The sequence below is a fragment of the Drosophila pseudoobscura genome, chromosome X, assembly GCF_009870125.1.
Source record: "Drosophila pseudoobscura strain MV-25-SWS-2005 chromosome X, UCI_Dpse_MV25, whole genome shotgun sequence".
NCBI lineage: Eukaryota > Metazoa > Arthropoda > Insecta > Diptera > Drosophilidae > Drosophila > Drosophila pseudoobscura.
This window is the reverse complement of record NC_046683.1, coordinates 29,736,655-29,808,743: the sequence shown is the minus strand read 5'-3', so window position 1 is coordinate 29,808,743 and position 72,089 is coordinate 29,736,655. Positions and strand designations below refer to the sequence as shown.

At 48.5% G+C, this 72,089-nt stretch overlaps 2 protein-coding genes across 3 annotated transcripts; one reads left to right on the top strand and one right to left on the bottom strand.

Annotated features, from left to right (window-relative positions):
• Positions 1–13,891: 13,891 nt before the first annotated feature.
• LOC6903938 (EF-hand domain-containing family member C2-like) lies at positions 13,892–16,757 on the bottom strand. Its single transcript, XM_033383750.1, has 4 exons — positions 16,598–16,757; positions 15,981–16,528; positions 15,628–15,898; positions 13,892–15,561 (listed from the first exon to the last, which is right to left on the bottom strand). The coding sequence occupies exons 1-4, from the start codon at positions 16,646–16,648 to the stop codon at positions 14,041–14,043; spliced, it is 2,391 nt and encodes a 796-aa protein (XP_033239641.1). The 5' UTR covers positions 16,649–16,757; the 3' UTR covers positions 13,892–14,040.
• Positions 16,758–26,678: 9,921 nt separating this feature from the next.
• LOC117184691 (uncharacterized) lies at positions 26,679–57,007 on the top strand. Of its 2 annotated transcripts, XR_004470115.1 has the most exons (3): positions 26,679–26,754; positions 26,815–27,260; positions 56,713–57,007. XR_004470115.1 is itself a non-coding variant. In XM_033383317.1 (2 exons), the coding sequence occupies exon 2, from the start codon at positions 29,329–29,331 to the stop codon at positions 30,688–30,690; it is 1,362 nt and encodes a 453-aa protein (XP_033239208.1). In that variant the 5' UTR covers positions 26,679–26,754; positions 26,815–29,328; the 3' UTR covers positions 30,691–32,305. The 2 variants fall into 2 exon arrangements, 1 of the variants encoding a protein (XP_033239208.1); XM_033383317.1 differs by lacking the exon at positions 56,713–57,007 and having other exon boundaries at positions 26,815–32,305.
• Positions 57,008–72,089: the final 15,082 nt, after the last annotated feature.

The window sequence follows — 72,089 nt, the reverse complement described above, 5'->3', positions numbered from 1 at the left end:
TCGACTCATGTACAGCTGGGGCTGGTTTCTCTAATACCCCCTAGCAACAGCCGCCGGCACGTGTCCCAGACGCGCCGGCGAAAACCACGCGGAAAACCACGCAGCCAGCCACCTACGAGGCAGAAAGAGACGGAGAGAGACGCGAAAAACCACGCGGCCAGCCACCTACTCGACAGAAAAAAACGGGGAGAGACGCCGAAGACACAACACCGCGTGCCGGGAGAAAATGGCCGCGGACGGCACCTAAAACTCTGGCACGCGACGGCGACAAAGCGGCACCAGCGACAGAGTAGCCAAGCAGCAGCAGAGCAGCAAAGCAGCAGCGACAGAGCAGCGGCAGAGCAACAAAGCAGCAGCGACAGAGCAACGAGGCAGCGGCAGAGCGGAGAAGCAGTAGTGACAGAGCAACGAGGCAGCGGCAGAGCGGAGAAGCAGCAGCGACAGAGCAACGAGGCAGCGGCAGAGCGGAGAAGCAGCAGCGACAGAGCAACGAGACAGTGACAGAGCAGCCAGGCAGTGACAGAGCAGCCAAGCAGTGAAGCAGCGGTAGAACAACGGAGCAGCGAGGGACAGCCGGCGAACGCAGAGGAGCAGCTACATGGCAGAGGAGCCCTCGGCCACAAAGCCATGGCCGCGGCCAATATAAGGCGGAGCAGGAACACCGGTCGGGGAGTTGGTACCGGGCAGTCACGGAGTTGGTACCGGGCAGGAGGCAGTTGTTACCGGGCAGTCACACAGTTACCACCGAGCAGTCAGACAGAACCTTTCCCTGTACCGCGCCACGTATCCTTCGACAGGATCATCCAACCCAGTGCTGTGTATCCTAGTACAGGATCACCGATCTAGTACCGTGCCGCGTGTCCTTCGACAGGATCATCCAACCCAGTGCTGTGTATCCTAGTACAGGATCACCGATCTAGTACCGTGCCGCGTGTCCTTCGAACAGGATCCCTCACCCCAGTGCCGTGTATCCTAGTATAGGATCACCGATCCAGTACCGTGCCGCGTGTCCTTCGAACAAGACTCCCCACCCGTGTATCCTAGTACAGGAGCCCCAGACCGTGCTGATAAGGACTCGCACCGGTGCCACGATTAGTTTACCAGGATCAGGATGAACATCCGCTGGATAGCGTCCCGCAGGAAGGACGAGCTGCAGAGCCTAGCTAAGGAGTTTGGACTAGGAGAAACTGGGACTGTAGAGGACCTACGGAGCCGGATCACCGCATTCATCGCACGCCCAGGGCACCCCGAAGCCGTGCAAGCAAGGCTGGACGAATTGGCCACGCACTTTGGGAACATCCCGAGCCCCAGGGACCACCGGAGTCCAGCCACATCACCCGGGCCAGAGAGCCGGACGAAGATGGAAGACAGCAAGGAGGGACCAAAACTGCGATTAATCGTACCCGAGCTACCCAGCACGAGCCAAGGATCCACCCACGGATACCGCGAGTCAGCAACCAAGACGCCGGCCGCTCAGGACGAGCAACCACGACGAGATGCCCAAGGACCACTCCAAGGAATCAGACCAGAGGCGGCCAGCAAGAACCACGAGCCAGGACCCACTACCACTGGACCAGTGGCCACGCCTAGCCACCAGACAACCACGGACGGAGAACAGCCACGTCTTCCTCAGGGACATCGGGTCTCACGCCCCGGAGGGGGTGAGATTTCATACTCATTACTGGCGGACAAACTCCGGAAATGGGGAGTTACTTTCGACGGCCACGCGGACCCACTAGCGTTCATCGAAAGGCTCGAGGAGCGAGTGGAATCATACGGCGGGAGCCCAGAGCAGTTGCCGCGAGCCATCTCCGATCTCCTTACAGGTAAGGCCGAAGGATGGTTCCGAACTTTTCAGATGCAGGGACAGAATTGAACAGACTTTCGGAAAGAATTCCTAGAATTCTTCCTGCCCTCCAGATACTTCCAGCGGCTGGAAGACACCATACGAAGTCGGGAACAGAAGCCCAAGGAATCCTTCCGGGATTACCTTAACGAGTTGCGTCTGATGATGCAGCGAGCCCAGTATACTCGGGAACAGGAACTCGAGCGGATCTACGAAAATCTCCGTCCGGAGTATCAAATGTACACGCGCAGACAGGATTTCCGATCACTCACAGAATTGACCCAGCTCGTCTCGGCCTACGAAACCGCTCGGGACCGAGACGCACTCCGTAGCATCGGGACCACGCAGAACCATCGAGCCGCCTATATCGGCAATGGAACCAACCCCCAACGAGGCAACACACACGAGACACCCGGGAAAACCGAGATCGCCAACCGAGGAATCGGCCAGGAGCAAGAGCAGGCGATCGATGTACAACGAGCCTGCCGGAACTGCGGGGAAAACGGCCATTTCAGTAGTGCGTGCACAAACCGACAGAAGCTGTTCTGTTGGGAATGTGGCCACCGAGGGGTCCGGACCATCAACTGCTGCCGGAAACCCGCGTCGGGAAACGGGTCGGGTCTCCGCCCAACTGGGACATGGACGGAGGCGCGCACCCAGGAACAGGAGAAACCCACCCATTAAGCATGACCGGAGGAAGGATCGCTGCCCTGGTGGACATCAATGGGAGAGCATTTGCGGCCACCCTCGACACTGGAGCCACACGATCCTTCATCAGTGAGCGGCTGGCGAATGAGATAGGGACGACCGAGAACAGGCGAGAGGTGAGGACCAGGATCCGCCTGGCAGATGGAACCAGGAAGGAGATCAACCAAGCGATAGCAGTCACAGTGCACCTGGATCAGCAAGAAACACAGGTACCTCTTCTTATACTCCCCACGGTATTAGACGACTTCATCTTGGGACTCGACTTCCTCTGTGGCATCCGCGCGAGGATCCACTGCGGACGGGCATATCTACAGCTGAAGTTGCAGCAGAAACCCGCCGGGACGATACCATCATGCACCGCCCAGCCACGCCCACGGTCTGTCACGTTTGCGGACTCCACTGCCATCCGAGACCAGCCGCAGACCAACACCCCACAGCCAACCACGAACCATCCAACCGCAGCGACAACAAAGCCCTACCAGACAAGATCAAGCAACAACCCCAGGACTACGCCACCACAACAGGACACGAAGAAAGCTACGACGGAACGAACTGCGACACCGATGGAACCAACCATGGCCAGTTCCCCAGCACGAACCCCGACACCAGCAGGACAACGCAACAAAACAAGGACTTTGGCAGAGACAGCTCCGGCTCCACTGGATCAACCCAGGGCCAGCTCTTCGAACCAGGAGTCACCAACAGGACACAGCAGGAAGCAAAGGACTTTGGCAGAGACAGCTTCGGCCCCACTGGATCAATCCAGGGCCAGCTCGTCGAACCAGGAGTCACCAACAGGACACAGCAGGAAACAGTGGACTTTGGCAGAGTCACCAACAGGACACAGCAGAAAGCAGAAAACTTCGGCAGAGATAGCTTCAGCGCCGCTGGACCACTCCAGGGCCAGCTCATCAAACCGGGAGTCACCACGTAGTAACCCAGCACGACAGACATCACGCAAGCCACGAACCCCGATACCACAGGACGAGATCACAGAAACAGGAGCCATTAGCCGACACCGAGATAGCTCGGGAACGCAACCCGTTTCGCCCAGCCGACTCGGATGACTACGAGCCCGCGATCTTGGCCGCCATTACCGCTCTGGAACTGGAGGACCTATCGCCGTGGCAGCAAGACCCAGACCCCGAACCATCCCCCACGCCGTGGGCAGGCAAGTTTCTGGAAGAAGAACTGGCGAAATTCGACGGACTAGCTGGAGTCTCCCACATCGCCGAACACACGATAACAATGCGAGACGACAGGCCCGTGAAGCAGCGCTATTTCCCGAAGAACCCGGCCATGCAGAAGGTCATCAACGCGCAGGTGGACGAGCTGCTACGGGACGGAAGGATCGAGCCATCCCACAGTCCCCACAGCGCCCCAATCGTCTTGGTAGGAAAGAAGACCGGAGAAATGCGAATGTGCGTGGATTATCGCCAGCTAAATGCCCGCTCGGTGCCGGACTCATATCCGCTGCCACGAATTAACCACATTCTCGAGAGACTTCGCCACGCTCGCTACATCTCCACGCTGGACCTCAAAAACGGATACTGGCAGATCCCGGTGGCCGAGGGCAGCAGAGAGGCAACAGCATTTACCGTCCCCGGCAGAGGACTCTTCCAGTGGAAGGTCATGCCTTTCGGCCTGCACTCATCCCCAGCGACGTTCCAGCGAGCTTTGGACAGCGTCATCGGACCCACCATGGAGCCGTACGCGTTCGCGTATCTCGACGATATCATCGTCATCGGAGCCACGCTAGAAGAACACATCGACCACCTTCGCGAGGTTTTCAGGAGGCTGCGAGAGACGAACCTCCGACTGAACAGAAACAAGTGTAGTTTCTTCAGGAAGAGTTTAGTCTACCTCGGCCATGTCATCAGCGAACAAGGCCTCCACACGGACCCAGACAAGGTCAGCGCAGTCCAGAAACTAGCACCGCCCACCACACTGAAAGAACTGCGACGCTGCATCGGGATGGCATCCTGGTACCGACGCTTCGTCCCCAACTTCGCCACGGTGGTCCAGCCCATGACCAACCTGCTCAAAAAGGATCAAAAGTGGGAGTGGACAGACGAACAACAGCAGGCATTCGAGACTCTCAAGGAAAGACTTACGCAAGCACCAGTCCTGGCATGCCCCGACTTCGCCGAGCGATTCGTACTCCAAACGGACGCCAGTTCGTATGGCCTCGGAGCAGTATTGACACAACAGATCGACGGAGCAGAAAGAGTCATCGCCTACGCAAGCCGTCGACTACTCAAGGCAGAGGAAAACTACTCGGATACCGAGAAAGAGTGCCTTGCCGTAGTCTGGGCAATCCGGAAGCTCCGATGCTTTCTGGAAGGATACCACTTCGATGTAATCACGGATCACCTCGCCTTGAAGTGGTTGAACTCCATCGATAACCCAACGGGACGCATCGCCCGCTGGGCCTTGGAGCTCCAGCAATATCGGTTTGACATCCACTACCGCCGGGGAAGCCAGAACGTTGTGGCTGACGCCCTCTCACGACAACCAGTAGAAACCCTGCAGCGAGTGGACGAAGACCGGGACCCTTGCCCCTGCCCCTGGCTGCAGAGGCTCCGCAAGCGGATCCAGGAACAGCCGGAAGGACGTCCGGAGTTCATCATCGAGAGCGACCAAATATATAAACGAGCCAGCAGCAGAACCAGCGAAGAAGACCCTATCAAATGGAAACTATGTGTCCACAAGGACCACCGCCGACGCGTGCTAGAAGAGTGCCACGACCATCCGACAGCAGGACACCTCGGAATCAGGAAGACAGCGACACGAATAGCCCAGAGGTACTACTGGCCCGGACTGCACCGAGATATCGCCCGATATATCCAGCAGTGCACCAAGTGCCAGCAGTACAAGGTGAGTCAAACCAAACCAGGAGGGAAGATGCACACCCGCCAAGCCCAGGAACCACTGGACATCGTCTGCGCCGACTTCATTGGACCATTGCCCCGATCCAAACACGGCAATACTATGTTGCTGGTGTTCTTCGACGCCTTCAGCAAGTGGGTGGAGTTGGTCCCACTCCGCAAGGCCACCACCGCACTACTGGAGACCGCTTTCCGGGAACGGATCCTAAGCCGCTTCGGAACACCACGAAAATTCGTATGCGACAACGGGACCCAATTCACAAGTCGCTCTTTCCGAAAGTTCTGCAAACTAGCAGGCATGGAACTGGAGTATACGGCGCCCTATACGCCACAACAAAACCCCACGGAACGAGTCAATAGGACGATCAAAACCATGATCGCCCAGTACATCGATGGAGACCAGCGGACATGGGACGAGCTGCTGCCCGAACTCAGCCTAGCCATCAACAGCACCACATCGGACACCACAGGCTTCAGCCCAGCATTCATCGTACTCGGCCGGGAACCTCGGTTGCCTGGAGCCTTGTACGAAGAGACGACAATTCACAAGTCGCTCTTTCCGAAAGTTCTGCAAACTAGCAGGCATGGAACTGGAGTATACGGCGCCCTATACGCCACAACAAAACCCCACGGAACGAGTCAATAGGACGATCAAAACCATGATCGCCCAGTACATCGATGGAGACCAGCGGACATGGGACGAGCTGCTGCCCGAACTCAGCCTAGCCATCAACAGCACCACATCGGACACCACAGGTTTCAGCCCAGCATTCATCGTACTCGGCCGGGAACCTCGGTTGCCTGGAGCCTTGTACGAAGAGACGACCCCAGGACTAGGCGAATTGACAGAGACCCCAACCGACAAGGCCAAGCGACTCAAGGAAATCTTCGCCATCGTACAGGAAAATACCCAGCAGGCATCACAGACGCAGAGCAGGACCTACAACCTACGTCGACGTGAATGGAGACCCACGATCGGGACGCTCGTGATGCTACGCCAACATCACCTGTCCAAAGCGGCGGACAACTTCGCTGCCAAACTGGCTCCCAAATATGAGGGGCCTTACAAAGTGATTAAATTTATTTCTCCCACCATAGCACGACTCCAGAAGCATCCGGGAAGACAACGACGAACGGCCGGACTAGCCGACCTCAAGGCCTACCACGACAACGAGCACACACTCACCAGCGAAGACAACGAAGACAACGATGACGACGACCCCAGCCCCAGGAAAACCGCGAGTTCATGAGGGCCACTTATGGTGGTGCGCTGCCATAATGTCCTCGCCCCGCAAGGGGCAACCGCGTACACACGCAATCCGACATGGACAACCCAAGGACGAGCGACGCACAGCCTCTAGAGGCAGAGGATGGCACGGAGGGGCATCCTAGGGGTGCGTCGCCGCCCAGCTCAAGGCAACCACGGTCCACGACCAGCCAACCACCAACAAGACACCACGCCCCGGACCCGCAAGCAGAACCAGGCAACACAACGCAGCATGGCCCATCGACAGGAGCCATACCACGACCACCCAGGCCACCTAGGCCATCCCGACGTCGGGCCCGCCCCGAAGGCCCACCGTCGCCCCGCCGGGCGACAACCACGACCTGGGCATGGCTCAACGACGTCGTCCGTCCGAGCACGTCGCGAAACAATCCGTCGGGAATCATCACAGTAGAGGTGATGCGATCATCGGACTCAGACGGGGAGGTCCGAGCAGGCCGGGCCCAGCAGGAGCCACCAAGACGCCCACGCCGCCGCAAGCATCCAGGCCAAGGAACAGGCACCGCCGTCACCCCACGCGCGACTCGAAGGCGCGTCGAGCCAGGGCACGTCAGCCTGGACCCCAACTCCGAGGGGCAGAGCAGCTCCCCAGTCGCGCACAAACTGCGGCTGCGGTCCCCACCACCACCGCCCTATTACCTGTACCGCATGGGAAACCCGCTGACCCCACGGCCGAACTACGACAGCAGCTCCGACGAAGGGTTCACCAGCCCGACGATGGAGGCCGACAAGCACTGGGGGCCGACCTGCCAGGCAAGCACCGATGAGGAGTTCCTGCACGACTGACGTTTCGGGAAAGCGGGTGGCCGTCCATGGGTCAAGCACTCCGTCCGGGAGCTAAACCGCCAACTGGAGGCCGAGTGGGCCGCGACGTGCCCATACTCAGACGTGAGCGAAGACGAAGATGGGCCGGCCAACTGCCAGAAGGACACTCCAGCCAACATCGCGGTGGACGTGGCCCCTTGGACCACCTGGAAGGACGCCGATAAGACCCTGCAGCTGCAGACCCGGCGGCAGACAACGACACCGCAAGCGGCGAAGAGGTACCGCTCCTAGGAGAGGACGATACCACTCCGCTACGGATCCGCGACGACAGTCTGGGCGATGCCCTGCCCCGACGGCTCCGGAACCTCGGCCTTCAGGATGAAAACGAGCCACCCAGCCGCGTAACCGGCAATGAGCTGTCCCAACTACTCCAGGAACTCGGCCTACAGGACGGCCCCGTGTCCCCGATACCCAAAATGACGGAGACGAGGAGGTAGCCTGGATCTTGGGAGGGCAGGCGAACCCAAACGGCCCGATCCTGGACACCAGCTGGGACGACGGGTGGCACGCCAGACTACAGGAGTGGGACGCGCAGGAGGAGGCGACAACCCCGGAAAGAAGGGTGAATCCCGACTGGCAGCCGCTGGACCACGCACCAATAAAGTGGCTATCGCCAGTTCCCACCGACCCCAACGCACCGAACCCGAAATCGACGAGCTGCACGACCCGAGAGGCCGAACCAGGAAACCCGAGCCACCCAAAGGAGGACAGCGACCTGTCATTGGGTTTGGCAGAATCAGAAGCGGGCGGACTGCTCACAGCGTTCGACGAGATGCCCGAGCTAAACGCGCTGCAGGAGGAGCAGGAGTGGCCAATCGCCCCAGTCGCCTGGCGGGTCAGCACGCCTGACCGTCGCATCCCTCAAAGCTTGCTGGAAGGCGCCAGCGCTCAGGTAAACGCGGCGCGTCACGGGCGCGGCCGGATCCGCAGCCTGGAATACCACGACGGCCAACGCTTCCGCGTATCCATCAGTGGAACCTTGGTGCGCATTTCACCGCGCCCCACCCCGAAGTAGAAAGGGAGTGTGAAGGCATAAGCCTCCACAATAGAGATCACGACACCACCCCTTGAAGGGACCGCCCCGACGGTTGTTACCTAGTTTCATTATTATCTCCTGTTATCTTTATCTCATTATCTCATTATATTACTAGTACTATTATTATTACCAAGACAAACAAATGACTCCTCAGTTCCTTAATTAAAATAAGAAATAGGCTAAGAAAACCAAAACAGGGGGGCTTTTTTCTATTAGTAAGAGAACACACACAAAAGAGAGACGCACACTACGGCCACGCAGCGAAAAGAGAACGCAACGAAGAGAACGACTATACACACACGAAAGAGAGAACGCAACGAAGAGAACGGCTATACACAGAGGAAAGAGAGCGAAGCGGCAGAGAAGCCGCCGATCGGCCTTACGCCCACGCAGCCGAGGAAAGAGCCGACGGCGAAGCAGAGAATACAGAGACGCAGCCGATCGCCCACGCCGCCGAGGCCGACAGCCGAAGCTGCGCAGCCACGAAGCGGCAGAGAAGCTGGGAAAAGACAAAGCAGAGGCCTGGCACGGTCCAGCGCGGGCCAGACTCAGGAGTGATCTCCAAGGGCTGAACAAGACCGGTTGTGTGACGGAAAAATAAGCCGCGACCGCGGTGTGTAAAAAAGAAAAGAAGTTGTGAGCACGCGGTGTACGAGATAAGCCGACGTGACGAGCACCCGCCGCGGGATACCAGGACCCCAAAGGAGGGGAACAAGGGTGAGCCACCTCACGTATGTGAGCTCTGGGGGGGAACAGATCGGTGCAGTAGGCAGGCATAGACAGAACATTCCCGCAGTTTTTTTTACATATCCATGCACACATGTGGTTTAATATAAGTTTTTTTGGCGCTTATTTCCCCGCTGCAGGCGCGGGACTTTAAGTAGGGAAATGATCCGAAAATAAAAAAGACACCAACCTCCACCCACCTGTCTCAGAACATTCGCCCGTAGGAGTCACTCACTCCCCCCCCCCCCCCCTCTCTTCCCTTTTCCCGGGAGGCCCAGCGAAGTGGATGTGAGTCGTGGATCACGCGGCATTCACCAAGCTGGGTTCACTCTCCTACACCCTCGCCCTGGGGACCTGGCGACGCAGATGTGAGTCGTGGATCATGCGGCATCTGCTAAGCTGGGCTCCCCTCTCCCATACCCTTCCGATCCCTGATCCAAACCTCTTCTCCCGCCATACATGACCCGCAACGCTCGTCTCTGCAGCTCCCACGCACGGCTTCACCCACGCCTCGTGGCCGGGCCAGGCCCGACCGTCCCACGATCCACCCCACGGGCGCGCTTTCGCCACGAGCGGCTCTCCCCTTAGGTCCTCACACAACAAATTTTGCTGTGGGGAAGGACCGGGCCCTGGACAGACTAAGAAGCTGTACCTCGGCCTGAGAACTTCCTTACAATACCCTTCAATTACATCGATGAATATAAATTTGTCTTAAGCTTTACAAAGGAGTTGGTCATAAGCATAGCTAAATAATGCCAAAGATGAATAACTACTCTTGAGCTCTTAATTGGCTTAAAAACAAAAATATGAAAACTATTGAAAATTCAATAAGTTTGGAGAAACGTACGTAATGAATCATGGAAGTGTCAGCTCCGTTGGCAGAAGGGCAGATACCACCAACATGGGCGAACTAGTTGTGGGTAAGAAATATATCGTTCTCTTTCGTAGTGATCAGACGTGTTTTTGTTTTGCGCTCCGCATTTTTCCTTTTGTTTCGAATAAACAGCCGGAGTTTTCCTAATTAAATTCTAAATATACTTTCTAACCAGACAACAATCTGGAAACCTATTCATTTACGCGAGTGCATGCCTTTTGATTTGTGTTAAAATATTATTTAACTTTTTATTTTTCGGCGTCGGCTTGTGTTGTGTTGTGTTGTTGCAGTGAGTGAGTATTGCATTGCAGTCCGCTCTCGTCTGGTAGCTTTTGTTGTCTTATCACTCTCTCGCTATCACCTCAACCTCAATAACTGTTCTTTCTCTCTCGCTCTTTCAACTTTCTGAGCAATAGCGCTCTCTGTCTAGTAGCTCTCGCTATAACCGCTCTCCACTCTGCTCTCTTTTTTTTCTTACCAATTCCGCTTTGAGCGTTGTCTGGCACATTGGTCTGATACCAATTTGTTTTGGAAATTTTTAATTTTTTTGATTTTAATAAAATATTTGAATAATAAAAATAAAATGGAATTCGCTGTGGTCTGCGCCAAAAAAACCTGCAAGAAGCAGATCACTCACGATCAGCCAAATGTCCCCTGCTGGCTCTGCGACAGCGTAGTCCACGCAAAATGCGCGGGATTTTCTGGCCTCGTGAGCGATGCCATAGCCAAACGTAATGGCTTGCATTACAGTTGCGAGGCATGCCGTGCGGTGGAGAAAGACATGGTAGCTTTTATGAGGCAGACGCGGAGTGGCTTTAAGGAGCTGACCGTTGGTTTTAAAAACCAATACGATCGGCTCCTAGCCATGGAGGCTCAGTTTAGCGGTTTAAAACTGCTGAATGAGTCTCCGAGGCGCAAAAAGGTCACTCCGCGGGACCTGCAAGTGCCAACCGTCACTCAGCCGTGCGCCGCCGAAAAATTGACTCCGACCACTCCAAGTGTACAGCAGTTGATCTCGTTTGCCACTCCAAAGGCAACGAAAGCTGCTGGCGATGCAGATTCGGTAGCCGAATTCATCGCCTCGGAGAATGTGCAGCCAAGTACGTCTGCTGCGTCCGTGTCCGTGGTGTCCGCAAGTTCACTAGTTGTCCCGTCTATCCCGATCCCACCAGTAAATAGACGTTCCGGACCTCCGGATATTGCCACCACAGGTACTAGACCTGCGGTGACTAAACCACTGGTGGGAGTCCCACCAAAACGACAAGTTTTTGTTTCACGGCTGGCCCCTGACCTCACATCTAATGATGTAACTGCTTTCATTCAAAGCAAAATAAAAGCCGTGGGTTTAAAGGTGGAGAAATTTAACTTCTCTTATGCCAGGGAGATAGCGTCGTTTAAGATAAGCATCTCCCCAACTCAATTTGACACCATTTGCTCCACCAAATTTTGGCCGGAGCATTTGGTGGTGAAGGAGTTTAAGGCTAAGAAGAAGAATAGGCCCCCATATCGCTTCCAAATCTTTCCAGCGTGCCACCCTCAACCTCAACTTCCTCTTCCTCAACTTCCCGTCTTGCTCCAACCTTTCCAAAAAACTAACTTCTCTTTTAGTAACCTATCAGAATGTAAGAGGCTTGCGTAGTAAGCTCAGCATTCTTTTCCGGGATAGTGTTGCATTTGCTTCCCACGTTATTGTGTTTACTGAAACCTGGTTAAAGCCGGACATTCTTAGTTCCGAGGTTTTGGCAGGTCGGTACACAACTTTTAGAAAGGACCGTTCGTCTCGACGTGCAGGAGGGGTTCTAATTGCAGTGGACTCTTACTTCACGTCAGAACACTTCACAGTCCAAGTTCAACAGGAACTGGAATTCCTGTGTGTAAAACTGATTCTTCCCGCTTTCGCTATATTCATTACTTGCTCGTATATCCCACCTTCTTCGGATATTTCAATTTATGAGCAGCACTTGTCCGCTTTAACCGCTGTTGCTTCCTCGCTATCTGATAAAGATCGTATGATAGTTCTTGGTGACTTCAACTTGCCAGGAACTGTTTGGTCTTCGGTAAACTAGTCTAGTATCCTAGTGCCTATGTCACGACATGACTTTGTTGACGGCTTGCTTGACCTGTCCCTGTCTCAAGTCAATCATGTGGAAAATTCCTTGGGTCGATTGCTTGATCTATGCTTTGTATCGGATCCGACCATAGTGTTGTTAACCCGAGCCCTTCCGCTCACTATACCTGAAGACGCCTACCACCCTACTTTCGAGGTGTCGCTAGATATAGGACCAACTGTATTGGATCGGTCGAGTAGACTACCTGAACGTGTCCGTTGCTTTCGTAAAGCCGAGTTTGCGAAGCTTATTAACCTAATCAGGGATTTTGATTGGTCCGCTTTGTACTTGTGCACTGATGTCACAAAAGGCACAAACATTTTTTACAATGCTCTTGGCACATTTTTTGATTCTTGTGTCCCGCTTTCTTGTCCGATTAGATCTGGAAAACCCCCTTGGTTTACCAAAGAATTATCCAGTCTAAAAAACTTAAAATCAAGACTTTATAAAAAATTTCAAGAAGTGGGTTTTCCTACTTCTCACTCTCGTTATGTAATAGCTCGGTCAAACTTTTCAGTTCTTAATGCTCAATGCTATAAGAACTACCTATCTCGTTGCAGGATACGTTTTTCTCAGGACCCTAAACAGTTTTACTGCTTCGTAAACAGTAAGCGTAGAACGTCCGCACACCCATCCTCGCTATCATTTTGTAATACGTCCCATCCTTAGTTAACCGTAGAAAAATGCTTGGTGTGATATTTATGCACAACTTGATCAGGGGTGACATAGACAGCCCTGATCTGTTGAGCCGCATAAACTTCACGATTCCTATTAGACTGACTAGAAACTTTATACCGTTGTTCCTTCCACTTTGTAGATCGAATTATTCCTTGCATGAACCGTTTAGGGTCTTATGCTCGGATTATAATTCCCTCTACCATATTTATATCCTTCACTAATTCTCTTCCTCTTATTAAATTACTAATCCTTACACACCTTTCTAGTAATTAGTAATTGTAGTGGTATTTGTATTTTGTATTTTATTGCATGCTTAATTTCTTAATAAGTTTAGTACTAATTTTCCTCGAAGGTTAGTCTAATATCTTTCTTGCATGCTCGCGTTTGGTTCGGCTACGCACCGCGCGTCATGCGGCAGCGCCCCTCGGTCGGTTGGGCGGGAGGAGGGCTGCGTTTTGCCTGGGATCCGCGCGTAACAGCCTTCTGCTGGTGTCACACGGGCCACTTGACGGTGCAGTAATTGCATCGCCTCTTGTTAGATGCAGTCATTGCATGTCAACGTCCAAAAAAATATTAAGAAGCTACTCTTTTGTCCTGAGCCTTTAGTAGAGGTTTCAACCACTCAGCCACTTCCCAACTTCGTGTGCATGGCTTTATTGTTAATGCTTTTACCTCTTCTTATCACTCTTTACGATGCCTCGCTGGGATTCAATGCACTGAATAACTAGAAAGCACTTGGATAAGAATATATAAGAGTGATTTTTCGAGGCACAGCTTCAAAGGCCTGCTTAACAGTTTTTTGCCGTTTGGTCAAATCATATTTCTGTGAATAATTTGAACATGTACAATCCCATATATGTACTTATATGTATATAAAAGTAATATCACACAACACAATAATTTGAATACAAGTTCCCTTGAAGTCTACCTACCAAGAATATAAATATATTTAAAAATAAAGTAGCTCATGGCATATTATACAACAAATTTGTACCCACAAAAACTGTAGCCTTATATGAAAAATAAAAAAATAAACTGTCCAAATATCATATAGGCTTAGTCCGAACTAGTTTTTTACATTCATGTTATTTTGGTCATTTTGTTTTTTGTCATTATGTAGCTGGAGTTCTTCAGTTGCCGATGGAGGCAATATTCTGGCATCGCCCATCATGGCTTTTCCACTCTCGGTTCCAGATGATAAATTCAGTGGTAGATTTAATTTACTCAGAAAACAGGATAAGTTCACTAATCGGCCTTTGTGCTGGAATGGAATCTTGGGGCACAGCTCAAAAGCATGGTTTACAGGTGGCATGTCACAGCCTTTGCTACAGGACACATCGATAAAGTTCATTAGATCACAGATCTCAATCTCGTTACACTCATTGCGATTAAGAATTAATAAAATATTGTCAATCAATTCCAGTGAAAAGGGAAGACGACAGCCGCGAAGTGTGGAGCGAACTTTTGATTCAGGCAGGAATGGTTGGTTGGTAGGATTGATGTGATGGAAATGTTCCATCATGTCGTCGCGAGCGTTCCACAATGCACGCTTTAACTCTAGATGTGCTGCTGCCTTTACATTAACCCTAGAGCAACCACTTGTAGAAGTTTGTTCTGCTGAAAAATGTCGACAGAGCGTAATGATTTCGTGGTCGCTGATTACTTTGCCCAATACTCCGATTAATGCTCCCTTGAAGCTTTCGAAAGATACAAATACGTCGCGCTTGTTTTCCAAATTGTAACCATCTGGCACGCAGGTTCCCGCAAACTCAGACATACGGTTTTGAAGCGCAGAGCGGATTTTCTGCATAATGGCGGATAGGTTTGCGTGGATAAACTGCTCTGGATGGTGCTCCATAAACATAAGGGTATACTCGTCTGCAGATACCAAATGAAATATAAAGTCTTTCAGGGACATGGTGGACCCGATGAAAAAGTTCCAGGGCATATAGTATTGTGGTTGCTTATAAGAGAATTTCTCTTGTCCGGGCAATTCTATGCGAGTGCGTTTCATAAACTCGCCTCCGAGGAAACCAGAGTTACGTACGGCCACTTCTTGTATCTGTAATGTATCGTCACTCAGGTAGTAGCTTATCACAAAGATGCGTTCACAATTTTCCTTGATAGTGGAAAGCATCTTGGCACCAAACCGCAATACATAGCGATCAAACTTAATAAACTTTTTAAAGTCAGTCTTTGGCGGTTTCGGCTCCACAGATAAGCAATTCCCGACCGAGTCTTCGTAGCTTCCCCAGCCATTATATGGTGGAAGAATACGTTCTTTTTGGCGGTAGTCAGTACAGTCGTCCGATCTTGTAGGAATAGCTAGTGGTGTGAAATCTTGCACACCATAGCGTTGGCGATAATATTGCTGAGTAAAAGGGTCCAGTTCGGTAATGATCACAGCCCGACCATAGACATTTATCACACTGCCAATTTGCAGATCCCGTTCGCTATAATACATGATATCCTTGTTGCCTGTGTTTAGAGGGTCAACACAGTAACGTACGTTGCGCATATTAGTTCCTAAAACATTAAGTAGTGTTATCGGCGTCATTTGTCCTGGCAATAACAGTCCGTTAAACTCCTATAATTAAAAATATTTAATTGATGAACAGTCAATTCAACAATAATTTAATATATTGTTACTCACCCGTGCCAGACGCGCTCGTTTCAGAAATACGGTTGGTCCGTCGCGACCAGAGTTGCGGATATGTGCTTCCTTGATTTCGATGGTATCGTCGGCCAAATAGTAGCAGATCTCTAACTTGCGAACGTCCCCAAACTCCGTTCGATCATCCCAGTACGCCTGAAATTTGAGTATTTGTCGATCATACTTTAAAAATTGCGCAAAAGCATGTTTTTTTTCCATCGGGTTGACAGCGCCTAAATGTTCACGATTACCCACGGAATTAGATGGATCGCTGTAAATGATGTTCAAATTAAAGAAAAAAGTTAATTACGGATGAGATTATTGTAGATACATTTCTATAGAAAATTTTTTACCAAGGGATTTTCATTGAATCCGGAACGGTGATGCCGCGTCTGTTTAGGAAGTCACGAGTGAACTGATCGCAGTCTATAATATGATATTGACGATCGAAAATCTGTACAGTCATGTCGATATTCAAATCATTTAGAGACATAAACTCATTGTCACAGGGCGGCGTCTTTTGAACACGCTGACGATGGACCACGCAACCCTGAACTATGCCGGAATTATCTACTCGAGGCTCATAAATCTCTAAGGTGCCGTCTTCTAGATAGAAATATATCTTAACTTTTCGAATCAAGTAAGGTGCATGGTAGACCTCCTGTAAAGTTTGTTTGAAATAGGCACTAAAGCAGAGAACTTTCTTGTCGTAGGCCAACCAAGGTGGCATGCGTGGACCGGAACGGGGTGGATAGATGGAAGATGCGCCGACCGGTGGGCAGCTAATGTCTACTACGTCGCCATTGGGATCAATTGGGGCAGGTTGCTGACGATCATTAAGCATGCTGAGACCCTGGATGTTCAGCAGCGACTGTGGCTTGGGGTAATGGCCCTTAGAAACCTAATATTAAGAAAAAAATTTGTGGGGTGGTTTTATTTCAGTGAGTTGGTTATGGATGGATTTACTTACGTCACGAAAAAGCGTGCCCGGAAGCAGAGGCATTCCTGGAATTCGCAGCATTATATAGCTGATTAAAATTATTTTATTTTGCGTAAGAAATATTTTAAGACTTGTTCTGTGTTCTAATGTATAAATTATATGTATTACTTGAAATGATATATGTACCAAGCGTTTTTTAGAAACAATCAAAAGTTATGTAAGTCACATAGCCTACTATAAATATCCCCAATATACTTGCTTGCTTAGATTGTGAGGAACGATGGTTCCCACAGGCCGAGTGCGACCAAAAGCACAGTCAGATAAAAGCTGACGGCTGGCCGGATAAGGCGAAGGTCAGGCCAGATGCCCACGGTTATCCGGATGCGGCGAAGAGGCCAAGGGCCTCGAGAGGAGAAGTGCCCTGCTCTCGGAGAGAGAGACACACGAGAGGCAAAGGAAACGGCGGGATCGGGCCGGCAGTAATCTGGCGCATGACCAAATAAGGGCAGGGGATCACGCCACCGGCCAGGACCCGTTACGAAGGCCGTGGAAACCAGGAGACGGCGATGGAAAACTACCGACGCCGAGCCGGGGCCTGGCAAGGGGCTATAAAAGGAGGCTGCGGCGTCGAGGCGGGTCTCTTTCCCGTGGATAAGTGATTGCGCGCGCACGTTGAGACCCGGTCGAAACGCAAGAGTGATACCCGGTACGAAAGAAAGAAGTGTAGTGAAGTGTAGCAACAGGCAGACAGGCCCCGCCTGCCCCCCAGAGTAAGTCTAAATTAAGTGGAGATCCCCGTACGCCGGCGGAAGCTAGGAGGGGAGTGCGAGAAGTGGAGTGCGGATTTGAGTGGCGGACCAAAGCAATAGCGGAGGTCAACTTGCCCCAATCAGTAGCCTCGACGCTGCCACACCCGACGAGAGCCCACGCGTGGTGGAGATCGGTAGTTAAGAGAAATTGTAACACCTAGCCCTAAGTCCTAATAGAATTGCGAATAAAGCGAAATTCAAGTAAAGAAAAGGAAAGTCTTATCATTTGTCGTTGGGGGCAACAATAAAAATACGTTGCGGCGAATCTGCCGACCGCTGAGCGAGCCCAGCAAACTCAAGCGAGCCCAAAAAGCAGGTTCGTTACAACTGGCGCCCAACGTGGGGCCTACAACGACAAATAGTAGGACAAAGGGAGGGAGAGTATAGACACGAGAATGGGGAAGGGACAATGGATCCATCGGTTGAGAAAGGAGGAGCTTTTCCAATGCGGCCACGCCTTCGGCGTGCGGCTGGAGGGCACCGTGGACGAAATGAGAAGAACATTTAAGGAATGGATGAGGGAACACGAGGATGAGGCAGAGTGGGCCGATCTGATAGAGGTATGGGAGTGTCGGGCGGACAGGTCCTCGCCGACACCCCGGGCGGACGACAAACAAGCCGCGTACGAGCACCTGGCGCCCCCACCCGGCGCAGCCGCGGCGGCGCTGTGGAGGTCCCCAGTCGATATACAAAGAGAATTGATCGCGAGTCTCTCAGTGCCAATACCGGAACGCTCACACACAGGGACGCCTAGCAGGTCCCGTCACCCAGGAAGGGATCAAAGCCGAGAAACCGAAAGGGAGAGAACCGAACCAGCCACCACACGGCCAGCACACCTGGACTACGCTAGAGTGGCGAAACAGGTGAGAGAGTGGTCGTTCCGGTTCGACGGTACGACGAAGCCTCTCGAGTTCTTGGAGCAGGTCGCGTGGTCCGCCGAGACGTACGGTTTGGATCCGGATCTGATCCCTAGGGCGATGCCGGAGCTGCTAAAAGGACGGGCGCTGATGTGGTTCGTGGCGAACAATCGGCCGTGGAGAACGTGGGAAGAGTTCTCTTCCAGCTTCCAGGCTTACTTTCTGCCTCGGGGATATTTTGAGAAGTTGCTGCAGGAAGTGAGGATGCGGAAACAGAAGTGGGGCGAGCCGTTCAAAGAATACATGGTAGAGATGCAGACACTTATGCGACCACTGAAATGTCCCCAAGAGGAGCAAACGGAGTTGATTCGGGAGAAAAGCATGCCCGACTTGAGAGCGTATATGAGACCACACCGGTGCAAGGATCTCGACACCATGATGGAACTGGCAGACGAGTTCGGGGCGCTGGAAACGGACCGCCTAGAGTTCCAACGGGAGAATCCAACCGTGAAAGCCCGGGCAGCGAATCCCTTCCACAAGCCGGCCGAGACGACGGCATGTCGGCGATGCAAAGACGGCCCGCTGGAGGAGGCAGCACGGGAGGAAAGGGGAGCGCATGGCCTCTTGCCGACACCGACCAACGGCAATATCGAGAATGCATATGTCAAGAATCCGGCCCAGGCGGGCCGAAGGTGTGGGAGCGCGGATCATTGGAGCCGGGAGTGCAACGGCCGACCGCTCACCTACTGCTGGAGATGCGGAAAAGTGGGCATCTCGGCATGGCAGTGCTGCAGGAAGACGGGAAACGCCCCGCGACCCACGCCGCGGAGGGCCGTGCCAGGGTCGCAAGAAACGGTCCCTCAAGCCTAGTCGACAGGCTGATCAGCGAGGAGGAGCAGTTATCCGCAGTAGTGGAGGTCGCGGGCATGGAGCTGCAAGCCACGGTGGATACAGGAGCCACCAGCAGTTTCGTGAGCCGTGAGCTGGCGAACCGACTGAAGGGTGAAGGCCGGGAGGCGGCGGCAAGGAAAAGGGTGAGGTTGGCAGATGGCCATAGCCAGGAGATCACACACCAGATCGAAACGAAGGTAGGCTTTGGGAACAAGGAGATCCCAATGGTGCTACTCGTATTGCCGGGGGTGATCGATGAGTTAGTGTTGGGATGGGATTTCCTCCGCGCGGTCGGGGCAGTGGTGACCTGTGCAGGACACAGGGTGGTGATCCCTGCCCAAGATCGGGAACGAGGAGGCCAGGAGGAAAGACTGTCCGTGGCGAAGGCCGAAGCTAGAGACACAGGTCCGGAGTACGACAACAAAACGGACACGACCCTAAGAACGGCCGCCCGAGAGGTGGCGGAGAGCAGGAGGCGGAATGAGGGGGCGAGGGAAGAGCCAGTGGAGGACTTCTTGGCCCGAGAGTTGGAGGCGTTTTCCAAGATCGAGGGGGTGTCTAATGTGGCGGTGCACACAATCACCATGAGTGACCCGCAACCAATTAAGCAAAGATATTACCCAAAGAACCCCAAAATGCAGACCGAGATTAACCAGAAAGTGGACGAACTGTTAGAAAAGGGATGCATAGAGCCGTCAAAGAGCCCCTACAGTTCGCCTATAGTGATGGTGGAGTGGAGTGGAGATTGTGCGTGGACTTTCGTCAAGTAAACGCGAGATCAGTAAAGGACGCATACCCAATGCCCAGGATCGATTACATACTCGATCAGCTGCGGGATGCGAAGTTCATAAGTAGCCTGGATCTGAAGGATGGATATTGGCAGATCCCCCTGGCCGAGAGCAGCCGGCCGATCACGGCATTCACGGTGCCCGGCAAGGGGCTATACCAATGGAAGGTGATGCCGTTTGGGTTACACTCCGCGTCGGCCACCTTTCAACGGGCATTAGACCAAGTGATAGGGCCAGAGATGATGCCGCACGCATTCGCGTACCAGGATGACATAGTGGTCATCGGGCGAACAGAAGAAGAACACCGAAGAAAGCTTCGAGGAGGTGAAGAGAAGACTAGTGGCGGACCCCGTGCTGGCGTGCCCTGACTTCTCGAATTCATCCTGCAGACAGACGCCAGTGATTACGGGCTGGGCGCGATTCTCACGCAGGAGACGGAAAGGGGAGAGCGGGTAATATCATATGCTAGCAGGACGCTAAACGGACCCGAAAGGAACTATTCGGCGACGGAGAAAGAATGTCTGGCCATTGTGTGGGCCATACGCCGGTTGAGGCCATACTTGGAAGGGTATCGCTTCAAGGTGGTCACGGACCACATGGCTCTGAAATGGTTGAATAGCATAGAAAGTCCGTCGGGAAGAGTGGCGAGATGGGCATTAGAGTTACAGCAGTACGACTTTGAAATCGCATACAGGAAAGGACAGCTCAACTTGGTAGCCGACGCACTCTCCCGACAACCGGTGGAGGAGCGAGGCCGTCGAATAAGAAATGAGGAGGGAACACCGCCAGTAGGCGAGCCGCCCTGAAAGTGGTTAGAGGGCATGGCCGAGAAGATCAGGAAAGAAGCCCCAAAGTACCCCGACTATGTGGAGAAGGGGGGGAACTTGTACCGGCACATTCCGCACCGGGCCGGGAGCGAAGAAGTCACCTCGTGGAAGTTATGTGTGCCGAAATATGCCCGAGAAAGGGATTTAAAGGAGAGCCACGATAACCCGGTAGCAGGCCACGCCGGCGGAAGGAGAACCGCGGCACGGGTGGCGGCAAGATATTACTGGCCGGGGATGTACAGAGACGTGAGGGCCTACGTGCGGAAGTGCGAACTATAACTGCCAAGTCAGCTACAAGCGGCAGGGGAAATGTTGACACAGGTACCGGAAGAGCCATGGGCAACGGTATGCGCGGACTTTGTGGGTCCTCTGCCGAGATCGAAGCATGGGAACTCGATGCTGCTGGTGCTAGTGGATCGATTCTCAAAATGGACCGAGTTGGTGCCGCTGAGGAAGGCCACAGCCGAGGCGCTAATAAAGGCCTGTCGAGAGCGCATAATAGCCCGGTTTGGGGCGCCCAAAGTCTTCATTACGGACAATGGGGTGCAGTTTGCAGGCAGGACATTTAAAAGATTTCTGGAGCAGCTAGGAGTCCGTCACCAGTTTACGGCGCCATACACGCCGCAAGAGAATCCGACAGAGCGGACAAACAGAACGATAAAGACCATGATCGCTCAGTTCACTGAGGGTGATCAAAGGTGTTCGGACGAAAAATGGCAGGAGCTAATGCTGGCCATGAATTCGGGAGTGTCGGATGCAACTGGATATTCACCGGCGTTCGTGGTGCAAGGAAGGGAACCCCGGCTGCCAAAGGCCCTATATGACGAGGAGACGGTAGGCAGGGGACAGGGCACAGAGACGCCGGATGAAAATGCGAAGAAGTTAAAAGAGCTGTTTCAGTTGGTACGACGAAACTTGGAAAGGGCAGCCCAGGATCAGGCCAGGCGCTACAACCTGAAAAGAAGTCCGTGGAGACCCAAAGTGGGAGAAATCGTATGGGCCAAACAGCACCACCTGTCCAATGCGGCGGAGGAATTCGCCGCGAAGATGGCACCAAGGTACGATGGGCCATATCAGATAGAGGACTTTATATCCCCCGTTATCTGCAAAATAAGAACGGAGGGCGACAGGAAGAAGAGAACGGCCCACATACGAGACCTGAAACCCCAGCCCGATGAGCGAGAGACGCAGGGGTGAGGGGGAATGGATAGAATGGGTCGCCCTAAAAGGGTCACGCAGGACCAGGAACGGTAGAGTGCCACGCAGGACACGGGGGAAGGGTGCCGCGCAGGACACGCACGAGACTCGTCAGCACGCAGGGTGACGGACTGATGCACTTAGATCTAAATAAAAAAAAAAAAAGGAAGAGCAGGAAAGCCGTGGTTGGAAAGATCTGGAAAAAAAAGGGTGAGAGTTAGTAGGAATAAAGAAAAATAAAGCGAGAAGAGGAAAAGCTCAGCAAACCTGAACAGGAAACGCGTCCCCAAAGCTGGGAGGCGAATCCGGGGTCGGGGAGGGTGATCTCAGGCAGCGGATGACCAAAGAAAACCCAGGGGCCAGGCTCACGCCTCAACGCGGTCTCACAGGGCAACTACGAGCGTCGGGCCGGAACGACGGGTGCCGCTCATGCGTGGTCTACCGGGCGAGGAGTCGGATGACCCTCGGGTCCGAGCCACTGTGTGAGGGAGACGCCGGTCGAAAGAGTCCGGCCGGGGGCGCGTAGGATTTGCCCTGGGATGTGAGCCAAAGATTCCAGCCCGGGCAGAGGGTCGGAGGACCCGTTGTTCACGAGCGGAATCGCGGCAAGCGACCCGCATTGAGGGTAGAGGGCGAGCTGGAAAGGGAGAAAGGGTTAGGTAAAAGTCATCCGGGTCGGGAGAACTCACCCAGGCCAAGGAGGGTCCAATCAGCACGGGATGAAGAAGACAGGTCGACGGTAGCAGGGAATTAAAGAGCAATTAAAATAAAAGGAGAAATATACGTAAGCACAAACGGGAAGGGGGTGGGTCCATCAAAGATGGAAAAATATTATCCATCAGCCAACAAAGACACGCGGCGAGAACACAACAGTATCAAAAAAAAAAAAAGAAAGACAAGGCGAAGTCGGATAGAGAGCGGAGAGCGCGTCGATACTCACCCAACCAGGGGAAAGATGCCGTTAGAGAGCGCGGCCTGTAGAGAGACGAGGCCATGAGCACACACGTAACAACCGCTAGAACCAGGCAAGAAAGACCGAAACCCGACGCACCGGCACCGTTAGAGGGAACGACTGGTAATGCAACGCGGGTATATAGGCGGGTGGAAGACGGAACAGCGGACACTTGAAGGTACTTATCACCAAGGAGATATCGAAGCAAAAAAAAAGGAAAAAAAAGATGGAGACAAAACGGCTCACCCACGAGGGCGGGAAGAAGAAGATGGAGGACTTGAGGGCTTTCTTGGAGGAGCAGCAGGCGATAGTAGGAGAAGGGGGCTATCGCGCCGATGCTTCTCGTCAGCGACGGGCGTCCGTGCTCTCGCATGGCGACGAGGAGGATTGGTGCGATGGCTCCCAGTTCCTCCAGCTGTTGGCCTCGCCGTTGGTATCGCCGGGTATCCTCGGACGAGGGGGCCGGGGAGAGCGAAGACGATGTTATTTGCATCGACGGTCCACGCGCCCCAACCGCCCAAGAGAAGGCCAGCGTGAGAAGGCCGCGGACCATGCGCGACCGGGTCGAAGCCTTGAAACGAAAGTTCCAGGAGGCGACGTCGGAGGAGAAGCGCCGGATCCACCGGGTGCTGGAGGCGGCACGAACGATCCGGCGGCGGAGGGACGAGCGGCTGAAGGCGCGGCGGCGACAGGAGGGAAGGGCCACCAGTAAGGAGGAGCCCGGCCACGAGAGCGACGAGGCGCCGCCACCCCCGCCATTCCGAGTGGTGCTGCCGCCGATGCAGTCCCGGGCCGACGAGGCGGGGACCGAGGGGGCGCAGCCCCAGGCCAGGGGCGAGCGGGCCACGAACCCCGAGGCCGAATGGCAGCGGCGACTGCAGCAGGCCGAGGAGGAGGAAGGCGAATTGTGGCAGCCTACGCCACCAGCCGAGGACGACGAGGGCCCCGAGAGGCGGACACCGCAGGCCGAGGAGGAGCAGCAGCAGCAGCACCAGCATCAGCAGCGCCAGCAGCAGCAGCAGCAGCACCAGCAGCAGCAGCAACAGCAGCAGGAGAAGGGGCAGTGGCAGCAGCAGCCACAATGGAGGGGACCGGAGGCGGCCGTAATAGGGCCATATGTGTCGCAGGAGGTGCGGACCGCCGTGCGTCAGGGGATGGTATGGCACCACCAGACCCTGCACATCACGTGGGCCTCGGGGCCCGCCCCGTGCGAGACCCAGCCAGAGACCGGCGCCCGGGTGTGGGAAGAAAGCCCTCTCGGTAGCAATGACAGGGACCCGCGGAGGAGAAACCCCAAACCTGATCCCGCGACCGCAGCGGCAGGAATGGCGACGGCGGAGGCAGCGAAGGCGGCGACGGACGAAGCAGCGGCTGGCCCGGCAACGGACGAAGCAGCAGCAGACCCGGCGACGGAACACGCGGAGGTCGAGGCGTGGGAACGTGGCCGGCGGCAGTGATCCGCGCACAGACCCAGATTCGCCTCGTGGGTAGGCGAGTGAAAAAACTGGTGAGCGAGTGGGGTACGCGGTACCGCATCGCCATGTCGGCCACGCGCACGGAGGTGTTCAGGGAACAGAAATAAAGGAAAACGGAGAAGAAAAGGGGGGGGGGGGGGGGGCAGAAGAAACACAAAAAACAAAAAAAAAACGTGCAAAACACGCGGGAAAACATGAATAAAGAGAAGACGGAGAAGAAAGAAACGGAATACTGACTGGGGGGAAATATCGAGTGGATCGCAGAAGCGATCGATAGGCGGAACTCGGCGCCAGCCAGAAAATTGCAAGGGCTGGCAGCGCCGCCCGAGCAAAGGCGCCAGAGGGCGCCAGAACGCCTGTGATCCCAGGTGCAACAAAGGGCGCGCGCAATTTCGGGCCGTTTGAATGAGGAAAGCCCACCCCGTCGCGAGATCGCGGAAAACGGAAGTATTCCGCTGTGGGAAGAAAGAGGGGGGTGTGAGGAACCATGGTTCCCACAGGCCGAGTGCGACCAAAAGCACAGTCGGATAAAAGCTGACGGCTGGCCGGATAAGGCGAAGGTCAGGCCAGATGCCCACGGTTATCCGGATGCGGCGAAGAGGCCAAGGGCCTCGAGAGGAGAAGTGCCCTGCTCTCAAAGAGAGAGACACACGAGAGGCAAAGGAAACGGCGGGATCGGGCCGGCAGTAATCTGGCGCATGACCAAATAAGGGCAGGGGATCACGCCACCGGCCAGGACCCGTTACGAAGGCCGTGGAAACCAGGAGACGGCGATGGAAAACTACCGACGCCGAGCCGGGGCCTGGCAAGGGGCTATAAAAGGAGGCTGCGGCGTCGAGGCGGGTCTCTTTCCCGTGGATAAGTGATTGCGCGCGCACGTTGAGACCCGGTCGAAACGCAAGAGTGATACCCGGTACGAAACAAAGAAGTGTAGTGAAGTGTAGCAACAGGCAGACAGGCCCCGCCTGCCCCCCAGAGTAAGTCTAATTTAAGTGGAGATCCCCGTACGCCGGCGGAAGCTAGGAGGGGAGTGCGAGACGTGGAGTGCGGATTTGAGTGGCGGACCAAAGCAATAGCGGAGGTCAACTTGCCCCAATCAGTAGCCTCGACGCTGCCACACCCGACGAGAGCCCACGCGTGGTGGAGATCGGTAGTTAAGAGAAATTGTAACACCTAGCCCTAAGTCCTAATAGAATTGCGAATAAAGCGAAATTCAAGTAAAGAAAAGGAAAGTCTTATCATTTGTCGTTGGAGGCAACAATAAAAATACGTTGCGGCGAATCTGCCGACCGCTGAGCGAGCCCAAAAAGCAGGTTCGTTACAAGATATAAAGCTATGCTCCGGTTATCGCAAACCGCAAAAAGTTTAAAATCAATTAACAAATCGAAAAATATCGTGACCTGTTTTCAAAAATCGTCAGATTCTTGCAATTTAAAAACGGTTTCGAACGTGCTATCGATTTTAAAAATTAATTGCAAGTTGCACATACAATAGAGACAAATTTACATATATGCGTGAAAAAAAACTAAACCGTATAGAATCAGTCTAGAAAAACTTTTTACACTTTGCGCTGCGGGGCCTTAACTGGGATGTGGGTGTGAGACTCCCATCTTACTCTAGTAGACTGCGATTAGTAAGCCTCCCATCCTTAGTTAACGGTAGAAAAATGATTGGTGTGACAGGGGTGACATAGACCGCCCTGATCTGTTGCGCCGCATAAACTTCATGATTCCTATTAGACTTACTATAAATTGTATACGGTTGTTCCCTCCACTTTGTAGATCGAATTATTCCTTGCATGAACCGTTTAGGGTCTTATGCTCGGATTATAATTCCCTCTACCATATTATATCCACTACTAATTCCCTTCCTCTTAATAAATTACTAATACTATGAACTGTCGCGGCAGTGTTTAGGGGGTTCTGAAGTCCTCAAGGATCGAGGTATTATTCGCATAGGCCAGTAGTTGCTGTGGCGCCCTCTTGGAGACATCTTCCAGTGATGCCAGCACTGGCGCGCCCAACTACTTCCTCCTTGCCCTTAAGAGAGCAGGACAGTTGCAGATGAGATGTTCTAGGGTTTCGGTTGCCCCATGTTCGTCACATTTCCTACAACTGTCTCTGTTTGTGATTCCTAGCTTTGTTGCATGCGCCGCAGCCAGGCAATGGCCCGTTAATATTACCACTAATAATCTGCAGTCCTTCCGTGGTAGGTGCAGCAGGTAGTGGCTGTTGTCGAGAAAAATTAGCTTATATATACTTAGTTTTAAGCAAGGGCACAGATACCCTGCATAAAGAAAAAAGAGAGAAGAAAAATGGCCACACTATGAAAAGACATGAAGGTTACATTAGTTTGAGCAGTCGAAAAAAGAGCTGGGAGAAAAGACAAAGCGTGCGTAGATATATTACCTACATATAAGAATTAAATGTTTTAACCTCCTTTTGCAAATAGGAAATAAAACGCAACCAACGCCTAAGTACCTATGAAGATAAACGATTGTGTTTTATACGCAATTCTCACGTTCCTAGACTCAACATCTTTTATTTCGCTTCTTGGAATCCAATGACGCTAGACTTCTTGGAGTTTGTATGAAGACGGGCAGAGACTCGTGGTGCAAGCAGTTCAGTATACTGGCCATTGGAGAAGCGACGGAACCCACAAGGAGACGGTCATCTCGCTCGTGGGTGGATAATAAACATTGCAGAACACGGAGGCCAACGTGGGTGCGCACGTCAAGCAGCTGAAAAATGCGCACATTTATATGTATGTGTGCGAGATCGTGCACATACTGCCATCTCGCTCTAACCAACGAAGTTCTTGCGGGCCATCAACTAGAGGCTTGAGTGCGCAGTTGGCTGATGAAATCGAGTGAAAATTTCTGGATTGTGGTTTGTTTGGTAAGTGCCAATTTGATTGTTGATTTGGGGAAAGGTTAGTCTGCGGGTGATAATTACCAGAGCAATGAGCAAATTAAGGGCAACGGATGAAATGGACGAGGATATCGTTGAGATGGGAAAAGTGGAAAGAGAATCCGCGCAAGGTGAAGCCTCAAATATGGAGGGGCCCGGGGTCGGCACATCAAAAGAAGCCCAATCACATGGCGTTGTTAACGTTGGATGGAGATGTGGCGCCAAATGCAAGAAGGTCAGCGGGCCAATGCAATGCAAATGCAGCAGTTCCAAATGGAAGTTCTGCGGATGAATCAAATTCAAATGGAAAGAACTAATATACTTCTGCGATCCCTTGGTATTAGTGGAAGGACAACTGGCGAGCCAGGACCACAATCAACCACGGCTAAGCCCTCAGTGATATCAGACGCAGTCTCATCACCAAGGCAACCGGTTCCTTCTCAGGAAACGCAAAGAAAATTGTACGATCTACCGGAGTTTAATGTTCAACGAAGCTTTCACTATGACCACTGCAGAGTACGGATACAGTGACAGGCAAAAGGCAAAAGGCCTCCAAAAGGCAATAAAGGTAGACCGTTTAATGTTTGCTTATTATTAACGTTTCAAATATTGTAGAGACCCTTAAACAAAATTTTGGTAGACCGGAGAAACTCGTAAAAAGCCAGATTAGTCGCGTTAGAGAATTTCCGAGCATTCGAGAAGGGAGATTGGAACAATTAGTAGAGTTTAAAATGAAGGTACAAAACTTGGCTTCATTCTTAGAAGCAGCTAACGCACATCAGCAGTTAAAAAACCCAACATTAATGGAGGAGTTAATCTTAAAGTTGCCAGTGCAACAGAGACTGGAGTGGGCACGCCATTCCAAGCAACTAGGAGATGAAACATCGATCCGTCATTTAAGTCTATGGCTTCAGGGATTGGCCGAAGAAGTGCAAGACGCAGGATTGGTTGACGATCAGGCGACGTTCAAGCCAAAGAAGGAAAAGTCGAGACTATTCCATGCAAACGACATCGGACTTGTAACCATGAAGGTGCTCCGCCTGCAATGGGAAACACGACTTGGAAAACTGTAACTCATTTTCCCAGTTAGAACTTGAAAAAAAAAAAAAAAAAAAAAAAAAATGGCAGCATGTAAGGGAACGAAAATTATGCTTTAATTGCCTAAAGTACGGCCATCGTAGTCAAAAATGTAGACGACATCACCAATGTGGACTTGATGGATGTGCCAAACGCATTCACCGTTTGCTCCATGCAGAATCAGTTAATCAACCAGGCGAGGAAGTAAAGTTCACAGGAACAGCAACGCATGAGGCTAGCTCAATGATTTTGTTTAAGATATTGCCTGTTAATATTCATGCTAAAAATAAAATAGTGAGGTGCCACGCCTTTTTGGATGAAGGTTCTGCAGTAAACCTTATAAATGAAAGCCTGGCAAACGAGTTAGGATTACATGGACCCAAAGAAAGTCTGACATTGCAATGGTTTGGAGAAAAGACATCAACGGAATTGGTCAGCCGATTTAATATTGGAATATCTGATGAACGTGGAGGCAAGGTCTATGCACTAAACGGAGTAAGGACTATTAAGGATTTAAGGCTGCCGAAGCAATCCGTAAACATGTCTGAGCTAAGTTCGCAATACCCACACATAAAGAGTATTCCTGTGAAAGGCTATAGAAATGCTAGACCTGAAATACTAATCGGACTAGATAACCTACATTTGATAGCTCCAAAGCAAATGAGATCTATGGGATACGTTGGGCCAGCCATTGCATTAACCAATCTGGGATGGGTTGCGTATGGAAAATATCGCGGAGAATCAGGACCCATGAGTAATGTAATCTGGTTAAAAACAATGACGAGAACATTGAACAGTTGGTGCGAGACTACATCACGAATTCGGAAATGGACGTGCGGATTGTGAAGAGCCACGTAGAAGGTCGAGAAACTGAGAGATCGAACCGATTGCTATCAACCACGACAAAACGTATTGGTGACCGTTTTGAAACGGGATTACTATGGAAAGTGGATGACGTCGTCTTGCCTGACAGCAAGAAATGGCAAAGAGACAATTGTCTTTGGAAAGAAAATTTATACATGATCCAGAGTACTACAAAAAGTACTGCGACCTGATGGAAGCATACGAAGGAAAGTCATACATTCGGCATATCACAAGCAATGAACTGGAAGTGGACAAGAAAAAAGAAGGGTTCCTGCCTCATTTTGGGGTCTTAAATCCTAACAAGCCCGGCAAGTTGAGAATTGTTTTCGACGCGGCTGCAGAAGTCGATGGAGTGTCGTTAAACTCCATGCTCATGACTGGCCCCGACGGGTATCAATCCTTAACGGACATTCTTATGAGGTTCAGACAGAAACCGATTGGAGTCTGTGGTGACATAGCAGAAATGTTCCACCAAGTCATAATACGAAAGGAGGATCGATGTGCCCAACGCATACTATGGAGGAAGAATCCAGGCGACGAGATGAAGGAGCATGAGATGCAGGTCATGACCTTTGGAGCCAAATGTTCACCGGCCTCTGCTCAATACGTGAAAAATAGAAACGCACTTGAATTTAAGGAATCGTATCCAGATGCGGTGAATGCCATTATTAAAAACCATTATGTGGACGATTTGGTGCATTGTTTTTCATCCGAAGAATCGGCTGTGAGAGTCGTGAAGGAGATAGTTGACATTCACAAAAAGGGAGGATTCGAATTGAGAAAGTTTGTGTCCAATTCGAAATTCTTCAACAAGTTTTTTGGTAACGAACAAGTAGCTGAACCCATAACTCTTGATAGGGATGAATCTTCGCATTATCAAAAGGTCCTGGGAATGTACTGGTGTATACGCAGCGACGAATTTGGGTTCTCACTTTCGTTTAACAAAATTGACGCATCAATCTCTTCAGAATCGAGAATACCTTCTAAGCGAGAAGTATTGCGAGTGGTTATGTCTGTGTTTGACCCATTTGGAATTCTAGCCGAATATTCCCTGATCGCTAAACTGCTTCTGCAGTCAATATGGCAAAAGCGAACAGAGTGGGACCAGCCTATTGAGGGCGATGATATAAAGCAATGGAAATGTTGGTTGCGCAGCCTAAGCCAAGCATGCAAGATAAGGATACCCCGATGTTACGCTGAAGAGTTCTTTGGGGAAGCAATTGAACTACACATATTTTGCGATGCGAGTGAGTCAGCTTATGCAGCAGTTGGATACTGGCGCATACGTACGAAATCTGGATGGAATTCCGCATTTATAATGGGAAAGACCAAGTGTGCCCCAATGAAACTATTGACCATACCCAGGCTCGAGCTACAGGCGGCAGTGCTAGGAACTCGTCTCAGGAAATGTATTCTTGAGGGTCACGACGTCGGACCAAATGTGTCCACATGTGGTCCGACTCCAAGACTGTCTTAGCATGGATTAAATCAGATCACAGAAAATATAAGCCATATGTAGGACACAGAATTGACAAGATACTTGAAGCCACAAGGTTGGAAGATTGGCATTGGGTGTCTACTAAGGATAACCCGGCAGACTTTAGCACCAAACTCAGATCTGGAACTCGAGAAACCTCCTGGTTGAGAGGCCCTCAATTCCTTCAAGAGGACGCAAGTCAATGGAATCTAGGAACTTCAGACGTTGGTGACACGGAACTGGAACTAAGAAGCAAGTTTACGTTATCAATCAATGAGATGTCTTCAGATGGATCTGTCAATATCGTATTCAGGGAGTTGCTGGAAAGGTTCTCTTCATTTACAAGTCTGATGCGAGTTGTCGCTTGGGTCTACAGGATGTGTGATCGTAAGATAAAACGAAAAGTCTACCTTGATGTAGCTGAAATTGAAGAAGCTGTACTCATAGTGATCCGCAATGTACAGGATGTTGCATATCATGATGAGCGGGTGGCGCTATTGACTGGACAGTCCGAAAAGAACAGCCAGCTGTGGAAGTTGTCTCCGATCATAGACGGAAGAGGAGTGGATTCGATTGGAGAAGAAACCAGGCGTCCAATATTAATGCCCCAAGGGCATCACGTTACAAAATTAATCGTGCGACATTATCACGAGCTATGGAAACAATAGAATGAAAACACAATTATAGCAGAAATACGCAGAAAGTACTACATACCACACTGCCGACAGGAGGTTCGCCGTGCAGCTAGAAATTGTATGACTTCTAAAATCCAGAGAGCTTCACCAGAAATGCCATTAATGGGACAACTTCCTAAGGACAGACTCTCTCCGTACGTACGCCCATTCTCATATGTTGGAATCGACTATATGGCACCGTTTCTGGTTGTAAGAGGAAGGAGTACCGAGAAACGCTGGATATGCATATTTACATGCCTTACAATAAGAGCAATTCATATGGAAATTGCCAGGGACCTGACAACAGACACGTGTCTTCGAGTATTGCATAACTTCATGGAGCGGCGCGGAAGACCAGTAAGAATCCGATCTGACAATGGTACCAATTTGGTGGGAGCTGAGCGTGAATTGAAAAGAGACTTACAGGACCTCGATCACATTAGAATAGCGAACGAGTTGTCAACCAAGCAGATCGAATGGCTGTTTAATTGCCCGCTAAACCCCCATGCAGGTGGGTGCTGGGAAAGATTGGTACGAAGTGTGAAGAGGGCCATAGGACTCGCGCTGCATTACAAAAACCTGAAAGAAGACATACTGTATAGCCTAATGTGTAACGCTGAAAACATAGTAAATTCCAGACCGCTTACACACATTGCTCTGGATAACCCCACAGACGATCCGATAACCCCTAATCACTTTCTTTTAGGTTCTCCCAATTCTAGCACAGGTTGATTGCTGGGTGTGTATTAGTTGCTACCAGGCAATTTGTTATTGCTTCCGTAGCCACGTTGTTGAATGCTCCGGAGATGTCCACGAATACTCCCAGTGCATACTTTTTATTGTGAAGGGCTTTCTCAATGGTAGCTACTACCGAATGTAGTGCGGCCTCCACCGATTTCCCTTTAGTATATGCATGCAGTTTGGTTGACATCAGTCCCCCTACCTCATTCCTGATGTGTAAGTCCAGCAGCTTTTCTAGTGTTTTTAATATAAAGTAGGTAAGGCTTATCGGTCTATAGTCCTTGGGACTCGCATGGCTGCACTTTCCTGCCTTTGGGAGGAAGACAACTCTCGAGGTTCTCCATTGGATAGGGATATAGCCAGTACTTATACAAGCTGTGAATATTGCGGAGAGCCATGGGGTAATCGCCTCTTTGGTCACCTGCATCATGGCTGGGAATATCCCGTCAAGTCCTGGTGCTTTTGAGCCCGCAAAGGAGTCTATTGCCCAGTGGATTCGCTTGGTGGTTAATAGATCTGTTTGGGGGTGTTGTTCCTCGGTTGCTAGGTCCTGGTGCTCTTTGGCATCAGCGACCTCGGTGCAACCAGGGAAATGTTCCTCCATTAGTGCTGTTAGGGCTTCGTCACTGCCCTCTGTCCGCTGTCCGTCATCTAGCTTCAATTGGCTTTGTATGGTAGGCTGCTTAGAGAGCAGCTTCCGAAGCCTAGCGGTTTCTGGTACTTTCTCGATGTTGGAGCAGAAGGTTCTCCACGAGTTCCGTTGTGCTTTACGTATTTCCTTCTTGTAGCTCCTGAGTAGGAGTCTGTATTCCTCATAGACGATCCCTTCGTTCGCTTGTTTGGCGATCTTAAAGAATTCCTTGAGGTTGTCCCTTTGAAGAGAGAGATCCCGGCTCCACCAGAGTGGCTTGGACCTCTTCTTCGTCCTCGAGGGTTTGCACGATGTGTGGTAGGCGTCCAGTAACGCGTTGGATAGGGTCTCTAGAGACTTCTCTACGAAGGTGTGCTCCTCCCCGACGTTTGCTATATATAGCTTAGTTGCTAGTATAAAGTCTAAGAGTGACTCACCTCTATCATTGATGTCGGTGCTTCCCCACACATTGTGGTTGGCATTTGCATCCGTCCCGATGACGAGTTGATAGTTTTTGGTGCCGGCTTCTGTCATCAGGCTCCTGAGTTCGTCGGGTGGTGCGATGAGGAGCTCCGCCGATGCTACCTTGGTTTTATGCAAGTTGAGCTGCAGCACACTCAGCATGGGTGGCTGGCTCACTTTCATCCGACGGGTTGACTACTAACGTCAGGTCACCGTCTTCCTCGTCTTCGTCCTCGAGCGCAAGACCCTGGGCGGCCTCCACGATGAACTCGAGACCTAAGTCCTTTTCTACCTCGCCTACCTGCAGGGTATGCGCGTCCTTGTCCTCAGGGTGGCGCTTTTTGAGGCGCAGGTAGACGCTACCCATGCCCTACGCCATCTTCCCGAGCTTGGGATACAGCAGGTCCTCTGCCTCCTTGTTTAGTTGGAGGATCACACATTAGCCCCCCTCGTTGGGTAGTGGGCTACCAATGTGTAGGATCCTCCAATCGGCCGTTGGCACGTCCGCGTTTTGCCGCTGAAGGAGCTTCAGCGCTCGGTCCCCCTGGATTGTGATGGGGAAGAGTACCTTCGCCTTAGGCTTGGACGGGAGGATAGAGTAAAGAAGACCACAGTGGCCCTCTATACTTGCATGAAAGCCATCGGACTAAAATGGGGAATGACCCCCTATATAGTCCGGTGGCTCTACACCGCCATCATACGACCAATCATGCTCTATGGAGTGGTGGTATGGTGGCCAGCCTTGGACAAAAGGACAGGCCTCAATAAACTCAGCAGAGTTCAACGCATGGCAGAGCTATGCATAACTGGCGGGCTACGCACTACTCCAGGGGAAGCCCTGGATACTGTGCTGGACCTCCTCCCGGTTGATCTCATGGGAAAGAAGGTGGCAACACTTTCCGCCCTCCGAATGAGAGAAGCCAGACTGTGGAAAGCATCCGCGGTTGGGCACTCGGGAATCCTGATGAGACTCCCGCAATTACCAGAGAGGACAGATTACTGTATCCCCAGTGATCACCTCTCGACGCCCTTCCAGGTATCAATCCCATCTAGGGAGGACTGGGAGATGGGCGAACCAGGGACTGCTAATGCGGTCCACTTCTACACTGATGGCTCAAAGCTAGACGGCCGCGTAGGAGGCGGAGTCTACTGCAGCGAGCTGAACATCAGTCATTGCTTCAGGCTCCCGGATCACTGTAGTGTGTTCCAAGCGGAGGTTGAAGCCATCAAGGAGGCCATTTCGATCGTCTCCAAACTACTCCTAGATACGCACTTAGTGTGCGTCTTCTCGGACAGCCAAGCAGCTATCAAAGCTCTAGGCTCAATATCGTCGAACTCAGCGACTGTAAATGACTGCCGCAGGTCTCTGCACGAGATCGCAGAGCAGTTAGATCTCTTCCTTATATGGGTCCCCGGCCACAGGGACATCGAGGGGAATGACGCCGCCGACGAGCTAGCCAGGCAGGGTACTACGATTCCTGTCCTATCGGAGAGGGAGCAAGTAGCGATGCCCTTGGCTACGTGCAGGCTCCTCACGCACGAATTGTTCTAGCAAAATGCCAATAGGAGATGGCAGCAAACCGTTTCCTGTAAAGTCTCAAGATTGATATGGCCATATCGATCGAAGAAGCGCTCAGCAGAGCTGTATAAACTCAGCAGAGCATAGTGCTCTGCATTTACTAGAGCCATTACGGGACACTGGCAGATCGGCACTCACGCCTCTAGACTGTCAATCCCTCATAACGACTTCTGCAGGAGTTGTCGCGACGAGGAGGAGGAGGAATCGGTCCCCCACTTCTTCTGCCACTGCCCAGCCCTTGGAAATCGTCGTCTTCGTATTCTCGGGGCCGCTTTCCTCACGGACATTTCGGACCTATCCGTAATCAAACCAGGGACCTTGTCCAAATACATCCAAGCCACCGGATGGGACTGCCCTTAGCCTGCAGTAGTATGCTCTCACGGTTCGGGCAACGCGAAGGGGCACATGCCCATGCGGCAACACAACGGACCTGTTTATAGGTCCAAGTGAGCTTGGGGCGGGAGGCTCTTATCCCCCCTCCCGGCTACCGCCTTAACCTAACCTAACCTAAGATGGGGTATGATCCCAAGCATAGTCCAATGGATATATCGAGCTATAGTTAGACCAATACTACTCTACGGAGTTACGGCGTGGTGGCCCGCCCTATCAAAAAGGGCGATCACCAAGCAACTGGGCAAAGTCCAGCGGACTGCCGCCCTATGCATCAGCGGAGCTCTTCGCACCACCCCAAATGATGCGCTAAATGCCATCCTATGCCTACAGAGCCTTGACCTCGCAGGAAAGGAACGGGCAGAAGCAGCAGCAATACGTCTAAGAGACTCAGATCAATGGGTGACACAGTGCATAGGTCACTCAGCTATATTAAATAATAGCAGTACCGTCCCCTCAAAAACAGACTACCAAGTTCCAAGAGAGTACACAGACTCACAGGGACGAATGGCTCGAGGGATTCCCAGGCCCAGATGGGGCCATAAACATCTTCACAGATGGATCAAAGCTGGACGACAGAGTCGGAGGGGGAATCTACTCTGAACAGCTAAACATAAGGCATTCCTGAAGGCTACAGCACCTGGGCTCAGCCTTTCTACACGACATCTCAGAGATGTCCAAACTATGTCCCAGGAGGATTGCGAACTTTGTGAGAGCGTCTGGATGTAATAATTGCTGACAGGAAGTCTCACAACGCAGGAAGGAAATGATCCTATGCGGTATCACAACGGGCCGAAACCGGCCTAAGTGTGACGGGTTCCGAGCGAGCCCGGCAGCCGCCTCAACCTAACCTAGTCTAATAGCTATCCTTCTTGCATGTTCGCGTTCGGTATGGCTATGCACCGTGCGTCATGCGGCAGCGCCCCTCGGTCGGTTGGGCGGGAGGAGGGCTGCGTTTTGCCTGGGATCCGCGCGTAACAGCCTTCTGCTGGTTTGACACGGGCCACTTGACGGTGCAGTAACTGCATCGCCTCTTGAAAGATGCAGTCATTGCATGTCAACGTCCATGAATATTAGCTTTACTGCCTACCCACGAATATGGGAGCGTGTTGTTTGGGAGAGGAACTTGTCCATACCTTTGCTGATCATTTTCTGGCGTTTTGGCCTGTTTAAGGTTAGTCAGTGGCTGACGAAAGCAATATTATCAGGGATGGTATATTTAAAGGGTCAGTATTAACCTTGTCTTCTTCTTCAGTTTTTCTATTGTGGTATCGTTCTTTTTGTTTGACAGACGTAGGTGGAATGGTTCTCCTATACGGTGGTTCTGGAAAATTTGGTGGTCCACGATCCAGAACTTTTTTGTGTTTTTGCGACCTACAGTATAAGTAGAAGGCCATGGGTTTGTCAGGGTTTTGGAATTGCTCGGATATCCGTTGGTGGTGCAGAACTACCCAACGGTCCCAGTTCATTCGATGACTCATTGTATTGATTGTTGATTGTTAATAATATCATCAGAGTCTTTGGGGGACACACTCCTGTTAGACGAATGTTGCATGGTTTCCGAATTTTGAAGATAAAGATAGAAATATCGATCATTATAAGTTAATAATCGAGAGTAGAAAAGAAAATCATATAGTAGTAAAATTAGGATAGGATGTCCTTAGATTGGAGTTTGGATGAGATTGATCAAAACGAACATTCCGATATTATCTGTTGTATTTGCGTAAGACAGGTAGAATATCGGATACAACTTTTTAGAAAAAGTTGTAACCAAGTATTTCATTTAATTTGTTTTAATACGAGAAGAGGTGAAAAGACCGTGTGCCCGGCGTTCAACAAGCCCCTACAATCAGCCGCTCCTAGCTTAGCGGAGGAGTTAGCCGTAGCACAGGCGTCCGCCTGGAACGTAGAGTCTTCTCAGCTTCTAATGAGAACCAGATCACAGGGTGTGACAGCAGCTCCAGCTGCGAATACTGAAAATTTACCGTCCGTTGGTCTAACTGAAGTCGGTGTACCAACCATGCCAGTTCCGAGTAGCGAACCAGTGAATGAAGCAAGCCCAGGCTTGGCTCAAATGGCACAGGCGTTGACGGAAAAGCGTACCCTCCGTGACCTGGCCGCAGCTAAGTACAGCCTTAAAAATGGATGGGCGCACCGACCTAGAAATTCGTACGGCAATAGGGCAACGAAAGAAGAAGCCGCACGAACTATTTGATATATTCTACGACGCCATTGTAACCTTGTCCGAGAAACTAGTCAACCCCATGTCCGAAATGTCGCTGTTGGAAGTGCTAAAGTCGAATCTCTTGGCCGATATCCAACATGAAATCTTATACGTTTCCATTCTGTCCGTAGCACAATTGCGCAACATAGTGCGTACTCGCGAACGCTTTTTGCAATCAGTGGCTAATCCTATGGGCAGCGCTGAGCATAAGCGTATTCCTATACGACGACAGGTGCATGAAATTGTGGTACAGGCAGACAAGGAAGGCGATGTTGAGGTCGATGAAGCAGAACAGCTAGATATCGCTGCAGTAACCCTTTCCTGTTGGAGCTGTGGTTGTCAGTTGCATCGGTATCAAGACTGCGTAGGTGACCGTCTTTTGTTACGGCTGTGACAAACAAGAAACGTATAAACCGTCGTGCTCTAGGTGTACCGATCCAAAAAATTCGTCAAGCCGTGCACAATCGATAGGTGCACGCAAACCAAACAGTTCGAAAGAAACGAACACCATTTAATGGGCGTTCCAACAGTTCAATTACTCCCTGATTTACAAAAACTCCCAGACATTCCTTCACACACTTGTATTTTACCCCCAAGTAGGGAAAGAATTCCATTACCGACTCGATCTCGAAAGCGATTGCTCCAATATCGGCAAACTGTCAAAAACGAGCGCTCTAACATATAGGCGTCAGTCGTTAATACGTCTAAGCACAGCGCTAAGGCAATAAAGCAACGACATTATGCTGTGTGTCCAGCCGTTGAAAAGCTGATGTACGTAGAGGTTGACCGAATGTTAGCTCTTGGAGTTATCGAAGAATCAGATAGCGCATGGTCGTCACCCGTGGTCCTCGTTCGTAAACCTGGAAAGGTGCAATTATGCATAGACAGTCGGAAACTTAATGAAGTCACTGTTAAGAACGCTTATTCCATGCCATTGATCGATGGCATTCTCAGTCGGATTCCTCGAGCTGAGTTCAACTCAAGCATCGATTAGAAGGATGTCTATTGGCAAATTCCACTGGAAGTAAGCGCTCGTGAAAAAACGGCGTTTACCATCGCAGGGCGGCCGCTTTATCATTACACGGTAATGCCCTTTGGGTTGTGTAATGCACCCCAAACGATGTCCAAGATGATGTATAAAGGTTTATCGCCGTCTCTACGAAATGAGGTATTTATTCATCTAGATATCGTGATATCTTAATCATTTGAGCAGCACTGTAGAAATAGAATCGAAACAGAGAAAACATTTCTCTTCAGTCTTTAGGTTTTGTTCGGAATGAATCCAATTTATTCTTCATAAACTTCTTTAGCCTAAAGTACATAATATTTTTGGTTGAGTTCTGTCGCTAAGAGCAGCGGCAGAACGGGAGTATGTAGCATGCCATATGTATGTGTATATTTATTTTTGTATGAATGTACATATATGCAGAAGGCATATACATTGGAATGCTTATTTGACCACTTGGAATATATTGCCGACACTGCAGCTCTCACCCTGCAGGCCAGTCCACATATAAGGGACTGCTCGTATTACGGCTCTTGAGTGTGGTTGTGTTACGTAAAAATTGCGACAGTGTCTTTATGATTATGAGCGTGATACACTACATTAACTTTGGGCATATAACCACTTGACATATTGTCAACTACAATACGGTGGGCATATGCTTATTTGGCATACAACATACTACACCTCCCTTTTTAGAGAAATAGCGTAAAATAATTATGTAGTTATTTTAAAAAATAATTTTTTTTGTATATGTTGTATGTTGATTATTCCATTTTTTGTTGTATTTATTTATTTTTTGTATTATTTGATATGTATATAAATCAATAATTAAAAACAAAGATTTTTTTTATTATTATTATCAATGGTTGATCAGACCGTTTCATGAGGTATTTCAAATTTTATACTTGTATTTTTAGCCTATCTTTATGAACTGTTTGTCTCTTATTTTTATTATCTTTAATTGTAATTTTATCATTATCATCTATGCATATGACCTCAAATGGTCCTATATACCTAGGGTCTAACTTGTGTCCTACCTCGTTTTTAATAGTACTTTGTTTCCTATTTCTATGCTTACATCTGATGCTTTGTTATCATAATATTTCTTATTTCTGGCTTTATTATTTTCTAGCGATATTCTAGCTCTTTGATATGCTATTTCTAGTCTAAACTTTATTTCTTTTGCATAGTCATCTATGTTATATAATGGATATATTCTAAATACTGTATTAAAATCTATGAACTGTCTTGGTAATCTGCCAAAGACTAGTTCATATGGACAATATTCTTGTGATGCCGGGGGTGTTGTGTTGAAACAATAAGTAAAATATTGTATACAAACATCCCCATCGGTTTTGTCCGCAGATTTGTATTGAATGTTCTATGACTTCGTTCTATTGTCCCTAAGGTCTGGTGGTGGTGTGCAGTGGATGTTATGTTGTCTATCTTAAGATAGTTGCACAAATCATTTATGATTGAATTCTTATATTCTGTTCCCATGTCTGTAATGAACGTCTTCATCGGACCGTACTTCAGAATAAAGTTTTCAAATATTGCTTTGGCAACGGTTGTTGCGCTTTTATTTGGAATTGGTATGGATACTAAATACTTTGTTAAATCGCATATTAGCGTTCATTTCTCGCCATATAAAGAACTAAGTTCAACACATTCTTGTTGGGATAATCCACGTCGAAAGTTGTGAAAAATAATCCAACGAAAATCCTCTCGAGAAATTTTCATTTTTTTGCCAAATTGATTTTTTTAACTGATCGTGAACAAAACAAAAACAAATTGTACATAAAAACGTTGTACGTACATATGTGCTAAAAATGACAAAGTTTATTATGGCGTTGCCAGATTTTACGTATTGGCTTTAGTATTGCCAAAGACTATACAATACCAAGATGTTGCATGAGCGACCAAAAAGCTGTTCTATGGCGGGTCCTAACATTAGAACCCAAAAGGCACGAGGGAGCGCGCGGGGTTTCAATTCCCTTTTCGCCTGTACTTCGTCTCTACCGCGACCCCGCTGCCCATCGGTTTCGTCTGTTCGGCAATTCTGGACTCTCGAGCCTCAGCACCGTCGAAGCGGTGGTCGCGGATCGCCGATGTCTTTGGAGCGGCACAGTGGGACCTTTGGCCGTCTCAGCTTGCTAAATTTGTTAGTGAATATGAGTTCAATAAATATTTGCACACTGAAAAAATGTTCAACTTTGAGTGCTTATATCTTCTAAACTAAAACTATCTTGAAAATTCGATTGGAAAATTCGCTAATAGATGCGTACATTAAATTTATCTAAAGCACTCATACAATTTTTTTTTACTATTTCCGCCCCACTGTGCCGCGCCAAAGACATCAGCGACCACGCTGCCCTACGGTTTCGGCACGCAGACGATTCATATTTTGTTTTTGTATTCTTTCTCTCGAGACACACCGACTCGACGCTGACCGAGGCATTGACGAAGCCGAGTAGCATTTCGGAGGCGAAGCTAGCGTAAAAGAGAATTGAAGTAATAGCCCCGCGCGCCCGTACCATGAAGCTTCAAACGAAAATTGAAAAAGAATTTGTTCCTCATGCAACATCTTGGTATTGTATAGTCTTTGGTATTGCCCATTCCCGAAATATAAATAGCAACCCTCGTATGACCTCCTTGAGTTGGATCGTCGTGAAATTTAGACAGTATCGCTTCTTGATCTTTTTCATTTTCTATTTCGGTCACCGGGTTGAGTAGCGCTACTCGTAATGATTTTAATCACCATGTTCCCATGTTCTTAAAAGATTCAATTGAACTTAATCAAAGATCTTTTCGCATGGTGCCATTTTGAGCTGGCTGATCGCAAGTATACCGGCTTGCATTTCAAGCCTTTGGATGAACTGACCTAAGTCAAGGGTTCCATTGGTATACAGATCGCTAACATCAATTCTTACTACAACTTTTCTTCCATGTTTCAAAAAACATATCTGATTTTATATGTGCAAGGCCACTACTTTTCGTACTTCGTCATTACAAATGACTTCATATACGTTGGGCTTAGAAGCGTTGTCAAGAGTTTGTATAGGCAAATCTTCTTGTACATTTCCTGCGCACGATTTTTTCTGTCTATTTTGTTGCCTGGTAGTGACTTTCAGGACTTTGTTGTGCATGTCTGTTAGATCGGATATTGTAATCCTTGATTACTGTCTGCAACGAAATTGTCTTTACCCTTGAGATTTTCGACTGTGAAATCATATTCTTCTAGATCTAATCTCTTTCTGGTTAGTTTTGAACTTGGATTTGTCATTGAAAAAAATAAGTTAGTGGTCTGTCTTTACTGTAAAATGTTTTCCATAAATATATGGTCTGTAATGCGTAATTGCCCAGTGAATTGATGCTAACTTTTGTTCTGTAGTAGTTTTGTTGCTTTCACCTTTGGTGAATGAGCGTGAAGCATATGCAACTGGGAGATGTTTATCTCCATATTTTTGTGTTAGAACAGCTCCACATGCGTGCTTACTTGCCTCTATAATTATGCAAAATTCTTTATTAAAATCTGGATATTTCAATAATGTGGGTTTAATTAAAGCCTTTTTTAAGTAATCGAATGCATTTTGGCATTCATCAGTCAATTGAAAGGTGACATTCTTTTTACATAATCGAGTTATTTGCCGTGAATAGTCGGTGAAATTTTTGATGAAACGTCTATAGTAATTGCAAAATGCAACGAATCTTCTAGCGCTATCTGCGTCTGTAGGGACTGGATATTTTTCGATGACGTAATATTTTTTATCATCGGGCAAAAGGCCTTGATTCTTGTGGCCTAGAAAAGTCACTTCGTGCATGAAGAAAGCGCATTTTTCTGGATGCAGCTTAAGGTTGTTTTTCCTACACAAATAAAAAACGTCTGTTATGTTTTTGATCATGTGATTTTCGGAACAACCGATGACTATTAAGTCATCCATATACAAGAATGCTTGTGAAGTATTAAGTCCAGAAAAAGCAATTGTCATCATTCTTTGAAAGGAATTTGGCGCTATTTTAAGACCATAAGGTAGTCTAGTGAATTGGTACGACCCATTGCTCGTTGAAAAGGACGTTAAATCTCTAGAGTGTTGCTTCAGCTCTATTTGATGAAATCCAGACATTAAGTCTAGACATGAAAAATATTTGGCTCTACCCAACTGATCAAGAATATCATCTATTCTTGGAAGTGGAAATTTATCGGACAATAATTTTTTGTTTATTTGACGATAGTCAATGACTAAACGCCATCTCTTATTTTCAGATCCTGGGAGATCTTTTTTGGGTACAAGTAGGATTGGACTATTGTACTCAGAAACTGATGGTTCTACTATATTGTCCAGAATGAGGTCTTCTACCTGTTTATTTCAAGACTGAATATGTCTGTCTATACTGTGTGCATAAATCTCTTAGTTTTTTATACCCGATACTCAAAATGAGTATTGGGGTATATTAGATTTGTGGTAAAAGTGGATGTGTGTAACGTCCAGAAGGAATCGTTTCCGACCCCATAAAGTATATATATTCTTGATCAGCATCAATAGCCGAGTCGATTGAGCCATGTCTGTCTGTCCGTCTGTCCGTCCGTCCGTCTGTCCGTCTGTCCGTCCCCTTCAGCGCCTAATGCTCAAAGACTATAAGAGCTAGAGCAACGATGTTTTGGATCCAGACTTCTGTGATATGTCACTGCTCCAAAAATATTTCAAAACTTTGCCCCGCCCACTTCCGCCCCCACAAAGGGCGAAAATCTGTGGCATCCACAATTTCGACGATACGAGAAAACTAAAAACGCAGAATCGTAGAAGATGACTATATCTTCTAGAGTGCAAAATCTGAACCAGATCGTATAATTATTACAGCCAGAATCACGAAAACAATTTCACTCTTTCTCGCTCTGTCTCACTCTAACACACAGGTTTCATGGTCGGTTTTGCCAATTGCAAAATATGAGTTCAAGGATCTCAGAACCTATAAAAGCCAGAGCAACCAAATTTGGTATCCACACTCCTGTGATATCGGACCTTGACCGTTTCCTGTCCAAATTTCGCCACACCCCCTTCTGCCCCCGCAAAGGACGAAAATCTGAGGCAACCACAAATCTCAGAGACTATTAAGCCTAGAGTAACCAAATTTGGTACACACACTCCTTTAAGATGTCACTATAAAACGTATATCTCAGAATTTCGCCCCACCCCCTTCCGCCCCCGCAAAGGATGCAAATCTGGGGATATTCACAAATCTCAGAGACTATTAAAGCTAGAGTAACCAAATTTAGTATCCGCACTCCTGTTAGATCTCACTATAAAACGTATATCTCAAAATTTCGCCCCACCCCCTTCCGCCCCCACAAAAGACGAAAATCTGTTGCATCCACAATATTGCAGATTTGAGAAAACTAAAAACGCAGAATCATAGATAATGACCATATCTATTAGATTGCTGAATCTGGATCAGATCAGATCATTTTTATAGCCAAAAGGAACAAATCAATTTGCAGTGGCTACGCAGCGCCCGACGTCACGCTCAGACTGATTTTCTGTCTCTCTCGCACGCACTCTTTGTCGTGTCGCTTAATATTAGCGGCGTCTGCCGGAGGAGAGCCATACTGACTTAGTATCGGGTATAACCGTAGAGTTGCGGTGTCCGCAGCAACTCACAACGTTCCCCCTCGTTTTGTTTTAAATAGTGGCGGAAAGTTTTTAGTTAGCTTTTTCATGACATCTTCGTGTCTATCATTGCTAATTTCTTGGACTATATCATAGTCACTTAGCATTTCGGTTATTATTTTATTAATATTTAGGATTTTGGTTGAATTTGTTGTATTCAACAATCGAACAGAAATTGTTTTTCCAATGAATATTCCGTCCTCAATTTATTGATTTGGGATTAGAACAGTATGTTCTGTTGACGCTAGTTTAATTTGTCGGACAACTTCAGCGCGTGCTGGAAGAATTGCGGCATTATTATCACATGTATGTGTGAAAGGTATTGGTTATGAATTAGTGGACTGTATAATCGGTTATATCTTGAGCTTATTTAGTTTTATTGATTATATAATATTGGGGGTTATAGTACAATTATATTACAAGAACAGCGGGTGGTTCGATTCTGCGGCGGTACAAAGTATGCGCGCGGGCGGCTTCGTCTAGAAGTTTCTACTGCATCAACTCCGCGAAAAGAAGTTGAGCAAAAGGGAATTGGAATATCACGCGATACGACTCGACGCGACGGTCTCAATGCAAACAACGGAACGCATCGCTGTGTGCGTGTGCAGCTGCGGGTCTGGCCATGCGTATGGGAACATTACAGTAAAAATAGTTACTTAGGCGGTGTACTAAAATCATGAGCGTGTAAATAGGTCAATCGCAATATACATGAACATTGAATTAAAACTACGAGGCTCATTTCTCAACATACCGGCCCCCCTGAACGACTGTTCAGAACAAGGGAAGTACAGCAAGTTTGGTAATAGGTCTCTTGTACACTCCTTCCTGAACTTCGGTGATTCGCCCAAGCAGCCACTTGCTAGGCGGTTGATTTGGCTCCTTCAGTACCACAAGATTGTCCACGGTTATGTCTTTGGACTCCTGCTGCCATTTCGTGCGAGGTTGCAAGCAAGTAAGGTATTCCAGATTCCAACGTTTCCAGAATCCTTGAACCTTGGCTTGCAGTTGTCTCCAACGCTGCAGTCTGTTAATGTTGACGTCTAACAAGGACGGCTCCGGCACCGACATGTGAGGTTGACCTGTAAGAAAATGAACGGGGGTAAGGGGATCCAAGCTGTGATCGCTGGGCGTGCACAGTGGGCGAGAGTTGAGTAACCCTTCAATCTGAGTTAAAATTGTTGAATATTCCTCGAAAGTCAACGCACTGCTACCAATTACTCGGCGAAGGTGGAGTTTGATAGATCGTACGCCTGCTTCCCAAACACCTCCAAAATGCGGGGCAGACGGCGGAATGAAGTGCCAGTTGATGTCCTGACTCGACAGAAAATTAGCAATTTCCTCGTCTTGACTTGGCAACGGATACAGCCATCCGTTGCATCTCCGTTAGTTCCTTTCTGGCTCCCTGGAATGTTGTGCCGTTGTCCGAGTACAAGTCGGATATAGGGCCACGTCGAGACCAAAACCGCTTGAAAGCGGCGATAAATGCAGTGGTCGTCAAATCACTGACGAGCTCGAGATGAATTGCTTTGGTGGACAGACAAACAAAGATGGCAAACTAAGCTTTGCCAAACTTCGGCGTCCGACCTGCTGACGTCTTGATGGTAACTGGTCCAGCGTAATCCAATCCAGAATGTAGAAAGCAGCGGGTGGGCTGAACGCGAAAGGCCGGAAGATCAGCCATGAGTTGTGTGCTCGTTCCTTTGCGCTGGAGGAAGCATATCTTGCAGTTGAATACAATTTTGCGGAATATATTACGGGCTCCCAGGATCCAATACTTCTGTCTCAACGTGTGAAACATAAATTCGACTCCAGCGTGTAACGATGTGACGTGCTGGTGTCTAGCTATTAAAACAGCAACTGGTGATTCCTTTGGAAGAAGTATGGGATGTTTTGCATCATAGGTTGTCCTCGAATTTCCAATGCGTCCTCCTACGCGCAGAATCCCTTGGTCGTCAACAAATGGAGTGTAGTGAATCAACTTGGATTTTTGAGAAAGGGCTTGTCCAGTGCTCAGCTGTCTGTACTCCACTTGGAAGAACTCCATCTGGACATGTTTGATTACCCTAGAGCGGGCATATTGAAGCTCCCATGACGATAAAAATGATGACAGGCGGTCCTTGCAACGAAGTCGATGTACGAAACGAAAGCAATAGCTAAGTGTCCGCAAGAGACGTGACCAGGACGAAGCTTTGTTGATCATACAGTTAAGATCATTTTCTTCATTGGAAATGTGTAGATTAACTTGAGGCTTGACCTTTACTTTCATCCGCTCAGCGTCCTCAGTCGACAGTGCGAACTTGGCCTTAGCAGGTGGCCAAGTGCGATGTGATTGGGAAAGCCACGGTGGTCCATTCCACCACAGTTTATGTTCTACCAGATCCTTTGGTAGAAGTCCGCGTGATGCACAGTCCGCGGGACTGTCCTCAGTGCGAATGTGTTGCCAGCAGCTAAGAGGGCAAGCTTCTAGAATCTCAGCAGTGCGATTACAAACATAAGTGTTCCAAGTCCGTGGGGGTGATGGGAGCCAATGTAGTACAATTTCGGAGTCTGACCAACACGAAGTACTGGAAATAGGAATAGTTAGAGCTTGCTTAACCAGCAAGCAATTCGAGCCGTGGAATGGAGATAGGTTTGATGGGTGCCACCCGGGTTTTTGCGGCGATCAGTGTTACAGCGTAGTCATTATTGAATCTCTCGCGACTGTAGATGACAGCGGCGTATGAATGAGATGAAGCATCGGCGAATCCATGCAGCTCCGTTGCTTGAAGTGGCGAGGATAGGTAGCGAGGTATGCGACAGCTTTCCAGTAAATGAACTTCAGCTACAAACTGTTGTTTGAGCGCAGGAAATTTTCGAAATTTCCGCTCGAGAGAAGAAAAGCGGCGTAGTGCTTGTGGCATTGTGGACCACATCGGAGGGGCAGATTCCTTGAACGGGTATTGGATGATGTACACGCCATCGTTTCTGTGGGCGTGCGTATGAACGAAGTGTTGCTCAGCGTGATTACTAGCATCAATGGTAGCGTCACTTGGTTGAACTCGTTCCATGTCCATGAACGATCAAACCAAAGTGTCCAGATCATCGTGAGCGTGATGTACTAGTGCGTGGTTGTGAGCATCACTACTGAGATGGTAGCTGCCTGTAATGACCCAACCAAAATTAGTATGAAGTGCAATAGGATAGTCAGAACCAAACTCTTTGCGTTGTCCAGTGTAAAGGTTCCAAAGCTGATCAGCTCCTAAAATCACGTCGATTTCGCCTGGTTTACCAAATGTAGGGTCCGCTAAGGGTAGATCACGAATTCTTTTCCACATCGGTGTGTTAGACTCGATCCTCTGGGCTGGAATCGAGGAGGTTAAAGTGTTCATAATCAGACCTGTTACCACCACTGAGGCCGAGCTTGTGCGGGAGAGCAGCGTGAATGTGGCGCGACCTCTAGTAACCCCAGCAGGATTTGCGCCTAGACCAACCACTGGTATACGAGCATGGGTGCGCGGCAATCCAATTCGTTGAATAAATGATTCGGCGACCATCGTTATAGTTGAACCAGTATCCAACAGTATCCTGCAGGTGGTCTCGTTGCCCCAGGAGTCGACTATAGTGGCCAAAATCGTTGGCAATATGGCCTGACTCTTGGCCACGAATTTCCTCTCCAATGTGTGATGGCTGACCACGGCAGGGTCAGCATCAGCAGGGAAACTGGACGAGCGGACGGGAGAGTCAGCGGATGTATTGACCTCAGCGGAAGCCGTGACAGAGCGTATGTCCTCTGGATGAACAAGAGTGTGGTGCCTCAGCTTACACAGACGGCACGTGTTTGTCGAATTACACTCCTTGACTTGATGAGATCGGCTTAGACAATTGAAGCACAAATTACCATCCCTTGCGAACTTTCGGCGGTCCACAACATTCAGAGCCTTGAATTGAGCGCACGCATAAAGACTGTGTTTCTCGTGACAATATACACAATCACGAGCAGACGTATTTGGCACGTGTGTGTATCCTGGATTAGCTTTGGATCTTGACAAGACTCAAGTGCATCGCAACGGGCGAAGACAAAGCCGAACAGGTCATTTATGGTCACATTTTCCTTGCACGATTCACTGAGGTGGGAGGTGTCCCAAGCTTCCTTGCATTCCGGGTCTAGCTTTGAGAGCAAGATATGGATCAGCCACACATCGCGGCTGTCGCAGCTCAGCGCATGTAGACCACGTATACTTTCGTCGGCGGTGTCGACTATTTTACGCAACTCGGCGATGTTTGAACCCTTTGCGGTTGGCAACGAAAGAAAGTTTTGAATGAACGAACGAGTAATCAGTGACTTCTTGTTATAGCGATTTTCGAGCCTCTCCCATGCGTCCTGGTAATTGGCATCCGATACGGGAATATGTTTTATCAGAAACAACGCTTCACCATCCAGATAGGATTTCAAATAATGAAACTTTTGGCACTTGGACAGACTACCCTTTTTGTCGACTGAGCCTAAGAACAAGTCACTAAACTGACACCAATCCTCGTATCTGCCCGAAAACGTCGGAATGGGTATTTTCTCGAACTGCAGCTCTGTGGTTCCCGATGAGTCTCGAATCCTCTCCAGAAGTTGAGTTTGTCCCTCAAACAAGCGTTCCACAGTGTTCGATAGCAGTAGATTTGAGTTGTCGTGCACATTATCGTGACTGCTCCGGTCACGTATGGCTTCAGTGAAAATACTATGCGCACTAAAGAACCTTTTCTCATATTCGGGGATGTCCAAATCCTGATCCACGTATTCATCTTCATCATTATATTGGACCAGCTCTTCAGACAGCTCCATAAAGCGGTTGATAGGTGCAACAAGTCGGTCCAACTTGTGCTCTAATGTTTGCACAGAAGTACATGTCTGTACAAACTCTTGAGCCTCCGCAGCCACGCGAGTTAATTGGGATTTGCAGGCACCACGTTGCTGAATTAGACGATGCACCAGGACCTTCATGGCAAACAGCGGTTAACGGCTCGAACGACCAAAATTTGCTATGGTTATGAATTAGTGGACTGTATAATCGTTTATATCTTGAGCTTATTTAGTTTTATTGATTATTTAATATTGGTGGTTATAGTACAATTATATTACAAGAACAGCGGGGGGTTCGATTCTGCGGCGGTACAAAGTATGCGTGCGGGCGGTTTCGTCTAGAAATTTCTACTGCGGTACAAGGTAAGCGTGCGGGCGGCTTCGTCTAGAAGTTTCTACTGCGGTACAAGGTAAGCGTGCGGGCGGCTTCGTCTAGAAGTTTCTACTGCGGTACAAGGTAAGCGTGCGGGCGGCATCGTCTAGAAGTTTCTACTGCATCAACTCCGCGAAAAGAAGTCGAGCAAAAGGGAATTGGGAGATCACGCGATAAGACTCGACGCGACGGTCTCAATGCAAACAACGGAACGCATCGCTGTGTGCGTGTGCAGCTGCGGGTCTGGCCATGCGTGTGAGAACATTACAGCTATGTTCTGGACCCGAGTAAACAACAACACAGCTATGCGCGTAAAAATAGTAACTTAGGCGGTGTACTACAATCATGAGCGTGTAAATAGGTCAATCGCAATATACATGAACATTGAATTAAAACTACGAGGCTCATTTCTCAATAGGTATGTTTATTGGGAAGTTAAGATTGTTTGGCCGTAGTATTAGAGTGTCACTAGTATGTGTACATTCTAATAGGAAATTGAATTTTTTAATGAAGTATATACATATTATACCATCGCTAGGGATTGGAATGTTTTGTTCAACCAAATGATAATCGTGTGGGATTATATACTTTCTTGTAGATAATTCTACGAATGCTAAAAATTTTTAAAAAAATTGAACCTTCGCCGATTCCTAATATTTTGGTTGATATGTTAACATTTACCATGATAAATAAGGCCATGGGCGTGCTTGGGTTTATAAAGAGGTGGTCAAAGGAATTGGACGACCCCTATATAACAAAGACTCTATACCTCGCTTGTTCGTCCGATCTTAGAATACGGCTCCTGTGTATGGTGCCCTCAGTACAAAGTACACCAGGACCGTATAGAATCAGTACAGAAAAACTTTTTAATCTTTGCTCTGCGGGGCCTTAACTGGGATGCGGGTGTAAGACTCACATCTTACTCTAGTAGACTATTATTAGTAAACCTCCCATCCTTAGTTAACCGTAGAAAAATTCTTGGTGTGATATTTATGCACAACTTGATCAGGGGTGACATAGACAGCCCTGATCTGTTGAGCCGCATAAACTTCACGATTCCTATTAGACTGACTAGAAATTTTGTACCGTTGTTCCACTTTGTAGATCGAATTATTCCTTGCATGAACCGATTAGGGTCTTATGCTCGGATTATAATTCCCTCTACCATATTATAGCCACCACTTATTAAATTACTAATCCTTACACACCTTTCTAGTAAGTATTGTAGTGGTATTTGTATTTTGATTGAATGCTTAGTTTCTTAGTAAGTTTAGAAACTAATTTTCCTCGAATGTTAGTCTAATAGCTATCCTTCTTGCATGTTCGCGTTCGGTACGGCTATGCACCGTGCGTCATGCGGCAGCGCCCCTCGGTCGGTTGGGCGGGAGGAGGGCTGCGTTTTGCCTGGGATCCGCGCGTAACAGCCTTCTGCTGGTTTCACACGGAGCACTTGACGTTGCAGTAACTGCATCGCCTCTTGAAAGATGCAGTCATTGCGTGTCAACGTCCAAGAAATTAACATTATCAAAAATATCGACATTTTCTTTTAGTATTGAAATGTCTGCACCAGTATCTATTAATAAGGTAAATTTATTACCTGTTTTCAAACCTTTAAGCTTTATAAATGTAGCGCCATTTGAATAATAATAATTTGTTATTAGGATAGTATTTCATGAAGTCTAGTGTAAGTTAGGCTAGGGCAAAGCGGGAGCGCAATAAAAGCACGTTCTCTCGCTCTTGGCGAATTCGCCCCGCTTTGCCACCGTAGGTAAGGTAGGCATAGAAGAAATTGTTTTAATATATGGAAAGAAGTCGAGAAAAATCCCTGAAATCGAACGCACGCACCCCTTTTCTTTTGTCGTATTAAAATACAAAATTGCAGTCACTCAAGTTGTTTCGGTATCGTTATTTAGTAAAACTATTCTAAAATTTCATGGCGCCCCCGGGTGGACTCGCAATTTAAACGTACATATTAATTCAAGTGGAAAGGCAAAAAGTGACAGTGACACAGTGAAGAAAAGATAAATAGCCAAAATCTATTGTACATACATACATACATGTACATGCATATGTGCGGCAGCCAATTGCCAAATTGACCGCGACGTGTGTGCAAATAATCAAACAAACCAAACTAAAAATCACCGCGTCGGTCGTGCAATACCCTGTCTGCAGCTACATACATATATACAAGAGGAGAGTACAGCACCTGGAATTTCCTATCTTCCCAAGAGGTATTTGTGCAAAAAATTGAAAGCTCGAGTGAAGACGAAAAGATTAAAAAACTCGCAATTATTGTCTTGTGCTGAAACAATTGCACCTCGCTTTCAATTCTTGGCACATACGTATGACATAGTAGAGCTAGATTGCATGCTGTAGTTAGAGTTGAGCATATATATTAATACATATATACATACATATGTACATCTAACCCTCTTGGACGCAATAACTACACATATACATAACTCATTTTAACTGCAATCGCTGTCGCCCCTTTCCCCTTTCTCGTTTTCGTTGTGTCAAATATATGTATAGTTGGGTCGTTGGCCAAGCACGCATACCAATACGCAGCTGCAGCGGTGAATTTTTTCGTCTCGCTTTCGCTCTTCACCGTTGCTTATCGTTGATCTTTGTTTGGCGCGCTTAATCCAAACCAAACACCAAGTGACGCGCTACCCTGTTTTCGTCGGGTATATTCGTTTGGTGTCAGTAGGATCCAACTATCAATTAAGACAAAGTCGTGCCTCGCAAATCAATTTAGCGTCGATCGTTGTCGTACGTATGCATACACAACATTAATTCTTCAGAACTGCAGCGGTGAAATTTTTCGTTTTCGCTTGTCACCAGTGCAGTTCGTTGGTATTCTTGTGTGGTTTTCGTGTACGCGCCAGCCAAGCGACGCTATACCCTAAATTTTTCGGGTATATTGGTTTTTCACCTCGTTTGGGTACAATTACCCATTATTTCATTGAGTGCCTCGGCATTAAATACGATTATTAGAAACGATCTTTCGCCTTCAGTTGCTTGTATTGAGAATCAATATGACCTCAAAAGCCAACAATATCGTCCTTGAAGAGCTGAAGAAAAAGCGCAGTTGCCGTGTCAAAGGCATACGTTTATTAGCGGACCGTTTAGAAGCGGGGGATATTCCGCTGGTATTGACGGAGCTCGAGTGCAGACTCGAAACGCTGATGCGTAGCATTGACACGGCACGCGAACTTCAAGAGAAGATTGAAGATATAGACATTGACGATGAATTTGGAGTCGAGTTGGAAGAACTCTCAATTGTCACAAAGGCAAAATTAATGTCTCTCATTTGCGCATTAAAGACAGCTGATGAGACAATACCGGCAGTACCAGCTTATGGTGGCCCAACTCGTGCTCGCCTTCCGAAGTTAGCTCTGCCGCAGTTCAGCGGCAACTTTTCGGACTTTAAAAACTTCATAGGTTTATTTGAGACTCTAGTTCATAATGACCAAAGCATTCCAATTATCGAAAAGTTCAACCATTTGCTTTCGTGTCTCTCCGGTGAAGCGTTGGGAACAGTTAGGGCTTTCCAAGTAACCGAGACCAACTACGAGAAAGCAATGGCTAGCTTAAAACGGGTCTACGATAATGATTGTCTGATCTTTAAAAATCACATTGATGCCCTATTTAATCTTCCCAAAATGACCCAGCAATCAGCATCGTCCTTAAGGAACCTTATCGATACCGCCTCATCCATATATGGTTCGTTGTTGTCGATAGGCGATGATAAAAAGATCTTGAATGCGATGATTATTCATCTCGTCTTGAGCAGAGTCGATCCGGTGACCAAAGAGAAATGGGAAGAACAGCTCGATTATGACAAACTGCCACTTTGGACGGACTGTGAAAGGTTGCTTAATCGCAGACATCAGCATCTTTCGGCCGAAAATTCGGACAAACCAAAGCAGGAGCAGAAAGCTGTGCCAAGCAAGCCGCATAATCGGAGCTCATTCACGTGTTCCACCGCGAATACTAAAAATCAACAATGCAGCTACTGCAATGCGAAAGGCCATTTGTTGACAGATTGCAGTCCATTTGGTCGGCTAGCAGTAATGCAAAGGTTCGAATTCGCAAAAACTGCATCCTTGTGCATCAATTGTCTGCAGCCAGGCCACTCTGTAGTACGATGCAAAGCTAAGAAGTGTCGAGTGTGTGGCTGCTCACACCATACCTTATTGCATAGGTACACAGTGGCGAATAAAAGTCTAGCGTTACCATCACCCCCAGAGAATTCTTCTCCTCCTCCCAATCAGAATCAACCTTCCACTTCGCATGCTCTCCATGCGACAGCTATGGATAGAGTTATTCTGGCTACGTCGATCGTAAGCGTCCGAACAAATAATGGTGAACATGTTTTGGCCCGAGCTCTGCTTGACTCGGGGTCTCAAACCAATTTTATAACTGAGGACTAGCACAGCGCTTACAGATCCGTAGGGAGGAGTCGTGTATCAACTTGCTTGGTATTGGTGAATCCAATTCACAAGTCAAGAAAAAGATACACACGGTGGTGAAGTCGCGAATTACTGGTAGTGAGTTTTCGGTTTATTTCTGGATTCTAAATTCCATTTCGGGGTATCACCCTGATCAGACACTTAACGTGAGTGACTGGAAAATCCCGAAGAACTTACCACTTGCAGACCCATATTTCTTCAAGCCACAGAAGATAGATATGTTGATAGGTGCAGAAACATTTTTCGAACTTCTATCTGTTGGTCAGATTCGACAAGGTCCTGACTATCCAACTCTGCAGAAAACGCTTCTCGGCTGGATTGTGTCGGGCAGATACACTCCAAAGGTGACTGCCACCCAAGAAGCTAGGAATTGTTTGAGTTGTCGAGAAGAGTCAGTGATCCACATCGACAATACATTACAAAAGTTTTGGTCACTGGAAGAATTGCCGTCTTCTAAAAAGTCTTTATCTCCTGAACACAAGTTATGTGAAGAGCATTATAGAAGGACTACTCAGGTCGTGCCTTCAGGTCGGTTTGAAGTAAGACTGCCGTTCAAATCAGATCCCAGTATCTTAGGCAACTCTTTTGAAGTGGCTAAACGGCGGTTTTTATCGCTTGAAAAAATATTGTCTCGTGACCCCGAGTTGCAGAGAATGTACTTGGAGTTCATGGAAGAGTACCTCTCCTTGGGTCACATGTCTACCACAGACAACACAATCCCCAAAACTCCACATTATTTCATTCCACATCAGTGTGTGTTGAGGCCTCAAAGCACGTCGACCAAGCTCCGCGTCGTTTTCGATGCGTCTTGTAAAACGTCCTCTCAGGTGGCCTTGAACGACATATTGATGGTCGGTCCTACGATACAGGATGAGCTGTATTCGACATTGCTCCGATTCAGACTACACAGGTACGCCTTGACAGCCGATGTTAAGAAGATGTATCGCCAAGTCTGGGTCGCTGATGCGGATAGACAATTCCAGCTCATAGTGTGGAGAAGAGACCCGTCTGAGTCCTTGAGAATATACCAGCTCAACACCGTAACATATGGGACTGGACCAGCCCCATTTTTGGCAATTCGGTGTTTGAAGAGGTTGAGTGAGTCTGCAAAACTCCCATTCCCTAAAGCTGCTGAAGTTATCGGCTCCGACTTCTATGTCGATGACATGTTGACTGGTGCTGGTTGCGTAGAGGAGCTAAAGACAATTAAGTCTGATGTGGCTCAGATTCTTCAAACCGCTGGGTTTGAATTGACTAAATGGTTTTCGAACTCACCTGAGGTCACCGCATCCGAGAGCACAGTTAAACCGATAACGATCTCGGACTCAGAGTCAACTAAGGCGTTAGGAATATCGTGGCTGCCACACGAAGACGTCTTTAAGTTCCAAATTGACACGTCAGTTATGGATCTCCGAGCGACAAAACGGAACATCTTATCGGTGACATCAAAGCTGTTTGACCCCCTTGGCTTGTTAAGTCCTTTAGTAATTAAGGGAAAGATCCTACTGCAGGAGCTTTGGCTCAACAAGCTAGATTGGGATGAGTCAATTCCAATGAACTTGGAAACAGCATGGAACTTATTAAAAGAATCCTTGGGTCAGTTGGAGATGATTACCATACCTCGATTTGTGCATACTGATCCCATGTCACCGATTCAAGTACATGCCTTTGCCGACGCATCCATGAGAGCTTATGGAGCCTGCGTCTATATCCGTAGAAAGACTGCAGAAGGTTTCAAGGTCTCCTTGTTGACTGCAAAGTCGAAAGTAGCGCCACTCAAGACGAAAACGCTCCCAAGGCTTAAGTTATGTGCCGCTCACCTTCTAGCAGACCTTTGTCACCGAATCAAATCACTGCCCAAGGTTCCAATTGATAAAATGATATTCTGGTCAGATTCAGAAGTTACTCTTCATTGGATCAGATCCCACCCTTCGTCGTTGTCAACATTCGTTGCGAACCGAGTAGCGGAGATTCAAGAGTGGTCAAGTGAAGCTACGTGGCGGCATGTGCCAACAAAACAGCACCCAGCAGACATAGTTTCGAGAGGTTGTGACGTAGAGGAAATCGTGCAGTCGATCTGGTTTGATGGACCAGAGTTCTTAAAGTTTGAAGAAGAGAGCTGGCCCAGAAATCCACACTTCGAGCTTTCCGAAGAAGAGATACAGATTGAAAGTCGGAAGAAATCGGTCGGACTGACCGTCGCGGCCAAGCCAAATTACTTAGTGGATGTAATCGAGGGATACTCGTCACACCTCAAACTGCTAAGAGTGTTCGTTTTCGTGTTCCGCTTCATCCGAAAATGCAAAGACAAAAGTCTCAACTTTGGAAAAATTCCGTCATCCGTAGAATACGACGAGGCGTTTCTAAAAATAGTCGAAATAACACAGAAAAATGAGTCTCAAGAAGATATTGAAAGGGTTCGTAAAGGCACCAAGTTAGGCCCCAGTCTTCAGCGCTTGAATCCCTTCATCCATGAAGAGGCTGGGACATGGTGCTCTTTTTCGTTGTTGCGAGTTGGGGGGCGACTAGTTAACGCTCCTATGTCATATAATGCCAAGTTTCCTTTGTTATTGACAAAACGCTCGCAGTTTGTGCAGACATACGTTCGCTATCTGCATCTAACGAGCTCTAACGAGCACTCGTGAGTATCCTTAGACAGCGCATTTGGATAGTGAATGCTCAGGCGGTCTGCAGGGCGACAGTTAGGTCGTGTATTCGTTGCTTTAAATGCAAGCCGCTACTCCAGACCCAAATGATGGGCAACTTACCCGCAGACCGGCTCCGTGCTCTCCGCCCATTTTCAGTATGTGGCGTTGATTTTTGTGGCCCAGTCCATACGACTCTGAAAATTCGTGGAAGGCCCCCTTATAAGTCCTACATAGCGTTATTTGTCTGTTTTGCGTCCAAGGCGAATCATTTAGAAATTGTCTCCGATTTGAAGACTAACTCCTTCTTTTTGGCATTCCAAAGGTTCGTCGGTCGTCGAGGATGTCCGCAACGCGTGAACTGCGACAACGCGACAAATTTCGTCGGAGCAAGTCGCCACTTCAGCGAACTGCGGAGGAAGATAGAGGCGGAGGCGGACGCGATACGCGAATTTGCGTCAAGAAGCGTGTGCGAGTTTGCCTTCATACCGCCTCGAGCACCGCACATGGGCGGACTTTGGGAGGCCGGTGTGAAGTCTGCCAAGGGCCTACTCCTACGGGCAGTCGGAAGCGCTCTCCTCACAGCAGAGGAGCTGGAGACCGTGCTGGTCGGGATCGAGGCGGTACTCAACTCGCGCCCGCTAGGACCCCTAAGCCCAGACCCAAGCGACGGAGACGCGCTGACTCCCGGGCACCTGCTGACAGGCGGGCCGCTCATCGCACCCCCAGCACCCAGGACCCCGGACCAGGAGGGTCTGAGCTGCTTAAAGCGATGGCGGCTTGTCTCGTCAGCCAGGCAAATGTTCTGGCAGCGATGGTCCCGGGAGTATGTGCTGGGATTACAAATCAGATGCAAGTGGCAGCAGGAGGAGCCCAACATAAAGGAAGGCGACCTAGTAATCGTCGCCGTGGACAACCTGCCCCCTCAACAGTGGCTCCTCGGAAGGGTGGTCGGAACAACCGCCGGGCAGGACGGAAGGGTCAGAGTGGTCGAGCTAAGGACGAGAACGGGGCCGGTGTAGCGCCATTTGAATTATAATAATTGTTATTAGGATAGTATTTCATAAAGTCTAGTGTAAGTTAGGCTAGGGCAAAGCGGGAGCGCAATAAAAGCTCGTTCTCTCGCTCTTGGCGAATTCGCCCCGCTTTGCCACCGTAGGTAAGGTAGGCATAGAAGAAATTGTTTTAATATATGAAAAGAGTCGAGAAAAATCCCTGAAATCGAACGCACGCACCCCTTTTCTTTCGTCGTATTAAAATAAAAGAATTGCAGTCACCCAAAATTTCGGTATTGTTCTTTAGAAAAACTATTCTAAAATTTCAATAAATATTCCTGAACTAAGATTGATGTTGTATACTATCGCACAATTTCATTATCTTAAGGGGTCTATTGGTTTTCCGAACTACCTTCAGTACATTTACATTGTTGGCATTGCTTTGGCCTCTGTTTGAATTGCCATGGCCTCTAGAATTTCCTCTATTTTGGCCTCTATAATTGCCTCTGTAATTATTTTGGTTATTGTTACTATAGTAATTACCTCAGTTTTGGTAATTACCTCTGTGTTCGGAGCAGAACCCAGCCGATTAGTTGCTTGCCATATAGCACCTATGCCTACCTATGCCTACCGACGTCAGCCGAGCGAAGCTGCGCTTAGCGATCGGAGCGGCAATATAAAGGGCAGGCAAGCCACACTTGCAATTTGGATGTCATGCATTAAAGAACATATCGTAATTTTATTTCTGCGCCGAGTTTTATTTAATTCGAAATAATTAGTCGGCCGATTGGGGATAAAAAACATTATCTCCACATAAAATTTGGTGACCCCGACGTGATCTCTGAGTTGCAGTGTCAATTAATAATCATTCGCGATCGACATTCGTTAGCCTTAGCAAATTTTCGGCGTTTAAGCACAATTCGGTGCTAAAACATACTTACATACACCTACATACATACACGCATTGCTGGCTATTAATTTCTCTGTTGCAACAATTCGGTCATTGCAGTGCGTAGGCAGTGCAGCAAACTCACTAATACACACAAGCGGAGTACAAAGCGGAATCGGACAGCTCGCACAGCCGCACAGCTAAAGGCATTAGCTGTAATCCCTTTGCTTTCGGTTCCCACGTTTATACGTATACAGGATGTCTTTTTCGGTCGTGCTGAGTGACTCTTTTAAAACCTCAACATGGCAGCACCTGAGCCTACCAATGTCGCGAACGCAGCAGTGCCGAGTGATGTAGATTTCTACAAGCACAAGGCCGAGTCCATCGCGCGTCAACTAAAGGCCATGGATCGCTTTCTCACCAAGGAAGAGCTTGCCGAGTTAGATGAGGCAGAACTTCAAGCTCGCTTAGAGCAAATCGAGCGAATGAATGCGGATTTCGATGCCGCTCAAACGAGCCTTGAAAGGCTGGATTTCCTGCAGTTAGCCCATGATGCCCGGCTGGACTTTTCGAATGTTTATGTCAAGGTTATGTCCAGGTTGTCGCGGGAGTTGATGGCTGCTCGCACGGTAAATGTTGCCAATTCAACGGCTCGGCATACTCTCGAGGGGAGTTCGTCGTTGTTCGCCTATAATAGTATAGGCCGTTCTCGAATGCCCGAGTTGCAGCTTCCGCGATTCGGTGGGAACTCATGGATTGGCCAGAATTCCACTCGATGTTCTCGACAATGGTGCACAAAGACCATCGTATACCAATAATCGAAAAATTCCAATATCTTCGTGGATGTCTAGATGGTGCTGCGCTGGATACGATTCGTTCCTTGGAACTTTCTGAGGAGAATTACGACAAGGCGTTGAATTTGCTAATGTTGCGATTCGATAATAAACTGTTACATTTTCAGGCACACGTCAAGGCTATTTTCGGGCTGCAAGGGGTGGAGAAGGGCTCAGCTATCGGCTTGCGCGCGCTCAGCGACAAAATCAATTCGCACTTGCGTGCACTTCAGACCTTGGCGACCCCGCAGGAGATTTCGGATGGGTTGCTGATCTTCATCATAGGCACGAAACTGGACCACAAAACAAAGGAGAAATGGGAAGAGAACTTGCCGACGTCAGGATTGCCTCGGTGGTCAAGCATGGCCTCATTTTTGGAAGCGAGATGTCGGATGCTGGAGAATTTGGGATCAGCCATGGCAACAAGTCCTAGTCAACAGGTGGGAGAAGACAAACCTGTCACCCTTATCACCTCCAGTAACGACCATCCTAACCCCATATGTAACCATTGCAATTCCTCCGAGCATTACATATCTAGATGTCAGGCATTCCTGAATCTCTCTGCGTTTGAAAGATACAAAGAAGCAAAGAAGAGCCGCTTGTGTTTGAACTGCCTCAACAAAGGCCATGAATTGCAGAGGTGCAGGTCAGGACTTTGCAGGCATTGCCAGGCCAAACATCACACGCTACTCCACATTCCATCGGGAACTGGTGCTTCATCTTCCTCTTCACCGGCCGAGGAATCGACCCAGCAAGAGGCCGCGACTGTGCTTCTAGCAAGCGGGTGTTCTAGCCCTCCCCCCTCGATCCAGAAATCTCAGCCTAGCCAGAACGTGTTGCTACCTACTGCCCTCGTCCATGTAACAGATCGTTATGGAGCACTTATCCCATGTCGTGCCATTTTGGATTCTGCGTTACAGGCAAACTTTGTAACATCTAGACTTGCTGATCAGTTGCAGTTGGATCATCGCTCGTCTTATGTTCACATCTCTGGAATCGGAGATTCCATTCTACCTTCGAGCAAGTCTGTACATATAGTTGTACAATCCCAGGACGCAAGCTATCGAGCTTCCTTCGCTGCAATTGTCACCAACTCAATTACGGAAATGCAGTCTAACTTCGGCCTAGATGCAAAGGATTGGCCCATGCCGAATAATCTAAAACTAGCTGATCCTAATTTCTCCAAGCCCCAACGTATCGATCTGTTGATAGGTTGTGGCTTGTTCTTCGATTTAATGTGCGTCGGACAGATTCGACTATCAGACCAATTGCCAACATTGCAGGAGACAAAACTTGGTTGTATAGTGTCAGGAAGCATTGATAGCTCGGAGAATAAGCGTGCAGTTTTAGCCGCTTTTGAAAATTCCTCTTGCATCTCTATTGACGATTGTCGGCCCACAAAGCTGTAGTACCAAAACTTAGAGCAGCAATGCAGGAAGCAGCTGCTCGAGTGCCAGGTGCAAGTGGAAAAACTGCGATCGGAGAATCAGGAACTGCAACGCGAACTTTTCGATACATTAAAAAACTACATATACACGCTAAATGAAATTTAACTTTCAACAATTTCTACATTGCCAAATTTCCTTCATTTGGACGTTGACATGCAATGACTGCATCTTTCAAGAGGCGATGCAGTTACTGCACCGTCAAGTGGCCCGTGTGACACCAGCAGAAGGCTGTTACGCGCGGATCCCAGGCAAAACGCAGCCCTCCTCCCGCCCAACCGACCGAGGGGCGCTGCCGCATGACGCACGGTGCGTAGCCGAACCAAACGCGAACATGCAAGAAAGATAGCTATTAGACTAACATTCGAGGAAAATTAGCACTAAACTTACTAAGAAACTAAGCATGCAATCAAAATACAAATACCACTACAATTACTAATTAATAGAAAGGTGTGTAAGGATTAATAATTTAATAAGTGGAAGCGAATTAGTGTTGGATATAATATGGTAGACGGAATTATAATCCGAGCATAAGACCCTAAACGGTTCATGCAAGGAATAATTCGATCTACAAAGTGGAAGGAACAACGGTATAAAATTTCTAGTCAGTCTAATAGGAATCGTGAAGTTTATGCGGCTCAACAGATCAGGGCTGTCTATGTCACCCCTGATCAAGTTGTGCATAAATATCACACCAAGCATTTTTCTACGGTTAACTAAGGATGGGAGGTTTACTAATAGTAGTCTACTAGAGTAAGATGGGAGTCTTACACCCGCATCCCAGTTAAGGCCCCGCAGCGCAAAGAGTAAAAAGTTTTTCTGTACTGATTCTATACGGTCCTGGTGTACTTTGTACTGAGGGCACCATACACAGGAGCCGTATTCTAAGATCGGACGAACAAGCGAGGTATAGAGAGTCTTTGTTATATAGGGGTCGTCAAATTCCTTTGACCACCTCTTTATAATCCCAAGCACGCCCATGGCCTTATTTACCATAGTACAAATGTGTTCGGAAAACTTTTACTTGGGGTCTAACATAACACCCAGATCATCCACCAGGGTAATTCTCTCAAGAGAACCACCAAATAGGGTGTAGGGAGCCAACAAAGGGTTAGAACGATGAAATGTCATAACTTTGCATTTCGAGGCATTAAGGTGTAACAAGTTTGCACAACACCATGACTGAAAGCTATTGAGATCGGATTGCAAGCGAGAATGAAATGAAATGTCCTTGTACTGGACACAGAGTTTAACATCATCCGCATACATAAGTACTCGAGAGTATGTTAATACTGAAGGCAAGTCATTAATAAAGAGTGTGAAGAGTAAGGGGCCTAGATGGCTGCCCTGTGGTACTCCCGAAGAAACCTTTACTGGTAAAGAGAGGGAGTTTTTGAAGAGGACTCTTTGAGACCTAGAACAAAGATAGCTAGAAATCCATCTCAGGAGGTTGGGCGGAAACCCTAAAAGGTCAAGTTTATGTGCTAAAAGGGAATGGTTTACAGAGTCGAATGCTTTACTAAAGTCGGTGTAAATAACATCCGTCTGTAAGTTACCTTCAAAGCCTTTAATAAGGAAAGAGGTAAGCTCTAACAAGTTCGTGGTGGTTGATCGCCGCCTTATAAATCCATGCTGAGTTGGAGATATAAGTGACTTGCAGAGATGTTGCAAGTGCAGAGTTAAAAGCTGCTCAAACAATTTGGGAATAGCGGATATATTTGCTATACCTCTATAATTTTTTGCATCAGACTTGCTACCTTTTTATGGAGAGGAATTATACACGATTCCTTCCAGATTGGGGGGAAGCAAGAGGAATCAATGGCCAGGGTGAATAGTTTAAGCAATGGTCCACACAGAGCCTCTGCGCAGTACCTGAGTACACAACCTGGAACCCCGTCTGGACCCGGTGAAAACACCGGCTTAACTAGTCGAAGATCATGAAGTAGGGAATATTCATTTAACAAGGGACTGAAAATGCCGTTCGACCTCGGTAATCCGTATGGGTACGGTTGACCAGAGTAGCTTTCCTCAGAATAGGTCGTTTGGAAAAACTGGGCAAAAAGATCGGCAATTGCCTGATCATTATTTGCCGACGTATTACAAAATGATAGCGGGGATGGGTGTGCGGACGTTCTACGCTTACTGTTTACGAAGCAGTAAAACTGTTTAGGGTCCTGAGAAAAACGTATCCTGCAACGAGATAGGTAGTTCTTATAGCATTGAGCATTAAGAACTGAAAAGTTTGACCGAGCTATTACATAACGAGAGTGAGAAGTAGGAGAGCCCACTTCTTGAAATTTTTTATAAAGTCTTGATTTTAAGTTTTTTAGACGGGATAACTCTTTGGTAAACCAATGTGGTTTTCCAGATCTAATCGGACAAGAAAGCGGGACACAGGAATCGAAAAATGAGCCAAGAGCATTGTAAAAAATGTTCGTGCCTTTTGTGACATCAGTGCACAAGTACAAAGCGGACCAATCAAAAGCCCTAATTAGGTTATTAAGCTTCGCAAACTCTGCTTTACGAAAGCAGCGGACACGTTCAGGTAGTCTACTCGTCCGATCCAATACAGTTGGTCCTATATCTAGCGGCACCTCGAAAGTAGGGTGGTAGGCGTCTTCAGGTATAGTGAGCGGAAGGGCTCGGGTTAACAACACTATGGTCGGATCCGATACAAAGCATAGATCAAGCAATCGACCCAAGGAATTTTTCACATGATTGACTTGAGACAGGGACAGGTCAAACAAGCCGTCAACAAAGTCATGTCGTGACATGGGCACTAGGATACTAGACTCGATTACCGAAGACCAAACAATTCCTGGCGAGTTGAAATCACCAAGAACTATCATACGATCATTATCAGATAGCGAGGAAGAAACAGCGGTTAAAGCGGACCAATGCTGCTCATAAATTGAAATATCCGAAGAAGGTGGGATATACGAGCAAGTAATGAATATAGCGAAAGCGGGAAGAATCAGTTTTACACACAGGAATTCCAGTTCCTGTTGAACTTGGACTTGAACGTAAGGTGATAGCGAGAGAGTGATAAAACAACAAAAGCTACCAGACGAGAGCGGACTGCAATGCAATGTAATGCGTACTCACTCACTGCAACAACACAAACACAAGCACAAGCCGACGCCGAAAAATAAACAGTTAAATAATGTTTTAACACAAATCAAAAGGCATGCACTCGCGTAATAGAATAGGTTTCCAGATTGTTGTCTGGTTATTAATTATAATTAGAATTAAGTTAGGAAAAGACCGGCTGTTTATTCAAAACAAAAGGAAAAAATGCGGAGCGCAAAACAAAAACACGTCTGATCACTACGAAAGAGAACGACATTCTATGCAATTACAGAGGTTCCCGATGATAAAGATGTAATCACGACAAGGAGCCTTCGTAAAGAAGCGCCGATTGCTGCATTCGACGATCATCCCAGCGTAGCCGCCAGCTGCGCCCAAGCAAACATCTTCAAGAGGGCCGTTGGAAAAAAGCCGTTCTGCCCCTTCAGGATGGATCTGTTGAAAGCCTTTGCCTTCCAACGGGGGGTGAATGTTCGGAGCAGAACGCAGCCGATTAGTTGCTTGCCAAATAGCACCTAATTCTTGGCCCTCAGCTGCTTATTTTGATTGTTACTTATGTCTATGTCACTCATTTGTTTGTTAAAGCTTTGCGCGTGCTTGCCCTGCTAAACGCTCTCTGCCAGCTCGCTCTTCGCTATCTCCGCTTTGCGTCTGCCTACCGACGTCAGCCGAGCGAAGCTGCGCTTAGCGATCGGAGCGGCAATATAAAGGGCAGGCAAGCCACACTTGCAATTTGGATGTCACGCATTAAAGAACATATCGTAATTTTATTTCTGCGCCGAGTTTTTTTTAATTTGAAATAATTAGTCGGCCGATTGGGGATAAAAACATTATCTCCACATAACTTCTTCGATAACCGCGACCACTGTTGCCTCTGTAATGAAATACTGTGCTGACATTTCCAGTTATTTCTGTGCTGCAATGGATCAATTTACCCTTTGCATCGTTGAAAGTATTGAAGTTGCCTGCTTCAAGTATTACGCGCAGCTTGCCATGCTCACAATTGCGAGTCATGGCTGCTATGGACTCTTTGGTCGAAAATTTGTCGGCGTTATCTGGATCTAGCCCTGCTTGCGCAGATTGTCAATATCGGTGGTATATTGAGATGCCGTTTTTCCCTTTTTGTTTAATATTCGATATTTTTGCTTTAATAACGTCAGAGGATTCTCCCTTGACGTTATCATTAATCTGTTGAATTATGCCTTTGATCGTTTGTTCACTTTGGACTTTATAAAGGATAGAGCCCGTTATCTTTGATTTGATAACTTCAATGGCTAGATCTTCTTGATCTCCTTTAGTCCTATCCGTGTTTTTTAACGCTGTTAAGAAACGTTGAAAAGCCTGTTTACTGCCGTCAAACTCTGGGATAGAGGATGAGACTTGTCTCACGTATTGCCGATCTTTATCTACTTGGTTCATTTTGTCTGATATTGTTTTTTCGGATTTTAGTTCCGAGTCGCTTTCGACGTCGGTGTCTATTATATCTTTGGAAAGGTCTATACTTTCTATTTGTCGACTTTGATTCATCTATATTGTCTAGTTGACTTTCATCAAAATGAGCAAACGAACCTAGACAGTTTGGGACATGTATCTCAATACCTCTTCTTTCTGCAATGGTTATCAACCTTGTATTCAAAGATCGTAATAGCCTTTGTCATTGATGCTGGTTTGTTATCTCTTGTTGTTGTTATCTCGAGAACTTACATGGTGTATTAGCGTTTCTGTTTTTATTGCTGTATTCTTGTTGATACATTTATACGACTTTTCGAAAAGTTGTTTACTTTCTATAAGTTTTTTCGCTAATACTGGCCATTCCATAATATTTTATTCTTTTTCTGAGTAAAATAAACAAGTATTAAGTGAATTGCTGAACATTTTTTGTTATTATAAGGAATGTGCCGAAAAGAAACTGCACACTTACAATCGTCAATTTCTCGCAGTGCGAGCTTTCGATCATGCCGTTCGATGCACCGTGAGAAAGCTTGAGAAATTCTGCCTTGTTTGCATGTTCATTTTTCACTATTCACTTATCAGTTTCAAGGATGCCTCGATTTAAAGAGCAAGTTCGCAAAAAAATTTTGCACAATTATTGCACAGAAAAAGGTGTGTCTTACAGACAATTAGCTAAACGCTACAAAGTTAGTGTTAATAGTGTTTAAAATATTATAATTAAGTTTGGAGAGACATGTTCTTTAAAAGATTTACCAAAAACTGGGAGAAAAAAGGGTCCAAGGATCAAAATATTGATTAAAAGCATTAGCCTTAATCCACAAACATAACACGATGTCCGTTCGAGAATTGGCAAAAAAAGCGCGAACAAGTATGAGCATGGTTAAAAAAAAAAGCAACGCCATAATTTAAAGACATACAAAAAACAAAAAGTTCCGAAAAAAAAGTCTGCGACAAGTAGAAGTCGGCAAAACGAGAGTGCGAAAGCTTTATGATCGCTTGCTCAATGATGCAGTTCAATGCGTTATTATGGACGACGAAACGTATGTCAAATTGGACTCGAAAACTTTACCCGGCCCTCAGTTTTATACAAAAGTTAAAAGTGGAACTGTTGACGAGTCGGTGTCAACAATTCAAGTCGATAAATTTGGGGAGAAAGTGCTAATATGGCAGACCATTTGCACCTGTGGCCTAGGTTAGGTTAGGTTGAGGCGGCTGCCGGGCTCGCTCGGAGCCCGTCACACTTAGGCCGGTTTCGGCCCGTTGTGATACCGCATAGGATCATTTCCTTCCTGCGTTGTGAGACTTCCTGTCAGCATTTATCCCATCCAGACGCTCTCACAAAGTTCGCTATCCTTCTGGGACATAGTTTGGACATCTCTGAGATGTCGTGTAGAAAGGCTGAGCCCAGGTGTTGTAGCCTTCTTCTGCTGAGAGCCGGGCAGGAGCAGAACAGATGTTCCACTGTCTCCTCCTCTTCCTCGTCTCTACAGCTGCGACAAAAATCGTTATGTGGGGCCCCCAGCCTGTTAGCGTGGGTGCCTATTAGCCAGTGTCCCGTGAGGGAACGTGTGACTACGCTGCACCTTTTCCTGCTTAACTTGAGGAGCTCGGAGGTGCGCTTCATGTCCATTGTCGGCCATGTTTGCCGAGTTGTGCGACATCGTGGCACTGTTTGCCACATATCGTTTTTTAGTCGCTTGTATTGCTCCCTTATGATGAGCTTACAGGTGGCCATTGGCATACAGATATCCTCCTTGTCTTGGAGAAGGGGGATTGTAGTGCCAGATCTGGTCAGCTCGTCCGCTATACAGTTGCCCTCGATGTCCCGGTGGCCCGGGACCCAAATTAGGCTAATAGCAAATTGCTGAGCCATCTCGTGCAGAGATTTGCGGCAGTCTGCCACGGTGGCCGAGTTCGAGGAAATCGCGCTTAGCGATTTGATCGCAGCCTGGCTGTCGCTATAAATGTTTAGCTTGGTTGCCGTGACGGCAGCCGCTTGTAGGCAGTCTAGTGCCTCCCTGATTGCTATGACTTCCGCTTGAAGACTGGGAGTCTGAAGGAATGCCTTATGTTTAGCTGTTCAGAGTAGATTCCCCCTCCGACTCTGTCGTCCAGCTTTGATCCATCTGTGAAGATGCTTATGGCACCATCAGGGCCTGGGAGTCCCTCGAGCCATTCGTCTCTATGAGGGATGATTGTGTCGAAGGGAGTGTCTGTATACTCTCTTGGAACTTGGTAGTCTGTTTTTGAGGGGACAGTACTGCTATTTAATATGGCTGAGTGACCTATGCACTGTGTCACCCATTGATCTGAGTCTCTTAGACGTATTGCTGCTGCTTCTGCCCGTTCCTTTCCTGCGAGTTCAAGGCTCTGTAGGCATAGGATGGCATTCAGCGCATCATTTGGGGTGGTGCGAAGAGCTCCGCTGATACATAGGGCGGCAGTCCGTTGGACTTTGCCCAGTTGCTTGGTGATCGCCCTTTTTGATAGGGCTGGCCACCACACCGTAACTCCGTAGAGTAGTATTGGTCTAACTATAGCTTGATATATCCATTGGACTATGCTTGGGATCATACCCCATCTTAGCCCAATAGCTTTTTTGCATGTATAGAGTGCAGTCATTGCCTTCTTCACTCTGTCTTTGACATTCAGGTTCCAGTTAAGCTTCTTGTCAATTACCAACCCTAAGTAACTGGCACTGTCGCTAAAGGAGAGCCTGCATCCTTGTAGTATTGGAGGGTTGAGGGACGGGACCTTGTATTTATTTGTGAATAATACGAGTTCCGTTTTTGAGGGATTTACTCCCAGACCGCGCGATTCCGTCCAGTCCGACAGTTGCGCTAGCTTTGTGGACATTAAGTCGCACAGTGTTTGGGGGTATTTCCCCGAGAAAATAATCGCAACGTCATCCGCATAGGCCACGACTTTGCAGCCCCCCCCCTCCAGGTCCCATAGAATCTTGTTGACTGCTATGTTCCACAGAAGAGGAGACAGGACACCACCTTGCGGGGTGCCTCTGTTGACATACCTTGACTGGGCGGACGATCCCATCGATGATGTCACCGTCCTGCATGTGAGCAATTGATCAATGAGCATCACCAAGTGACGGTCCACCCCCAGGTCAGTCAGGGCTTCTGTAATGGCACCCGGTACAACGTTGTTGAAAGCTCCCTCAATATCGAGAAATGCTATGAGTGAGTACTCTTTGTGATGCAGAGATTTCTCTACCGCAGAGATCACTTCATGAAGAGCCGTTTCCGTGGATTTTCCTTTCCGGTAGGCATGCTGTGCGCCTGACAGCAACTGAGGGTGTATAGTTGTCCTCAGTTGCAGCCCGACGAGTCTCTTAAAGGATTTGAGGAGGAAGGACGATAGGCTGATTGGTCTAAAGTCTTTTGCAGCTGAGTGCGAGGCTTTCCCAGCTTTGGGAATGAAGACTATCTTTGCCTTAAGCCATGTTCGCGGGATTGTACCCACAGCCAGTATCTTCCTGAAGATACCTTGTAGCCAGTTGATGGCCGTATCCCCGGCCTTCTGAAGTTGGGCCGGGATTACCTGGTCTGGGCCTGGCGGTTTGAACGGGTTGAAGCTGTTTATTGCCCAGCTTATGTTACGTTTAGTGAGGATGTGATCCATCGAGGTTACCGGTCCCTCTCCTGGAAGATGTGCCGTCTCGATGGTTGTGCACCCTGGAAAATGTGTGTCTAGTAGAATGTGCAGGGACTCCTCACTGGAGTTAGTCCACGTGCCGTCATTCCTTTTAAGATACCCCACCGAGGGGTTAGTTTTTGAGAGAATCTTGCGAAGCCTTGCGGCCTCTGATGTTTCCTCAATTTCCGAGCAAAATTTTTGCCAAGAGGCCCTTTTTGCTTTCCTTGTTTCCTTTTTATATAGTGACAGACTGATTTTATAGTCTGCCCAGTGGCTCTCCTCGTTCGCGCTTTTGGCCCTGTTGAAAAGGGTCCTGCAGCTTTTACGTAGGATGTCTATTTGTTTTGACCACCAGGGGGGTTTCTTTTTGTGAACCTGTTCACTAGGCGATCTAGGTCGTCTTTTGTGTCAGGGCATGATGGTGCTTTGGAGGGGAGTAAGTCCTCCAGGGCTGAGCTATATTTTTCCCAGTTGGCTTTCCTGGGATTAATATAGTCCTTAGGTTTCGGACACTCGAGGGATAGTATGGTCTCGATGTATCTGTGGTCAGAGAAGGAGTGGTCATCAAGGACTTGCCAACTCTTGACTATGTCTAATAGGTTGGAAGACACTAGGGTGATGTCAATAACCTCCTGTCGATTTTTAATTATAAAAGTGGGGTCGTTGCCCCGATTACAAATAAATAGATTTGAGTTAAGGATGAAGCTGAAAAGTGACTCACCCCTTACATTTGTGTTCGAGCTCCCCCATTGAGTGTGGTGAGCGTTGGCATCGCAACCTATTAATAGGTCTATGTCCGACCTCTCGCTGTCGCTGGCTAGTTTGCGAACAAGGTCGTTGGGAGGATCGCTTCCCTCATGGGCCATGTAGGACGACATCAGCCTTAGATGTGTCCCTTTCAGCTCTAGGCTTGCCGCCGTGTTGTCGCTATCGCTATAATTATGGAGCAGAAAAATATTAAGGTGCTTTCTGGCGAGAATGCAGGTGCGGGTTTTACCTTCATGTTGAGCTACAATTATCTTGTACTCCTTCGACCCTAGTCCACAAACCTTGTCTCCCACTATCCAAGGTTCCTGGATCAGGGCTACGTCTGCTCCGCTCTCTTCGAGGCGGAGTATAAGAGCAGCGGATGCTGCTTTACAGTGGTGGAGATTGATCTGAAGGAGCCTCAGGGACATCCTTAGTGTTCTCCACCACTGTAATGTCGGCATCCGGATCGTCCTCGACTTCCTCGTGGCAACACATCGCCTCGAAGTCGCATCTCAGCGTGCCATCTGTGGAGTAGCCCTCTGGGTCTATCTCTGTGTGATCGTCGGGTGCTTCGATCTCCGAGGCAGCGTCCTGCTCGACTGGCTTGTCGACAGGATGTGCCTTGGCCGCCGCATCCGACTTGTAGACCTTTACGGTCACAGAGCTGAACCCAAAATTGAGCTCGCCTTTGGCAGCCTCAATCGGGGCCAGCGACTCTTTGTTGAGGACGACCACCGCCTGGTTTGTGGGGCCCTGTGTCGTCTCAACTTTGACCACCTTCCAATCCGCTGTTGGGAGGTGGGGGTTGCATCTTTGCAACATTTTTAGGATGCGCTCCGGCTCCTTCATGGAGGCGGGCACCCAGACTCTCGCCCTTGGTCTACTGGGCACTTCGCTCCAGTCTACAGCGACGAGCTTCGCCCCTGGGTAGACTTCCCCGACTTGCGCTACCGCTGCTTTGTACAGCTGTACGGAGCGCTCATCTTCACAGGCTACGATTTTTATGCAGCCCTGGTACCAGCCCATGTCTCTGCAGACGGGGCTGCTTTTCCAGCAGCTCGAAGCAGCGGTCGGCCAGTGCCGCTTCCACCCACTTCCACTGGTTCCTAGGGATCCGGGAGTCCACGCTGCCTTTGTCCAGGACGCCAATCAGCGTCCTTTCTCTGGCAATCTGCGCGAACGATGCGTTAGGCAGCACTCTGGAGCGCTTCGGTGTCGGCCCCGGAGTCTCCTGCGAGCGCTGCCTTTTTTGCTGAGGGGCTTCCTTCTTCGGTGCTTCCTTGCCAAAGTTCGGCAGCACCTTCGAGGCCCACTCGACCTTCTTAATCCATTTGTCCGTCGGGCTGGACATCTGGCTTGCGTTCTGCCGACGGAGTATGTTGCCAGCACTCCTTCTGTCGGCATATGTAAAGGATTTGGCTTTGACACTAGTAGATGGTGACTCATCCCCCTCCACTTTACCAGCAGGCAGAGCAGCCGCAGGATTGCATAGCCACTCTGCCAAGGTATCGGTTTTGGTAGCCAATTCACCACCCACCCCGACACCGGGATGGGACCCCTTTGGGCTCTCCCTAGCATCTTCCGCCGCGCAGGTTTTCCCTGCTGATTTGCGGGTCGGGCCAGGCCTTTGGGCCGCTGCCTTCCCCTGTTTGGGATTGCTCCCTGTTGGCATTTGGGGAGTGCCAGACTCATTTTGTTTGTTTTTCAATTCTTCCATTCTTTTCCCACGAGCTGCAGAGAAGGAGTATGGTCCGTCCGGGCAGAGATCCACGTTGCCCGGATAAGGCATACTTAGAACAGGGGGCTGCCAAGTCCCTGAGCTCTCCGTTAACGACTGGGCTAGTTTTATATACCGGGCCCCCAGCCAGGCTGACTCACGGCACGGGTCGAATAACACTCTTAGTCCGGCCCGGTGTGAGCTGAATGTGGCGGGTTGGGATGTGGGTAGGTAGTGTGTAGGGATAGGGGAGTGTGTGAGCTACTTATACGAGGCGGCACCACAAGCGCATCGTCAGTGTTGCTACTTCGCGAACACCCGCTGGCTGTCCGGGGCTGCTTATTTTCGGTACTCTCCCTAGGGATGTCCGATTATTCGCAGCTGACCTACCTATATGACCTGTATATAGGTAGGTCGTTCGCTATCCGCAACCTGCGACCCGTCCGGTGGCCTCAGCTAGGCCCCCTTTGAGCCACCTCACGAGCTGGGGCTGCCAAGTCCCTGAGCTCTCCGTTAACGACTGGGCTAGTTTTATATACCGGGCCCCCAGCCAGGCTGACTCACGGCACGGGTCGAATAACACTCTTAGTCCGGCCCGGTGTGAGCTGAATGTGGCGGGTTGGGATGTGGGTAGGTAGTGTGTAGGGATAGGGGAGTGTGTGAGCTACTTATACGAGGCGGCACCACAAGCGCATCGTCAGTGTTGCTACTTCGCGAACACCCGCTGGCTGTCCGGGGCTGCTTATTTTCGGTACTCTCCCTAGGGATGTCCGATTATTCGCAGCTGACCTACCTATATGACCTGTATATAGGTAGGTCGTTCGCTATCCGCAACCTGCGACCCGTCCGGTGGCCTCAGCTAGGCCCCCTTTGAGCCACCTCA

Bases quoted from the DNA above. Each gene is read 5' to 3' on its own strand.
- LOC6903938 (XM_033383750.1), bottom strand. From the start codon at position 16,648: ATGCTGCGAATTCCAGGAATGCCTCTGCTTCCGGGCACGCTTTTTCGT. The intron at 16,529-16,597 runs GTAAGTAAATCC...TCTTAATATTAG, and splicing joins CGGGCACGCTTTTTCGTGAC to GTTTCTAAGGGCCATTACCC. The intron at 15,899-15,980 runs GTAAAAAATTTT...CATCATTTACAG, and splicing joins GATTCAATGAAAATCCCTTG to CGATCCATCTAATTCCGTGG.
- LOC117184691 (XM_033383317.1), top strand. From the start codon at position 29,329: ATGGCAAAGAGACAATTGTCTTTGGAAAGAAAATTTATACATGATCCA.